The following is a 71,069-nucleotide window of genomic DNA, read 5'->3' as shown; positions in this document are numbered from 1 at the left end:
TGTTCTTTTCTGGGAATTAGAGTGGCTAATTAGCCGGTGATGGCCCTTAACCAATTCCACCTGCGGGAAAGGATGGCTTTCTTTGTCCAAGATTTGCCAGATAATAAAAGGTTGGCTATTGCTATTTTGATAGAAGGGCAGAATGTGGCAAAGCAGAGCATCATTCGATGCTTCAGACTCTTTCACCAGAGCATGGGTCTCCACAGTTACCTTGAAGAGGCATGCTTGGCTTTGTTACGCTTCTTTGGCTGAGGACACAAGTGAAGGTGGAAGATCTCCCCTTCAAAGGGGATGGTCTGGTCAGCAATAAGACTGACAAAATTTTGGAAAAATTCAAGGAAACTAGATCCACTCCTCATTCATAAAGATAACGTGGTTCTTAGACCTGATCCTTAGACCAGGAAATTTGTAAGAGTTCTACCTGCATACATTCACTAAATGTTATGCTCTGGATCTAGCTTCTAGAGCAGATGCCAAGTTTGGCAGAGCAGTGCTTCATTCCTTATTTAATTAGGACTCTCTTCCCTTATATAGTCTCACCGGTAGAATGTTCAGAAATATTGAGGGGAAGGAGGAGTAGCAAGGGCCCCATGTACTCTTGAATTGTCACTGCTTGGAGAAGGTTCTACCATTAGGCACCACCAGGAGGAGCAATACAATAAATAGGAATATACAGAGTTCTCTCTTGAAGAACTCCAGTTACAAGTAAGTAACCTTCATTTCTGTACCTTGTAACTTGCGTGGCATGTTAAGGGAGTGAGTTTAAGGACCTACATTTCTTGCCCACTCTTTTGTACTTCTTATTTGCCCACTGAACACTCTGCTGGTCTGCCATAGCATAGCTACTTCAGTACATGACTGCAACATAGTTCCAAAAATTACTATAGCACTTGAGCTAACCACTTAATGCTGCTAGCAGTGTAATGGCAGGGGGTATCTCAATTAGGGTTACCAACTTTCTATTTGCAGAAAATCGAACACCCTGGCCCGCCCTCTGCCCCACACCTTCTCCAAGGCCATGTCCCCTGCTCACTCCATTCCCCCTCCCTCCATCACTCGCTCTCCCTCACTCGCTCACTCATTTTCACTGGGCTGGGGCAGGGGGTTGGGGTGTGAGGCGGGGGTGAGGGCTCCAGCTGTGGGTGCAGGCTCTGGGGTGGGACCAGGGATGAGGGCTTTGGGGTGCAGCAGAGGGCTCCGGGCAGGGGGTTGGAGTGCGTGAGGGGGTGAGGGCTCCGGCTGGGTGTTCGGGCTCTGGGGTGGGGCTGGAGATGAGGGGTTTGGGATGCAGGAGAGGGGCTCCAGGCCTAGGCAGGGGGTTGGGGCATGGGAGAGGGTTTGGGGTTTGAGCTCTGGGCGGCGCTTACCTCAGGCGGCTCCTGGCAAGCAGTGACATCTCTCTCTGGTTCCTAGGCAGAGGTGTGACCACGTGGCTCTGCGTGTTGCCTGCGCCTGCCCCCTCAGCTCCCATTGGCTGCAGTTCCTGGCCAATGGGAGCTGCTGAGCTGGCACTGAGGGCAGGGGCAGCATGCAGAGCCCCCGTGGCCCTCCCTCCACCCAGAAGTCAGAGGGAGATGCCAGCAGCTTCCTGGGAGTCACATGGAGCAAGGTAGGGAGCCTGTCTGTGCTGCCAATTGGACTTTTAATGGTCCAGTCAGCAGTGCTGACCAGAGCCACCAGGGTCCCTTTTCAACCGGGCGTTCTGGTCGAAAACTGGACACCTGGCAACCCTAATCTCAATGCAAAAAATGTGCTCAGAACACAAGCCTCATGTTAAATTTAATGGTGCTTAATCTGTAAACGAGCATATCTCTACTCAGGCAATTTGCTTAGCAAAACCTCATTAAAGGAAACTGCCATTTATTATACTTTTTGGTTATTTCAGCTGCTTGTCAGAAATTGTCCCCATTTACAAAGCAAAGTTATTGAAGTCAAGTATAGTCAGGCCTCAAAGAATGCAGACTACCATGTTGCTGGTTTGCTGACCAGGTGATCCTCCAAACTTCAATGGGATTACTTGTGTGAGGGAAATCACTAGCGCTCTCTTTTGTAACAAGTATGTTCGTTAGAGCTGGTCAACAATTTTTTTTCTAATGTTGCTAGAATTTCAAATTTTGAAATTTGAATTTTTTAAAAAAAATCATGAAAATCTTCCACTTGAGCAATTTGTTGAAATTTTTAATTTTTTTCCAAATGTCATGTTTTGAAATGGAAGAGAGGAAAGAAAAGCAAACTAACTTTTTTCCTTTGGTTCATACTGGTTCCCCTCCGGTTTCAGTATTTGAATGTGTGAGGGAGATATTTTATTATGAACCAAAGTTTATATCCTTTGAAATATACACCTTTACGTGGAGAGAGCTGAGGAAAATGTACTGCTCTAGCTGCTACTGAAGTACTCTGAGTGCAGAGCATTGTAACCTAAAAACTAACAGGATTAAATTTAAGAGCATGAATGTTTAAACAAGAAAAACAGGTGAACAAAGATCTAAAGGGGTAAGAAGAGCAGGTCCTGGGAGGCATACAGTGGTCAATAACTGCTTGGGACCTGATCCACAACCTGTTTGAGTTAGCAGGAGTCTTTCCACAGACTGGAATAGGCTTTGGATCAGGCCCATAGTGCACAAAAGTCTTTCTTTTACAAGTTGAGAAGGAAAGGCTGAGACCACTAAGGGGGGGAATGAGCTCCAAGCCCCAGCACTCACCACAGCAAAGACCCCATTTCCTGCCAATCTGACACATTGGCGGGATCTCTATAAAAAGCAGGTAGTGTTTGCGTGCAGATGTTGGTGCTGGAAAAGACAACAGAGGAAATTCTTATGTACAAACATAAAAAAGGAATGCTGCATGGAGGACAGGCCTAGCTTACTACTCACACAGATGTTGCAAGACTTTAGGTATATCTATACACAGCCTATCCCGATAGAAGGGGCTTTTCTATTGGTGTAGGAATGTCCTCGCCCCAAACGAAGCTAGCTCTGTCGAGGGAAGCCCTCGTCTGTTGACATAGTAGTGTCTGCGCTGGGGAGTTATATCAGCATAGCTACGTCCGTCAGAGATGTGTGTCTTTTCACACCCCGGCCAACGTTGCTTTTCAGTGTGTAGAGTAGACTTTAATTTATCTGTGTGTGTAAAGTGCCTTGAAGTTTTAGGGGGAAGATGCTATATAAAGCCATGATTCATCAGATCACTTAAGAATGTGCTTAAGCTAATAAGTGTTTTCAGTGTGTTGCTGAACTGAGGCTTAAATGCACATTATTACTATTGTGAGGTCAAAGCAAGCAGCAGCAGAGACCATTTAAACTGAAATACTGGTAAAAACTGTATATAAAAAGAGCTGGAAGTGGAACAAGGGGTTCTACATCCTCTTCGGATATTTGAGGCTGCACTTAAATCCTCCCCAGCAGAGTTGTGTCAGTGCTAATGAAATTGATCCTGCCACCCTAGGGGAATGGAAACAGACTAGATGAGCCACTGGAGGTCACTTGACAGTCAAATAATTCTCAGGAGTGATTTTGAGTTTCAGAAGTGCTGAGTTGTTACTGAGAGGAAGTGGTGGTCGATCATTAGCCTCATTCTTTTCCTCATTTCTATCTTGGTAACCAGCAAAAATTATGAATACAGGAAAATTACTTTTAAATGAGGTTTTGTAGCAATTTTTGTTTTTCCTTGATCGTGACAATGCTGCTTTCAGCAATGGAGGCACCATCATCCAGCATGAGGGCAGTGGCGTGACTTTGGCAAGAGATTCCTCTCAACACTGGCTTAGCTCCTTTGACCATGAGGCAATTGGACTCCTAAAGAACTGCCACTGTGCATACATATCGCAGTTCTTATGTGGGAAGCAATCCTTTGCTTTCAGTGAGACTAGACAATTGTAAGATTAGTGGCTATGGCTGAGACTTTTCAAAGCGGCCAAAGGATTTAGACACATCATCCATTCATTTTATTGGAAGACGTTTAAGATCCTAAACTGCTGTGAATATCTTAACCCGTGAAACTGCCTACCACCTTCACATCATAGTCTGACTGTTAGTTTGAAGAACAATTACAGTAGCGTTGCATCTTGTTCATCAACTTTCTTCACAATATGACTCTACAGAGCCAGTTTATACATCATTGGAGAAAAACAGATTAACCTTTGTGTGTACCGCACATGCCAATGATGGTAGGTATATGTCCCCTCATACTGTAGTAAAAAGGAAGGCCTTGTCTACACTACCAAGTTTTGTCACCAAAACTGCCGTTTGTCAGCCCAAACACACTGCGAGGCAACTTTTGTCAGGGAGAATACCCGGTTTTGGTGACAAAATGCATCCACCCTCACGAGAGATTTACATCTTTTCCCTGTACATTTTTGTCGACAAAGTGCAAGTGTAGACACCACGCTTCATTTCATCACTTTAATTGGCCTCCAGGAGGTGTCCCACAATGCACATCCTGACCACTCTGGTCAGCAGTTTGAACTCCACTGCCCTTCAGCCACATAAACAACCATCCACCACCCCTCACCCTTAGAAGCCCCGGGAATTTTTGAAATTCCATTTCCTGTTTGCTCGGCGTGGAGAAGTCTCATTGCATCTTCCCAGGTGACTATGGCGGGTTGTTACAGCAAACGCTTTCCTGCTTGGACCACTGCAGAGTTGTTGGATCTGCTCAGTATATGGGGAGAGGAGTCGTCCCAGCTGCGCTTAAGCCGCAGAAATTGGGATACCTACAGGCAGATTTCTCTAGGCTTGTGTGAAAAGGGCTATGATCGGGACACGCTACAGTGCAGAGCGAAGATAAAGGAGCTGAGGCAGGCGTACCATAAGACAAGGGAGGCAAACCGTCGCTAAGGTGCTTCACCTAAGACCTGCCGGCTCTATAAGGAGCTGGATGCTATCCTCGGTGGCGACCCCACCTTCATCGCCAAGAGCCTTGTGGATACTTCAGAAGGGCACAGAGGCAACGGAAAGAGGACCTAACCCAGAGGGCGAAGTTATTGATGAAGAGGTGGAGTTAGATGAGGATGTGCATCTCCTGGCAGGGTCGCCCGGTGGGACAGGCAGCCAGGAACTGTTCTCCACTCCAGAGGTTTCTAGCCAGTCTCAGCAGTTACTCTCCAGAGAGCAAGAAGCAGGAGATGAGACTCCTGGTAAGCGGCTGTGGCTTGCGTAGTGCAGAGGTGGGTTCACGGCATAGAAATGTGGAAGGCTGGCTGTGTTTCTGTGAGCTGGACATTTCCCTGTGTAGCTAATCAGTAGGGCGGAAAAGGGTGTTGATGCACACCGAGATCTCACAGGAATCCTCCAGAGAGATCTCCAGGGAAGTTTCCTGGAGGTACTCGGTAATCCTCTGCCGAAGGTTCCGTGGCAGAGCACTTTTGTTCCTTCCTCCATTGTAGGAAACTTTCCCATGCCATTCAGCAATCAATTGTGCAGGGACCAAAGCAGCACATAGGCAAACAGCATAGGGAGCAGGGCGGAAGCCACAATCTTGGAGTAGATGTCTGTGGCATAGCCAGGTTCTAAGTGCAGGGGGAGCAAACATAAAAAAGGCGCCCCCCCTTGGCTCCTCCTCTGGCCACGCACCCTCTTGGCTCCTCCTCTGGCCACTCCAGCCTCCCCCGCTGGCTCCTCCGGCCGTGCCGCGCCCCCCTCCCTTGGAGGGGCTCGGTCCGGGGGGAGGGGGCCCGGCCAAGGAAGTTTTTAGGGTGCGGTCGGAGGGGGGGGGGAGAAGAGGCGAGAAAGTTTCATGCGCCCCCGGGTGGGACTCACTAGCTGCCGAGCGACCTCGGAGGAAGCCATGACACCGCGCCGGGCGGCCACCACGGGAGGGGGAGGGGAAGGGGACAGGCGGGCGGGAAGCTCCAGGCGGGCTGGAGTCTGACGTGACGTGACGTGAGCGGGGAGCGGACGGTCGGTTCCTTAACCCCCCCCCCAGACACCCTGCTCATTGGGTCCGTGCTTACCTGGCTGCCCAGGTGCCCCTGATGAGCGACCTCCTCCTCCCCGACAGTGCCAGGGCGCCCAGCTCCTGCTGGTTCCTGCTGAGTCCGGCGCGACCTAGGAGCCGGCTCCCCACAGGGAACGGAGACCAAGCAGCCAGTACATCCCCCTGTGGGCGGTGCTGCTCAGGGGGCACTTTGCACCCCACTGCCCGGAGAGCTGGAGCAGCAGCAGCACCTGTGCCTCCTCCCATCCTTCACTTTCTTCCCCCGCGCTCCGAGCTGGGCGCCCCGCTGCAGCCCCTCCAAGCCATGAAGCCGCCGGCACTCTGCCTAGTGCCGGAATGTCTTGCGCTGCCGCAACAGCAGCTTCCCCCCTCCCGCTGCCGAGCCGCACCGCGCAGGGACCCAGAGCTCCGGCAGCTCCCAGACACCCTGCTCATTGGCTCACCTGCCGCTGACCTCACTGGAACCGCTCACGCCCACCACCGGCCTTGCCTAGGGATTCTTTATTATAGGGGCGCCTGCTGGCGCCATGGTAACCCCTAACTAAGGCGCCGCTTTTGAAAAATGTGCTGATGGGAAGCGGCTGTTTCCCCTGCACCTCCCCAGCTACGTTACTGGTAGATGTACCCTTGTTTCCCTGCTTACCCTTAGCAGTGAGATGTCTGCTAGAATTACTCCCGCCTGTGGAAAAGTGTGGGAGAATTTTAGAATTTGTTCACTAGAATGCTGCACCATGACTCTTGCGAAAAGTGTGTGCTCTTTTCCCCATGTGGAGCGTCCCCCCTGCCTGACTAGGATCAGTGAGAAAGTGATGGCAATGTTGCAGAAGGTTGTGTAACAGAAATGTTTCAGTTCTGTGCGTGAATTTAATAATCCTGCTTCTGTGCATTGTCCACTGTGCTTCGCCAGATGTGGCCTTCAGGAACATCCCACGCACCCCAGCCAAGCGTCTCTGCCAGATAAGAAAGTGCCCAAGATGCAGCAAAGAAGACATGTTCCGCGAGGTCCTGCAGTGCAGAAAAAAGGGAATGAAAGGAGTGCTGGGAAGCCAAACGGCAGGACAGAAAAAAGAACCATGCGTTTGTTAAAGACGCTACTGAGCAGATGCTTGAAGTAATGGAGGAGCAAATGCAGATGCTGAAGTCCTTAATAATGCTGCAGACTGGGCAGATCAGTGCTCGACCTCCACTGCAGCACATTCAAAACTCTTTTCCATGGCCCCCCTCCCCCAACTCTGCCCGCACATTCCTTTCCACCTTCTGGGACTTCTTGGTTTCCCCTTCACTCCACCCCCTCAGACAACTTTCACAATGATAGCTGGACTTGCACACAGCTGTGAAAGTCTTCCCTTCCCTGGTTCCTCCTTTCCCACCAAGAATCTGTGTTTGTGTGTGTGCTGTTTCTTGTGCAATAAAAGCAAAATTTTATAATGGTAAATCATTTTTTTTTCTATAAGGTGAGATTGAAGGCACTGCCAATACATGCACAGGCATTTTAATCACTTTATTACTGAAATATGAGGCCCCAAATGTCACCATTGTCTCCTAGGAAAACTACATGTAATGTAACATTGAAGCAACTCAGACAGAGATATATGTTACTGGTGCTCATTGTCAAAGTGCTGCCTCAAAGCCTCCCTGATTCGAATAGCCCCCCTCTGGGCTCCTCTGACAGCCCTGGTATCTGGCTGCTCAAAATCAGCAGCCAAGCGGTTTGCCTCAGCACTCCACCCCTGAGCAAACCTTTCACCCTTAGCTTCACAGAGATTATGCAACATACAGCACGTGGCTATGACCATAGGAATATTGTCCTCAGTGAGGTCCAACCTGCCATAAAGGCATCACCAGCACACCTTTAATCTGCCAAAGGCACATTCGTGTCATCCAACACCTACTGAGCCTGTTGTTGAATTGCTCCTTACTACTGTCCAGGTGTCCTGTGCAAGGTTCCATGAGCCACAGCTGTAAGGGGTATGCAGGGTCCTCCAGGATCACTATGGGCATTTCAACACCCCCCACTGTAATCTTCTGGTTAGGAAAGCAAGTCCCCGCTTGCAGCTTTCTGTACAGGCCGGTGTTCCTGAAGATACGTGCATCATGCACCTTCCCAGACCACCCCGCGTTGATGTCAGTGAAACGCCCACAGTGATCCACAAGTGCCTGCAACACTGTGGAGAAGTACGCCTTCCTATTGATGTACTCCGTCACAAGGTGGTCTGATGCCAAAATTGGAATGTGTGTGCCATCTATCACCCCTCCACAGTTAGGGAAACCCATTTCTGCAAAGCTGTCCACTATTTCACGCACATTTCCCAGAATCACGGTCCTTTGTAGCAGGATGCAATTTATTGCCCTGCACACTTGCATTAACACAGCCCCAACGGTTGCCTTCCCCACTCCAAACTGATTCACGACTGACCAGTAGTAGCCTGGAGTTGTCAGCTTCCACACAGCAATTGCTACACGCTTCTCTACTGATGTCCTTGTGCCGCAGTCTGGGGCGAGCTTCGCGCAGAGTTCCAGGAAGGTGGCTTTCCGCATCTGAAAGTTCTGTAGCCACTGCTCATCATCCCACACCTGCATGACGATACAATCCCACCATTCAGTGCTTGTTTCACAAGCCCAAAAGCAATAATCTACCCTATACACCTGCTCTGTGAATGCCGAAAACAATCTGAAGTTGTTCCTATCCATGTCACGCAGAAGGTCGGGCGCCTGCGTGTCATCTTCAGTTAGGAACTACACGATTAACTGCACTGCCATCCGCGATGTCTTCAGGACAGCTAACAGAGCATAGGAGAAGAGTACAGGATCCAGCTCTTCTCACAAAGATGCCGGGGTGCACAGCAAAGAGGGGCCGTTGGAAAAAATACCGCCAAAGAAAGCCAGAAGCCCATGGCATGCTGGGACAGAAACCAATGCATCATGGGACATTTAACACCGTCCCAAGATGTGCCATGGTCCACTCTGTCATCCCTTAACATCTAGGTACCCACAGTGCATTGCTCACACTATGGATGATGGTGCCCCCACTGTGAACGCGATCTGCCGACAGAGGGAGCAAGTGTGAACACGAAATTGTGATTTTTATTATGTCGACTTTTGGGTGTTGACATCACTGTTGACACAAATTGGTAGTGTAGACATGGCTGAAATGTGTGGACTTTTATCTAGCCCCTGTTAAACAAGGGTCTCCCACAAGTCCCCTTTGTGATTGATCTCTCTGTTCCCCATTTTCCCCAATGTCAGGCACTTCTTCCCTTACACAGCTGAGAAGAACACTCTGAGCTCCAGCCTGCCCGTTGTCTGCTCTAACTGGAGGCAGTATCAACTAAAGGTCAATGTGAATTTCCCTAATATGCCATTAGCAATGGGGCCCTATATTTTGCCTTTATCTTGGAAATTTCTTATCTTGAAGTTTTGTGGCCTGGCTTAAGCTTTCCTCACGTTTAATGAAGCTGAGGCCTAGATTCTTGGGAGAGGGAGCGTGCACAGTAGGATTAGATTTTTCTGACAGCTGTTGCTGGGAAGTGTGTGTAATTTTTAATATCTTGGCTATTGAGAGCACAGTTCAGAATCCATCTGTGGACAGTGATGTATGCAACAAGGCTTAAGGCCTTGGGTAAATTTCTCTAGTAGCTACATCAAAGCCAACCAGGATAAGCTTATTAATGAATTTCAGTCAGAAAGTCAAGGGTCAGTCACCTACAACTGCCCCAGTAAGAATGAGTGAGCTTGTCGTTGGAAGAGCTGCAGTTCTACCTACTATACTTGTCTAGATCCTGCCTCCTTGTCATCTGTGTTATCAAGTTAAAGGTTTCAAATCCTCTTTAAAAAACCCCCCACAGTCGTTCCTTAGCAGAGAGGGCTGCAGCCACTGGAGTTTTCTAATAAATGAAGGGTAGGGGGGAGAGATAAGAACATCAACACTTTGGCTGACATTCAAATTGATAGTTTTAAGGCAGGCAGCTCTGGGGAATTCCAGGGATGTCTTCTGCACATGCAGGCCTCCAAGAATCAATTCATTCATAATTGTGACATCAGGAACAGCCTTTGATCTGTGCTCTGTTACTCTCACCACAAGGTAGAGGCCTTCAGGCTTCATCAGTCCTTAACACTGCATATTGGTTCCTAATAACTGCAGGCCACCTTGCCTATCAGAGCTGCTAGAGATTGTGTTCTCTGCACAGGGCCGGAAGCAAAGCCCAGTTGAGTCTGGTGGCTTGCAGAAAACTATGGAAAACTTTAGATCAGCCTTGACCAGTGTTTGAAGGGCAGGGCTGATGTTGTTTTAGAAAAGCCAGATGTGGGCATGGCTGCTAGTGTCTCCTTCGATCCTAAGGGGCGGAAGCATGCCCCCTGCCAAGGGCCCTAGCACTTCCAATGGGTTTAGAAAGCTGGGGGTAACCAAGAAGCTTTCTACACTCCCCAATACTTTCAGTATGTCAAACACTCACCAAAACCCTGCTTAGCTCTAATTTCTACCAGGCCAAGGAGGGGCAGAGAATAGATCAAAGCCCAAGCCCCCTGCAGGAGGATGGCACCAAGGCTGCTGTGACTTGCCTGTCTCTGCGGGACTCAGGGCTGGGCAGGGGAGGTTCTAATCCAGTCTGGGATGTAAATATGTTTCGCTTTAGCTCCACCTGTTGCTCTCCCTTGCCAGGCCACTGGAAAGTCCCGTCCTGTGCCTGGGAAGCAGGAAGGGATCAGAGGTGCAGCTAGCCTGACTCTAAGCCAGCCGTCCCACCCCGGGAGCGAGTTTCGGCACCATGACTGTGGGGGCCAGGCTGGGTGGGAGGGTGAAAGCCAAGTTCTCCTCCTCGGGGCCTGGTGAGGACAAGATCTCCATCCTGGAGAGGCAACAGCAGGAGGAGGAGAGCCTGGGAGCCCCGGGCAGCCAGGCAGAGGAGACCTGCCGCTCCAAGAAAGTGCGCTTCGCCTTCCTCCCGGACAACTACGAGCCGCTGCGGCAGGAGGGCTCGGCAGGCAGGAGCAAGTGCAAGAGGAAGCTGAGGAAGTACAGCAAGGTAAGGAGCCCGCTGCCCAGCCCTGGCGCTGCCCCCGGATCGGGCTCCGCCGGGCTCGGGGGGAGCCGCTAACAAACGCCGCGCCCGGGGCGGCTCCCGGGACCACACGGCCCCACGCTGCTTCGCTTGGGAGTCCCGGGCCTGCCCCTGCCGGCGCTGGGCTGGGCCTTGGCACGCGGCTGCTGGGTGGCCCCAGACTCCGAGTGCTCGGAGTTGGCCGGAGGCTGCAGTCAGCCCCTAGCGCCTGGGGCGAGCCGCGGGCTAGCGATCAGCGCGCACAGAGCAAACCCAGCCCAGCCGGCTCCGGGGCGCTCCACGGCCCTGGGTGCTGAGCACCGCCGGGCTCGGGCTCTGCTGCCTGGCCAGGCGCTGGGCGGAGGGCGAGCTAGGAAGGGGTTAATAGCTCGCTCCAGTCGTGCCAGAGGCCCCGCGTCTGACACTGACCAGCCCGGACCGTGCACCCCGCGCTCTCCCCAGCCAGGCGGGGTCGGTGTGTTTAGCTTGGTGGACGCTCCGCGGTTTTAACTCTGTTTTAAATGCATCATCTGCCTTTCCGGCAGGCTCCTCTTAGCAAAGGGCTCTGCTGGTGGCGCGGACTGGGCTAAGGGGGGTGGTTCCCCACCTAATATCCGTTTCAGGACTTGACTTTCATTTATGCTCCAGAAACTGCACTTGAAACTTGAAGCACTATGAATCCTTTGCATTCCTCCCGCATCTTTCCGTGTGCGGTTCTGCAAACATTATTGAATGCAACCTCCCCTCATTTTTGTGGGGTGTGTCAGTCCCCATGTCACTAACAGGTAAACAGAGGCAAGTGCAGGTTGCCATTCACACAAGGTCACACAGAGAATCGTAGCAGAGCCTGGACTAGAACCTAAACATTCTGTCTCCCCATCCCACTTTCCTCCCTTCCAGGTCCCGTTTTTAATGTGTGCAGTAAGACATGGCCCTGATTTTTCTGCTCTATCTGTGGCAGTGATGCTTGTGCTGAGAGGAGACCTATTAGTGGGGCAGGACAGCTTCCTCCTCTATGTGTTAGAGAGTGGAGGTGGGAGACTACAGCACTCTTCTATCCCTTCAACTTTCTTCTCTGCACCCTCCCCGCTGTGCAATGCTGCTTCAAAGAAAGAATTTACTGCAGGATCTGTCATGCTCCAGTGTCGCTAAATGTGACAGCAACTCCCAGTTTGTAGCCTGACACCGGAGATGCAGACTTTAAAGCTCACAGTCTTCCCCTGTTGCCCCCTCCTTTAATGGTGAAGAGCCAGGCTCCTCTTCTGTCACTCAGACTCCTCTGTTAATCAGAGGGACAAAGGAAAATTAACTTGTAAGGTGCTTTTAAATAGTTGATCACTGGCATCATGTGCTAGTGAACTGACATGTCACAAAAATTGTATTCAAAAATCAGAGGAAAAGGGAATGCAAACTGAGAGATGGTGTTAAAAAAAGGAATGAATACACCAGACAAACCCTAAATGCAAACGCAAGTATGACTGCCCTGGCAGGGAGGTCACTGCTGGTTTCGGGAAATAAAACTAGAGGAGGAATGGTTGTGTGGTGAAGGATGATGGGGAGATCTGCCTTCACTTCCTTGCTGTACCACAGACTTCCTGTGTGGCCTTGGGAAAGTCACATTGTCTCTCTCTGTCTCATTTCCCCATCTGTAAAATAGGGCAATACTTCCCTACTGTGCAAAGGTGCTGTAAGGATTGATTGATGTATGTGAAGGGTTCGGACATTGTGCTGATGGGAGCCTTATAGTACATAGATAGATGAGCAAGAGGGGAAAATTAGACTACAGCAAGCACTAGAAGTCACTTAGAAGTGCAGCAGTAGGAGACCCTTTTTTAGAGGGTTGCCAAGAATTTCTGGAACATTACACCTCACTGAACTCCTGCGAGTTGTTACCCCATTTTACAGATGGAGAAATGAAGTGACTTGCTCAAGGTTACACCAGAAATAAGTGGCAGAGTTGGGAGTAGACTCCGGGTGCCCTGACACCTAGTCCTGTGCCTTGACCACAAAACCATGTAGTGAACAATCCTGCACGGATCTCAGGGAGAGGGTAAGGGAAGTAACTGACAATTATTTCCTCAAACTTCTTATTGTAACATCAGAAAGTTGTAAGTGTAAGTCTTAAAGGCACTAACCTCCATTGTCCTTAGGAGGTGAATCACAGACTGCTAAAAAAATACACTTAATATCCTATGGCTGCAACCCTGCCTTTGCACTTAAAAGTAAACTTGTGCTAAAGTGGTGAGTTCTCAGATCACTATAGTAACTGTCCAACAGATTTCCTAGGTATGTAAAATCACACTTAAAACTAACTTTAAAACATCCCTAAATATCTCTCACGCAGATATTTTGAGGCTTTCTAGAAATACATTGCTGCCATTCATAGGAAAGAGAAATGTTTGCTTGAAAGACAATTCATTAGTTAAATCTGAGGAAGCAGCCTGCTGACTTTCTTTGTTGTTCGGAAGAAACCAGTCCCATTAGAGAAGGAATGAAACTGACTCTCACTTAGATCAAAGGATAGAAAATCTGTCATTTCAGTCTGGAAATGGCACTAAGCTAATCCATGTGAGGGATACTTTACATTTCTTTGTGCTGCATTTCTCTAGCGTTCTTATTTTGACATCGTTCTAATTAACTACAAGTATTAGGGGGAGGATTTTTTTCTTTTCCAGCAGCAACAAAAAAAGTATAATAAGATTCCATATATCTATAAAATGATCAGTTTAGAGTCAAGGTGTCCCTGAAAGTTGCACACAAATTTTAAGGGGGAAAAGTAACAATTTTTTACTTTGGTAACTATCATCATTTAGGTCAAAAATAACTCCTATTCCGAAAGTAACATTCCTCTTGAATAATTTTGGTAAATCAATGTTGTCCATTTAATCTGTGCTTGGTGCTCAAATTTGGGTCTGGGGGGTGCTAACTGGGTCAGCCATGGCCATACCCCAGCTCAGCCTCCTCCATTTCCCCCACAAAAAAATATTTTCACCGGCCACCTATGAGCGAGTCAAATAAATGATGTGGAAGTGGCGGCCAGTTGCCCATCCCTGGTCTAAGGTTTAGGGCTCATCTACACTTAAAATGCGACTGTGGCACGACTGCACCACTATATCTCTTCAGTGAGGACTCTACCTATGCTGACGGGAGGGTCTCATATCGGTCCCCTAGAGGCCATAGCTAGGTTCTCCTTTTGACCTAGTGCTGTCTATCCGGGGGATGAGCTCCGTTTAACTGTGTCACTCAGGGGACCAGGTGTTGATTTTTCATACCCCTGAGTGATGTAGTTACACTGACCTAATTCTCTAGTGTAGACTAAGCCTTAGTTTACACATAAAAGTTTACCAGCATAATTATATTGGTTAGGGGTATCTTTTTTTTTTTTTTTTGCAGACACAGCTATGTCAGTAAAAGCCCTAGTATAGACACAGTAGTAGTAGTGGTATAAAAGTTTTTATCCCAGTGTATCTTATGGCAGTTCTGGGAATGGGCATAAGCACTTTTATACCAATAACCGCATCTACAGGGGAAAGGTTTGGCTTGTTTAATGATACCCATATAGTTAAACTGGCAAAACTCTTAACTGTAGACAAGGCACACAAAAGACAGGAAGGAAACAGAGGAGCAGTAACTTGCGCAGTGTCATACAGCAGCTCCATGGCTGAGCTGGGAAAAGAACCCAGGTCTTCCAATCTGCTGCCCTACCCACTGGTCTACTGCCTCTCAATCTGGCCACCCTAACGCTATTAAAACGTGTATAGGGTTTCATGGGAGTGAGGACTGCAGAGTTTGGCCCATCAAGGGACATTGTCTGATCTCATCTGGTCTTTCAGGTGCTGCAATTCAATTTTAGGGAAAGCTATTTCTATAATAGAAATGGATTGGATTCCACCGATTTTGTTTTAGACAGATAAACATTCACCTGTAGCGTGTGCAATGCAAACATTGCAGTCTTGGGCTAGTCCCGGAGGGCCTGAAAGTAAATTTGACTAGAAGCTAACTATAAACAAAAAAGCACTGGCCCAGACTGTTTAACTGTCCAATCATGAGAAACGCCAAATGTAAGTAAATAGCATCAAGACTGAAAGGAAAATTAGATTAATATTTTCAATTTGAATAATCTATCTTGGGTTTCCTGCAATGCTGTAAACAAATGTGTGAGTTTTTAATAGATATATATTGAAACAGAGATGGTCAAAATTTGAAATGTTGACAAAAAGAGTTGAAATGTTTGTGTACATTTCCATTAAACGTTCACCCCAATTTTAACCAGCTAGTGTCCTTCTTAAATGCAAGCAATCTAATGGTCTTTATAACACACTTAAGGCTTGTCTGCTTGGGAAAGCTCTACTGGTATAAGCTAAGGCGTGAGCTTAAACCTATATAGTTACACTGATATAACCCTGTTTCAACTCTCTTATTATCGAACGATGCCTTTTTTCAGTTTAGCTTATGTTACTTTGAAGGATGTTTAAAAAAAAAAGAAGCCATTCTTGCTGCAGAATAAGAGTGTCCACATGGCAATTTATACTGGTATAACTATATCAGTTGAATTATGCTGGTCTGACAGGTAAAACTTTCCCCTGTGGACAAGCCCTAAGAAGATGGTGGGTCTGTTCATATTCTGAGGTTGTGGAAGGACATATAAAATGGCTGCCCTTTATTTGAGCTCCCCAAACTGTTTAATTTGATGTTATTTTCTGTTCTCTCTCTCTCTCTCCCGCCCCTTTCTTCTCTAAAAATAGAATGTTGGCAAAGCTCTCCAGAAAGGATGTCGCTACTTGGTGATTGGCCTGCAAGGATTAGCAACTGCATATGCAGCACCCTTTGGAGTAGCAGCATCAGTAGCCTCCTTGGTCCGCTAGAGTGGCTCTGCCTGTCTCATAAAGGAAGAAAAAATGAGCTTTCATAGAGGAGTACGGTGATTTGTACTTTCCTAGCAGTAGATCTGCTGCTGTGACCTGCATCTGAAAATTCTTTTCAACAACAACAACAAAGGAAGATGCTGACGTGACAGAGTATTCTATTCTGGAACAATCGCATTTCTCCAGTGCCTTTCATGCAAACATCTTAAGTGCTTTTCAGCTATTAAAATCAGATCCAGTGAAAGAATGTGCAAGCCCAAGGAAATAATCATAAATTAATTGAGCCAAAGTTTGTAATTCTAAATGACTTAATTTACTCAAGCCTGATGCTATGTGTGAAAAGGAGCAAAGGGGAAGGGAAAGCAAGTAGAAGAGGGAGAGAGGTCTGAGTGGAAAAACAGGAAGGGGAATAAGGCGCGAGAAGTAGTGGAGATTTGATGCTGGTTATGAGGAGGAAAAGTCAAAATAATGTAAGGAAATGGAGATAGTAAAGGTATCAGGAAAAGGTAGCCTCACAGCCTTTGATTTGCTTGTGTATTTTAATGCTTTGTTAGTGACAGCTACAATCAATATGTTCAGATACTATATGTCTCAGGTCTGAGACATGGTAGGCTTTACTACCTCAGTATTGCCAATTCTAGACATTGAGAAATCATGTCTTGGGCCCTGCAAAATCACGAGATTTGCTTAAAAATCACAAGATTTTAAGAAAAAATATATATATTGTTTGCTTTCTGATTTTTGAGCCTTTAGGGTTCCCTCTAATTATGTTGCCAAGCTTTTCTCTGCAATGGTGAGGGCTAGAAAATTACTTAAAAAAAAAAAGAAAGCTGAGAATCTTGTGTAATCACTTGACACTGGGAGCTGGGGCTTTAAGAAAAATACCAAATATTGCAAGACTCTGGAAAAAACACTCCCAGGCACATCTGAGGCCCATAGAATTCTACTAACTCTGTATTCATTTCATTTTGTGAAAGTTGTGGCGATGCCTTATCAAAATGAAACGTTCCGATGGCTGGGCTAAGAAATTTGGATGGAGATCTCCTAACATCACACTTTGAGGGAAACATATCTGAACTGTTATTGACATGAGATCAAGCATTTTCCTTACCAATATTTGGAGTTCTAAGTTGTGCTTTTCTGCTATTCTTTTAACTAAATCTTGTTGGCGTGTTCTCTTTGCCTTACTATGAATGAACTGGAATTGCCTCGCTTAAGAAGCCAGATTGTGTTTCTCTGAATGGTGATCAGAAAAATGAAGAACTGTAAATAAAAATAAAAATGCTCCCTTTGCTTTTGTGAATGTTATTTTTAAGTGCACAAATGAAAGGAAGTTTTTTATTCACAAAACAAGTACAGCATAGGCAGCTGCAGTGCAAGCTTCCCCACATTGCCTATTAACAGGCCTCCGCCCTGCCCTGGAGAAACCATCACTACGGATGAGAGATGATAGGTAAGTGGTGGAGGACCATATTGTCCTTGATGTGTCAGCTCAAACTTCCAACAAGGCTGCCAGTGGGTATCTGTTGTGATGGTGTTTTTTGCAATGTGAACGCTTGTCCACTCAGAGCTGCACTCAGACCCACAATCCTCACTTCACACGAGCCACCAAATGTGTTTGGATTAATCTCACTCCCCCCCCCCCCCTTTTTTTTTTTTTTTTTTTTTACAGCTCTGCATTTGCTTCCTTCTGAGAAACTAATGATTCTTTGGGTGGGGGAGGAAATAGCAAGAGGGATATATGGCTCAGGTTTTGATTCCATACCCAGCCAGCAGTTCTTATGCCATAATATAATAGCTGCTTGCTAATGGGTAACTCACAGACTCTAGCCTGTTATCACCAGGGATTTTCCACAAAGGTAAATATGAACTTTAGCTTGTAAATTGCTCTGCCTGATGGTAACTGTGTTCTCTTGTCTACTGAACTATGGCCTCCCTTTGGCTACTGAACTATGGCCTCCCTTTGGCTGGTGCAGCTTTTATGGAATAGGCTTGTTGATTTAGTTGGGGATTGGATTGAGCAGGGGGTTGGACTAGATGACCTCCTGAGGTCCCTTCCAACCCTGATATTCTATGATTCTATCAATGCATTTTCAAAGTGGGGCTAGAGATCGAGTTTTTAGTGCTGGGCTTGGGGCGGGGGCGGGGGAGAGGTTGAGGCTTATTGGCAAGAGAAATGCACGCTAAATGATGCCCCTAAAATAGACCAAAACCCAACAATCAAACAACAAATCGAGCGAGAGAGACAATAAACAGCTGATATTGTTGCCATTAAATTGTCAGTGATTCATGTCAAGGCTGCTTTTCCTCCTTGAAATCAACTAGTTCATTTCTTGCTGAGGCTGACAATTGCTGTCAGTTATTTATATTTCTCAACCAACGCTCTCCTCTCCCTCCTCCTTTCAACATAAAGTCAGTCTAAGGGCCTGGAGCTCCTGGTGCTAGCATAGCACAGAGTGAAAAAGCAGGGTACAAAATGCCAAGTCAGCAAACCCCCAACACATGGAAAAAATGGTTCAGTGGCATGGGGCCTAATTTTCAGGAGTGCAAAGGGGCACATGGCTTCCACTGTAGTCAGCTGTGCATGCCGAGCACCTCTGCTAATCAGGCCCTGATGTGTTTATAATCTGAAAAGGCAGCATTGTAAAACTTCTGGCCTCGGTGCAGCGTGAGTTTGAATGAGATGCAGCATGTTCATACTTCATGAACAAACCAGTGCCCACTGTCCTGTGGTGAGGTTGGAGGGGCTCTGAAGTGACACCACATGCATACAGGATCACCAGAGCAGTCTGTGATTATACCTAGATGTTGGTAGGGGCCTTTCATGCTGTTCCCTAAATACAGTGAACCCAGACAAATCAACTGCTTACTGGAGATGGCCTAATGGAGGAGCAAAGTAAGTTTGGGGGTATGGAATGGTTTGTCATAGGCATGGCCGCTTGGACAGGTGGTGGTGTACCCTTTCAGGAAGCAGGCAGTGTAACAGACCAAGTTGACCATGGTGGAAAAGGATAGTTGTCTTTATGTAGCAGACACACAGAGCATATTTGGTTTTGGTACCTCTGCTGCTTTTTCACTTACTCTTCCATCTCCTGTGCCTGTTTTGTACCCACACCCATTGCTCCACCTGAGAGGTGGGTGTTTTTGGAAGGCGTGCTGTTGTGTGACTGCCATGTCTATATTGTATGTTTTCACATTTTTTACCCAACTTCCATGATGTTTTACTTCGGAGGTCATGCTACAGCTCAAGGAGTTGAACACATCCAAGGGTTGAATTGGAAACAAAACAATGGTGGATAGCTCCAAGCTCTGCCCATAAAACAAGTTCCGCCCATGTGAATCACCAAAAGGAGAAGCCCCTCACAGTAGATTGTGTAGGTATTCACAGTTTGATTGTGTGTGATGTCTGAGCTCCCTGACCTTGGCTTCCCCTTGGTATGGCTTAATTCTACCCACTTGCTGTGCTAGGTTCCTTTTGTTTGGCTCATTCTAACTGGGGGATGGGGAATGGTGATAATTCCCAAAGACCACCCACTTGGGGCATCAAAATGAGACTTAACTCATAGTAAATTTTACTGATCTATGAGCCTCCCTCTCCCTTCTTACAAGAGGAACGAATTAGAAAACAAAGTTGATTTACATTATCATGCTTTGGCATCTGAGTTAACACCTCCCTCGAATAAATGGGGCAGTTGACATCTCTCAAAGCTATTTTTCCAGGCTCTTTGCAGACTCTCGGCATCAAATAACCTCAAAAATGAGAGATTCTTCACAAACATGACTGCTAGCTAACCTGAGATTCGAATTTTTTTCTCAAAAAGAACAGGAGTACTTGTGGCACCTTAGAGACTAACAAATTTATTAGAGCATAAGCTTTCGTGGGCTACAACCCACTTCTTCGGATGCATATAAAGTGAAATATATTGAGGAGATATATATACACACATACAGAGAGCATGAACAGGTGGGAGTTGTCTTACCAACTCTGAGAGGCCAATTAAGTAAGAGAAAAAAAACTTTAAGTGATAATCAAGATAGCCCAGTACAGACAGTTTGATAAGAAGCAAGTGTGAGAATACTTACAAGGGGAGATAGATTCAATGTTTGTAATGGCTCAGCCATTCCCAATCTCTATTTAGCCCTGAGTTGATTGTGTCTAGTTTGCATATCAATTCCAGCTCAGCAGTCTCTCGTTGGAGTCTGTTTTTGAAGTTTTTCTGTTTTAAGATAGCCACCTGCAGGTCTGTCAAAGAATGGCCAGACAGGTTAAAGTGTTCTCCCACTGGTTTTTGAGTATTATGATTCCTGATGTCAGATTTGTGTCCATTAATTCTTTTGCGTAGAGACTGTCCGGTTTGGCCAATGTACATGGCAGAGGGGCATTGCTGGCACATGATGGCATATATCACATTGGTAGATGTGCAGGTGAACGAGCCCCTGATGGTATGGCTGATGTGATTAGGCCCTATGATGGTGTCACTTGAATAGATATGTGGACAGAGTTGGCATCGGGCTTTGTTACAAGGATAGGTTCCTGGGTCAGTGTTTTTGTTCAGTGATGTGTGGTTGCTGGTGAGTATTTGCTTTAGGTTGGGGGGTTGTCTGTAAGCGAGGACAGGTCTGTCTCCCAAGATCTGTGAGAGTAAAGGATCATCTTTCAGGATAGGTTGTAGATCTCTGATGATGCGCTGGAGAGGTTTTAGTTGGGGGCTGAAGGTGACAGCTAGTGGTGTTCTGTTATTTTCTTTGTTGGCCCTGTCTTGTAGGAGGTGACTTCTGGGTACTCGTCTGGCTCTGTCAATCTGTTTTTTCACTTCAGCAGGTGGGTATTGTAGTTTTAAGAATGCTTGATAGAGATCTTGTAGGTGCTTGTCTCTATCTGAGGGATTGGAGCAAATACGGTTATATCTTAGAGCTTGGCTGTAGACAATGGATCGTGTGGTGTGTCCTGGATGGAAGCTGGAGGCATGTAGGTAAGTGAAAACAAGACAGCAGAGAGGTGTTGGTATGCCGAGCTGTTTGCTAGTCCTGAATTAATCCAAAGCTGGAGCCAGCACAGTGGAGAAGTGACTGTGATAAAAGGAAATAGGAAAAGGACCAGTTGAGTTTTGGAAAGGGATCTACAAGGGGGTGGGGGGTCAATATGCTGCCTCTCTTTTTGGCTTTCTTATGATGATATATCGAGGCCTGAAAGGTGGCTTTTTAAACATTCGGGGGACTTTTACCTTTAAAATATCAGGAATGGCAAGTCTTCCAGTTTCTGCAGAAGGTCTCCAAAGAGGACCAGAGAACTAGAATGGGAATTGTCTCAGCCCTCTATTGAAGGGGTAATGGTAATGAAGTTTTCACAAAAAGATCTTGTCTTCCAAGTGTTTGTCAGGAGTTTTTAAGTTTCTGTTTAGACATTTATACTACAGTAAATGCTGTGGCAGTATGGCCAGGCTCAAACATTTATAAATAATAAGGAAGGCCCCCAAAATCATGAGGTTGGTTTAAAAATAATGAGATCTAATAAACGTTGCATTAGGTTATTTGCCTTCTGGTATCTGAGCCTTTAAAGTGCACTCAGGTCACAATTTCAAGTATTTCTCTGCAACCATGAGGTCTAGAAACTTTTTCTTTCCAAATGAGAGCTGAGGTTCTTTGTCTAATAACATGATCCCAGGAGCTGAGGTTTTAAGAAAAACACCAAATATTGCAAGAGTTGGCAATGCTGCAGCATGGGCAAATAGGTTAAAGAGAAATTCCTTCCCCTCTCAATTTCTTGGGGTTTGATTTTTTGCGATATCATCATCCCACTAGTTCTAGAGTCACCATAGAATCCTCTCAGCGGTTCTCAAACTTCTGACCCTGACCCCTTCTGACAACAAAAATTACTACACGACCCCAGGAGGGGGGACCGAAACCTGAGCCCCTCCGCTCTGGGCAGGGAGGCGAAAGCTGAAACCCAAGGGCTTCAGCCCTGGGCGGTGGGGCTCAGGCTTTGGCTTTGGCCCTGAGCGGTGGGGCTTCAGCCCCAGGCCCCAGCAAGACTAAGGCCAGCCCTGGCAACCCCATTAAAACGGGGTTGCAACCATAGTTTGAGAACTGCTAGCTGGAGCAGAGTATACAAGACCTGAAGCTACAATTTTTTTTTTTAAACTTAGCCTTTTAAAGTTTATGTAATAAGCAAAAATGGGCAAAAGCACACCTTTTCTTTTTTAGTAGGTCACCTTTAAATTAAGTTCTTGTTTACCTATTCTGAGTGCCTTCAGTGATCGTTACAAATCCTGTGTCATTGAACAGAATAAGGCCGAGGACTCCTTTTCTGGCCAGAGCAGTTTAATGGCCATAATAACTCTCCACGGATTCACAGGAAATGTTAGAGCACTCATGATTGTTATTGGTTTCACCTGCACAACTTGCTCCACTACAGAGAAGTGCTCCATTGCACAGCATGTTTTGCAGTGGTATGCTTCAGAAAGGGCCTCGACACAGAGTAACACATACCTTTATAAGACACTTACAGAGCTTTGCTAGTCACAGTGCAGCATTCACTTAAGAAACGCGCAACCCGTTAGAGATCCTCTGCCTGCCTGCCCAGACCACAGTGCAAATGGGGAAGGTTGTGTCCTGCTGTCTTTAAAATACGGTTGTTTTTTCTCCCTTCAACTTTTTCTGTATTTCATTTCTCTAGCCCTCTGCTCACTATTCATTGTTCACCCTTTATCCTCCCGTCCCTCAGGCAAACTTAGTGCTAACATCTATAGGCTTCGCAAGTCACCTCTTCATGGCCTGCCTTGGAGACTTTTTTTACTTCAAGCAGCACTAGAGGTCCAGAGAGGAGTCTGTATATTTCATGAGGTTTTAAAAGACCTAGTAGATGCAAATTCTCCTCCTCCTGGCATGGGTAGGAAGCTGTGTTTTTTGGGGAGAGGCGTTTAGTCTGGGCTTATGAGAGGTGGTAGGGCTGCTTCTTGAATCATAGGGGCTCACCCTCTGCCATAATACTACTCACCCTGGTAACCAAAGGTGTCATTTGTGTATTTGATGTATTAAGAAGCCAAATATCAAGATCTCTGACTCCAGCTGGCTGAAATCACCGGCACATAGAACCATGCTGTGCCTTTGATCCTTGTGAGCAACACGCAAGGATCTCCATGAAAGCTGTGTCCGTGCATTGAGAACTGTGCAGAATCCACAACTTCTAACCTATAGGGAATTGTCCTTTAGTGTCATCTGCTGGGCGGAATTCAAAGTTCTGTGTGAGTTAGCAATGCTCATTGTTCTCTGGTACCGCCTTATGTCAAGGATTAGCTCTCTGACAGGAACAATACTAGAGCTGTTACCTGAACAGGGAGAGTAGGGAGTGTAATTTGTCATGACTGATCTTTAATCCAGATTCTGTGTCAAGCCCCTGCAGTGGGATGTTTCTCTGCATTTCAGATGTGTATACCTGTTTGAACTCAACAGCTCAATGGCCATTTTGCACTATTTTTTTAAATGTAAGGCGGCAGGAGTATTATATTTTTCTTGATTTTTTAAAAAACGCATTGCACTTTCATCTGAGGATCTTGCCAGTCTTTACAATCATTGCCGAGATGTCTTTTATCCCTGTACTGCAGGCCTTTATCAGCTTCCCCAGAGCATGCTTAGCTCCGCTGTGATTATTCAAGTTCTGTAGGTGACACTCAATATGTTTGGATAATTGGGGTTACAGAAAATTGAAGGAATTTTCAATTTAACTAATAGAAGATGGGGAACAAGCCACTGTGTCAATTATTGGATATTTGCTTAAAATAATCAAGGTTGTATTTGCTTGATGATGGTAAATTCACAGAGCCCAGGATTTACTGCTGGCAAGAGTAAAAAGATGCTTTTCAGTGGTGCTAGAACCTTGCTACACTGCTGGATAATGGATGATGCCACATACTGATTTAGCTGACTTTTATTACAATAAATGAAGGCCTGCTGAAAATCTACAAATCTGCATAAGTGGTTCCCCATAAAGGAAGTGCCTTGTGAATGAGACCCATTATCTTGCTGCTTTGCAGAAGTGTTCTCTGCTAGAAGGCATTCATTATTAATGATCCTATTTTTAATTCTATCATTGCCAATTATTCACCAGAAATTTCCCCCCATGTTCATTACATTGAGTTCAGTTCCAGTGCATGACTCACTGAACTTTTTTGTTTCTTTGAAGATTCTAAATGAAAGTCGTGATGCTTTTATCCACCTCGCCTCCTTTTAAATGGATATTTTGAATCTATTGTTTGTTCTAAGTTTAGAGGAAATTTAGAAAATAGGACTTGTGTGTGTGTGTTAATTTTGATCTCCTCTGGACCAATTCATCCTGAAAGCCATGTGACTCCCTGACTGAGAGGTATAGAAGGTCAGTGAGTTTGTGGCACTGTCTCCCCTCCTCTCCTGTTTTTTGCAGAACTGAAGGAACTGTGTATTGTTACAGAAAGACAGCCTCAAAACTCAGGAAACCCTTATTCCCAGGCTTGTCCACTAGCCACTGGGCCACACCTCTGTGCACTGGGCAGTAGTTTGTAATGTTGGATAATTATGGCCATCAAAGGAATATGCGTAAAACAGATTACTCCAGAACACTTATAAACTCAACAATATTTTTCATCAAGAGTTTCCAGGGTTCACAACCGTGAACTCTCACAGTGAGTGTGTTCAGAATCAGAGGAGCCTGGCAGCTAAGGACCCACACCTTGAGTCTCTGGCTTCTGTACTTGGTGCAGCCCAGTCTCAGAAAGAACTGAACGATTTTAGCAGAAAGTTTCTAAAAATGTACAGCCTGAGGCAAACACCTGATATGGAAAATTTCAGACTGTACTCTTAAAGTTTGACAATATTATAAGCAACTGAAAACATGGTCTTATAATGGAAAGTGTCAGGTTATCTTAACTACAGGTGGCACAACCTGCTCTGCCTGTAATTAAATTAGAATCCAGTTAAAACCTGCAGCTCTGTTTGTAATGTAACTAAATCAGACCATTGTTCTTGTACAGGTTGTTCCAAATCTTTTAGTCTCAGAGGGAATTAATGTATTTGGCTCCTGGATTACATAGGTGTGTCTGAAAATAACATAAAACTGCCTGATAAGTTAGTTACTAGCGGTATTTTCAGGTGGTATTGTGTGTATGAGCAAATCGCCTCTCTCAGGACATGCAAAATACTAATTCAGCTCTATACTGGATTTCTCACATCACAGCAGGAGGAAGGAGATCATGCAAAGGCTGCTGTTTTCCTGGCTTTTGTTATTTTTCCTGTAGTTTCACCAGACCAGGCTACAGAGGAAGTCAGAGTTAAATGTAACAAACACTCTACTAGGCTGAGCTAAACAAAAGGACTTTTACCTCAGTGCTTGAGGATTTTGGGAACTGTGGATTTCAGTTCTGTTTAGGCTTTGAAATGATTGTTCTCTAAATTTATTCTGCGTATACAGTCACTGGGCTATGACATGTGCCCTCTCTAGGCTCAGATCACTGGCTGTTATCACTGTGGTATATAACCAAGGAGCTACTGCTGCCTGGATGCATAACGCTGTTAAAATGTGCAGTATAAACCAGGGCTGTTCTCCTCCATGTTCTAATTGTATTTCTAATTCTAATTCTAAAAGCAAAACTACTCCACATTCAAGTCCCACCTTTGGTGATGGCCACAAGAAGTGAGCAAACAAACTCTCGAAATTATTCTCTCCTAATCTCCAGTCCTGTCTGCTGTGTCTTTCAGATTGGACGTGTCGGAGAGCACAGACTGTATTTTGTGATTTGCTCAGTGAAGAAGACTTAATACACAACAGAATGTTGGGTCATTGTTGAGCTGAGCTTGTGGAAGCAAGTGGCAATTTTAACCACAAAGAACTGTGTTCTCTGTGGAGCTTTTTGGCCAGGATAAAAATGCATGATCTGCAGAAGCTTAATAAGCAGTGGCTTGTAATGTCATTTTAGGCTCACAGCAATGTAGAGCAGGGACTGTGTCTTCCTGTGTGTATATATCATATATACTGTCTGGGGCTTATGTTAATTTGTTTTAATTGCTGGGTATAAGCATTATCCTTTTGGGGGAAGCGCTTGCTGCCTGCACCTGTGTTGTAGTTTTAATGGAGGGTTCCTTCCTTTTGCTAAGGTGCACCCAAGCTAATGTGTTAGAAGTTTGGTTTCCTTTATACTGTTTTTCATGTGACTGCATGCTACTGTGGCCCAGGGACCCCTGTGTTCAAACCCTGCACGCTACTGCAAATGTGGGTGTCAGATTTGTACACAATATGCCTGGTGAAGTATCATTTGAAAACTAACAACAACATCATTGTTAAATGTATGTGACAATACTGTGTGTGGAATTATGGATACTCAGGGATATTATGCTTTGAAATTTGTGCCTAAAAGGTGTTTAAACCAGGCATGTCAGGGGAAGTTGATAAACATGTTTCCTCAACACAAAGGAAAAAGGCCAACACTTCAAACCAGGTGTGGCCAAATTCAATGGGCTATTTGTTTGCATTCGAGGCTGCAGAAGGAGAACATTTACATTGTCAAATTGCAGCAGGAAGCAACACATTGGAACACACCAGCGAACACCTTAATCAAGATGGAGTTGGGCCTCAATAGGAGACAGGTGACTGAACCCCAGGGAATCAATTTGACCCGTGAAACAAAGGCAGACCAGTGCAGTGCAGTGCAGTGTTTGATGGGAAGGGTGTGTTAACTCCAATTAAAAAGCTGTGATGTATCGACTCTTTAAAAGAGCAGCAAACTTTGTACTGTGGTAGGGGCTGTGGATAGCAGAGAAAGGAGCTTGGGGGCTGGAGTTCACTGATTGTTACCTGCTAGGCAAAGTCTGGGCTGGACGAGCCTTGAGGAGTTTGCTGGTGTGGCAGGGGAGCTGATGCACAGTCTAATCTCCAGAAAAGCTCACTCTTGCTGAGGCAGAGTGCTCACAGTTCTGGGTGTTCTCAGCAGTATGTTACAGCTACTAATCTTCATATGGGCTTAATATTAGCACCATATACAATTAGAAAATTCATATTTATCAAGGAGCACAGAAGATTTTTTTTTTTTGTACTTCAGTTGTATTTAGGAGATGGCCTGTCGAATTTTTGCCATGATGCTGGCTCAGGCCTTATTTCTATGGGGGCCTCGTGCATTCTTCAAAAGCGATTTATTTGTGGCTCAGTGGGACTGGAAAGCTGAGTGATCAGACAATGAGTGTGGTGCGAAGGTGGGGTGCCCGTGCGTAATGGGATCCCTTGACAGATGTGGTAGTGTGGAGAGTTGAGCTTTCCTGGCATAGAGGGCGGAGTGCCATAATGTTGTGCTTTGGTATTGTGTAATGCAGGGATCGTCAACCTTTGGCACGCAGCCCATCAGGGAAATCCGTGGGCGGGCCGGGACGGTTTGTTTACCTGCAGCGTCCGCAGGTTCAGCCGATCGCAGCTCCAGGCCCATATCGCTTCCCCCATTGGCCTGGAATGGCAAACAGCAGCCTGTGGAAGCTGTGATCAGCCGAACCTGCGGACATTGCAGGTAAACAAACCATCTCGGCCCGCCAGCAGATTTCCCTGATGGGTCGCATGCCAAAGGTTGACGATCCCTGGTGCAGGGCTGGTGCTACCATTTAGGCAAACTAGGCGGTTGCCTAGGGTGCCAAGATTTGGGGGCACCAAAAAGCGGTGCCCCCAATTTTTTTTACAGCGTTCCTATGCCCCTTCCCCGAGCACGCGGTCGCCGCTCCACTTCTCCCGCCTCCCAGGAGCGCCAATCAGCTGTTTGGTGCTGCAAGCCTGGGAGGGGAGGAGAATTAGAGCGGGGGCGGCATGTTCGGGGAGGAGGCGGAGCAGAGGTGAGCTGGGGTGGGGAGCTGCCGCACGGCTCCCCGGGGGGAGGGAGCTGCCGCGGGGGGGGGGGCGCCTCAGGGCGGGGGGGGGGAGCTGCAGCAGGGGGGGCGCCTCAGGGCGGAGGGGAGTGCGGGGAGCTGCCGCAGGGCTGGGAGGGGTGCAAGGTGGAAGTTTCGCCTAGGGCGTGAAACTTCCTTGCACCGGCCCTGCCCTGGTGTAATGTATTGAGATCTCCTGGCACAGCACATCACCTGGATAATGGGGTGTCTTTGTGTGTTGAGGTGTTTGGGCAGAGCAAACAGTCACCTGTTATAGTGAGAGCAGAAGTTGGTTCCCGTTCAATACCCTGGCAGTGCAGTACCTAGTCTGGCTAGAGCATATATCTACCAGCCTTTCAGGAGAAAAAAAATGTGGGACATAATGTCCAAAGGGGATAAATCTGGGGAGAAGGTGCCTCTCCTTTGCTCTTCTTTATTCTCCCAGCCCAACACCACCCAGTTCTTCCTCTTGCTGGCTGCTGCATTGTGAAGAAGGAGAAAGCGTTCTTCTCTTTTCTATTTGCACTGTCCTGGTTAGACACCCTTCCCTCCCCCCACCCCGTATGCGGCATCTCCTGCAAGGGAAGAGGAAGTGCTGCAGCATTCATGACAACATGGCCTTCTCTTGTGGAGGCAATGCTAGTGGAGTGTGAAGGAGTCACGGAACCGAGACCAGCTGATGCAAAGAGGTATGAGGGTACTTATCATGGGAAAGAAAGGGTTGAATGGGGAAGGAACCAGCCCCATCTTCACCAAAAAGTATGGGTGGCTTAAAAAAATCAGTTAAAAAAAAACTTGCTTCCCTTCCAAAGTTACTGTAAAATGTGCAGTGATGGAAGTGAACAGGTGAAAGATTAATGGGGGCGGTTCCACACCCAGAATTCAGGTCAGTCAATAGGTTTGGCAGCATGAGGCTGCCATAATAGCCCAACTCTGGATGATCAGTAGTTAGCCTCCCAAGTTAGCTGGGCTAGTTCCAGTGATACCTTTGGTCAAACTGTGGCTTTATCATGTACACAGCACACATAGCGGAGGTGCAGCTTGTGACACCCAACCCTTCAGGGTTCCAATACTAATTGGACTAGCTACTTTCTGCCTTTAATAAACCCTCTAATGGAAAATGATACAGAGCTTTGGCTAATAAAATGCCATAATATGAAAGAAAATGAATAGTTCATGTTAGTAATTGCCTAATGGAACATTATCCAAAACAAAACAGAAATTGACTGTCTGAAATAACCCTGCTATTCCTTAGTCTTTATGACTGTTTGTAGAAGCAAGGAGCTTTCCAATTACCAATAGCAGAAGGGCAGGATGTAATGACCTCAAAGAGCAACAATCACGGACTAGCCAGTAAAAGAGACCAAATCCCCCTTTTCTCAAAGCTATTGCTAACAGAGAACTGGGAGAGTGGGAAACGGTCAGGGTACCACATAAGATGGCTTGGAGACAGACCGGTGGGACTGGGGTCAGTAAGGGTAACAATTGTGTTCAACACCCCCTCAAGAGATGGGCAGGCAGGTTGCTAGTATAATAGCAAGTTCCTCCACCCCACTCCATCCCACCTGAAGGAAACTGACAAAGAAACAGTTAAGTGAAATCAGGAATTTGTTTTCCTTTCTTTTAAAGCAAGGGTAAGGTCATTTTCCATGGGCCCTCCAGGAAGGCAGTATCTGTGTCCTTTGCTCTAGCTACTCTGGGTTTTCATGCTAGCAATCATCTCATGCACCTTCTTGTTGAGGGATCCTCCATGGACTCCGTTTTTGCCCATGAGGAAGATCAGGGCTCTGGGAGTCTTGCCAATACAGATGGACTTGTTGTCACCCTCCTTGGTTCTGGTGTCCATCACAGCATCTTTTTCCACAAGCAAGTAGTCGCGGATCACACTGCACTTCTTGCCAGCTATGGTGATACCAGTCTGCAGGAACCCCTTCCTGTCATGGCCTATGATCACCCCCACTTCCTGAGGTGAGATAGCAGCCAGTAGGCCCCCTGGCTTGGAAGCCCACACTGATTTGTTGTCATTGTGCCCCACGATAGCTACATCTTCAATGTTCTTATCTTTTAGAATGGTGTTGATGTAGCTTTTCCAGTCACCCATCCTGCTTTGGTTATCAGAATGCTTCTGAAATGCTCTCAGCCAACTTGTTACCTCTTTGCTTGCCTTCTGAGCTTCAGGACTGGGGGCTTTCAAGCTAATCCTGGAGATTTTGATGTTTGAGCTGAGGATTCTGAAGTGTTCAAGCTGAGGAATCAAGAGGGTTCAGCAGACACTGCTCTTGCTTTGCCAATCAAGGGAGATCTATTCCCATCATGAACTGGTCATGTGTATGCTTAAACAGTTGCTAAGAGTTTCTTTGTGATGTCAAAAGCATCTAGCATCACAACCTGTAGGCCATTATGATGTCATCTCTCTCTTAAAGAGAAAGTATCCTTTATTCCCAAGAAATGTACAAGATGTTGGCCCTTCTACTTCCTACTGCCAGGAGGGGTCTGTGACGTTACCTCCCATAAGGCTTTATGGGAATATGACATAACTGGAATATGTTTTCTACTGCCTGTGCCATGTAACATATTTCTGTAAAGGTTATGGTCTACTATATCTATTCATCCTATTTGTACACATATATCATTTTGTACTTGAGGTTAAGAATATTGGCTGTATACTTGCTTGATTTCTAAGTAAGCTTTGTGAGGCATTTGGTCAGCTTCTTTAGGAAGGAATTTGCAAGGTTAAGTACCCGATCAGGAAGCACTTGGGGAACAATGCATCTTGGAATGCTCCAATCCACACAAGAAGTCTTCCTGGAGACATACAAGATACCATGTGGACAATGGCTTCTGCCTGTAAAGACTGTGAGTCATGCATGGACATGTGACTCTAGAACTCCATCTTGGAGCTGGACTTTGCATAGGAGTGAGGAGGGGGGTCTCCACCCACAAGCGAAAGTCTATTTAAACCCATGGGAGACCCCTCCATTTTGTCTTTAGCTGGCTAAAGAGAGAGCCTCCTCACCCTCCCAGGATACTTGGAAGAAACTGGAACAAAGGGGTGTGAGTGATTACTGGACCCAGGCTAAAAGAAGATTAGTCTGTAAAAGGGAGCATTCTGGAACTGGTGAGGATCTTATCTGTATTCAGTGTTTGATTAGACATAATTTGTGCATTTTATTTTATTTTGCTTGGTGACTTTGTTCTGTTTGTTACTACTTGGAACCACTTAAATCCTACTTTCTGTATTTAATAAAATCACTTTTTACTTATTAATTAACTCAGAGTATGTATTAATACCTGGGGGAGCAAACAACTGCATATTTCTCTATCAGTGTTATAGAGGGCAAACAATTTATGAGTTTACCCTGCATAAGCTTTTATACAGGGTAAAACTGATTTATTTGGGTTTAGACCCCATTGGGAGTTGGGCATCTGAGTGCTAAAGACAAGCACACTTCTGTGAGCTGTTTTCAGGTAAACCTGCAGCTTTGGGGCAAGTAATTCAGACCCTGGGTCTTTGTTGGAGCAGACGGGAGTGTCTGGCTCAGCAAGACAGGGTCCTGGAGTCCTGAGCTGGCAGGGAAAACAGGGATAGAAGTAGTCTTGGCACATCGGGTGGCAGCTCCCAAGAGGGTTTCTGTGATCCAACCCATCACGGGGTCATTCATATGAACTTCAGTTTTTTATTACGGTCCCCAAAGAACATGAAAACTGCTCTATATTGTGTATCACAGGGCTTGGTGGTGGAAGAGTGAAAAGGAAAATGCAGATCGATGTATAGATATGAAAAAACAAGATGAAAATGCAGAAGTCCCAGTACTGTAGTTGAAGGTGTTAAAAATTACAGGTTTTAGCCCACGAAAGCTTATGCTCAAATAAATTTGTTAGTCTCTAAGGTGCCACAAGTACTCCTGTTCTTTTTGCGGATACAGACTAACACGGCTGCTACTCTGAAACAATTCTTTCAGTGAATATTGGATCAGATTCTGCCCCTGGAGAGTCCATGTTTCTTCTGAAGTGGAAAGTGGAGAATTCCTCTAGGAGGCAAAGCCATCCAACCACCTGCTAGGCCTTTCTTGCCCTCTTCCAAAGTCCTAGTCTAGTGATACCATCTCTTGCTCTGGAGTGTTGAAGGAAACAGACTGTGCAGCCAACGTTTACTTACACTTTGCAGCCGAAGTATTCTCTATTCTGTGCCTCACCCGTCAGTTGTGTGGTGTGCAGGGAAACTGATGCTGGATCTTGGGCAAAAACTCATCAGTATTAACTTGGCATGGCTGAAGGAGGTATTTAAAGTAGAAATGGGCCTAAACCAGTGGTTCTCAAAATTTAACAACTCACAAACCCCTTTCATGAAAATATCAAATCTTGTGAACCCACTCCTAAAAATGAATATTTCCAGGGATTTTATCCCTTACCTGAGCATAAATTATAGAAGCAGTGATCTTGGAAATAATTTGTTTTTTTATGACATGCTTATTACACACTATTTATTATTACATTATTCATTTTATTACATTATGAAAACAGCAACACTTCCAAGATTTCACTTTTGTAGCTCATATCACTTCGATTAAGCCTCCTACATGTTTCATCAAGGAGTACGAACCAGCATGAAGGTATTTAAGAAACCAACTCAAATATTTTCTCCCACAAGCATTTGAGTCTTGAGCCGTCCAGGCAAATAACACATGACTACAACAAAGCTTAAACTTGTTCTGCCAGGAAGTTATGGTCACGGGGATCGGGCTGCTGGCCCCGGCACCTGGGGTCCCTAGGGATGGCTGTGTCCACCATTACAGAATTTTTTTTCTGAGAACCCCCGATACATTTTGCAAACCCCAGTTTGGGAACCATTGGCATAAACCAAACCCCCCAAATCTGATAATTTCTGGACTTTGGATCTGGATCTCAACTGTGTAGCTGGCCTCTATGTATATAATGGGTTGAGCAAAACATCCACATACTTAATAGTTCAGGCCCATTTCTTAATATACAGATACTATCTCTAGCTAATATGAACAGACTTCTCCTAGCCTCTGAAACAGTAAAATAAACATCTTACTGTGATTACGTGACCTCCTTCACAGCAAGTGCCCTGTCTAGATCAATCCAGCTTTCTTGGCTCCCTCAGCATGCTACCATCAGTGCCAGCTGTAAGCATATGGACTCACCCCTGCGGTGCCTCTTGCTGGTCTCTCAGGGAATTAGCTCAATTTCCAGCCCGGAGCGCCCTCTGCAAGCCAATGATCTGCCACAACTGGGCCCCATGTCCCCCCGGGACCCTAGTGCCCATTTTCTCTGAGGTGCTTCCCCCTGGCAATATCCTAACAATCTCTGTGAATCTCCCTTCCCTGGGGAACCCCCACCCATTACCCCCACCTTGCCTCAGTCTGGGCTACTGCCAGTCCTCACCTAGCCCACTCACTGGGGCAGACTGCAGTATAAAAGCCACTCATCACAGGCAAGGGGGTTTGACCTGCTGCCTTCTTTTACCAGCCAGTACCTCTATGGGCCTGGGACCAGGCCCTGCAGCCTGGGGAGTCACCAGACTGGAACTCCTCTGGCTCTTCCCCGGCCCTGCCTCACTCCCAGGTACCCTCTTATTCCCCTGCAGCCAGGCCAGTCTCCCTCCACAGCTCGAGGAGAGACTACTTGGCTTCTGGCTGCCCTGGCCTTCTGATAAGGCCCAGCTGCCCTGATTGGGGAGTGGCCCAGGTGTAGCTCCTTCCCCAATCAGCTTGGGCTTTTTCTCCTAGTCCCTAGCCCTCTCCCAGGGCTGGCTTCTACCCTGTCAGGGCTGGAGCGGGTAACCACCCCGCTACACAGCCTGCATAGGGTGAGAAGCCCCGGTGGGCCAGCCCATATTCCACCCTGGTCCCGAGGCCCGCCGGGGATATCAGCTGGCGGCTCCTTCATGGGGCCGTGAGCACGGGCGTGTATTTGGCGTGGTTTACACCTGTCCCGGACACCTGCCCCTTCTGCGGCGTGAGGGAGACTCTGGCTCACGTTTACTTGGAGTGTGCCAGGTTGCAACCCCTACACCGGCTCCTCACCAATATTATGTTGCGTTTCTGGCTGCACTTTTCCCCTCACCTTCTTATTTACGCACTCCCTATCCATGGCCCCATAAAGTCACGGGACCTCCTGGTCAACTTCCTCTTGGCCCTGGCTAAACTGGCCAGCTATAAAACCAGGGAGAGGAGGTTGGCTGATGGAGGCTCCTGTGACTATGGGGCCTGTTTCTGATCCTCTGTCCGTTCGCGTATCCGGGCAGAGTTCCTCTGGACGGCGTCCACTGGCTCCCTTGACACCTTTGAGGAGCAGTGGGCGCTGTCCGGGGTTCTCTGCTCGGTGTCCCCGTCAGGTTCCCGTCTTTTGACCCTTTGACCGCACTCCTGTCCCTGTTATTGCATTAGTTGTCCGCCGTAATCATTTGGGTTTCAGGCCCTGTAGATCCTCCCCTTAGGCTGGGGGGGGGGATCCTTTAGCAGTGGGCGAGCTTATGCCCGCCCACTTCCTGGACCCCAATAGGTACACAGCCTGCATAGGGTGAGAAGCCCCGGTGGGCCAGCCTATACTCCACCCTGGTCCCGAAGCCCGCCGGGGATATCAGCTGGTGGCTCCTTCATGGGGCCGTGAGCATGGGCGTGTATTTGGCGCGGTTTACACCTGTCCCGGACACCTGCCCCTTCTGCGGCGTGAGGGAGACTCTGGCGCATGTTTACTTGGAGTGCGCCAGGCTGCAGCCCCTATTCCGGGTCCTCACAGATATCCTGTTGCGTTTCTAGCTGCACTTTTCCCCTCACCTCCTTCTCTATGCACTCCCTATCTGTGGCCCCACAAAGTCACGGGACCTCCTGGTCAACTTCCTCTTGGCCCTGGCTAAAATGGCCATCTATAAAACCAGGGAGAGGAGGTTGGCCGATGGAGTCTCCTGTGACTGTGGGGCCTGTTTCCAATCCTCTGTCCATTCACATATCCGGGCAGAGTTCCTCTGGGCGGTGTCCACTGACTCCCTTGACACCTTTGAGGAGCAGTGGGTGCTGTCCGGGGTTCTCTGCTCGGTGTCCCCATCAGGTTCCCTTCTTTTGACCCTGTGACCACACTCCTGTCCCTGTTATTTCATTAGTTGTCCCCTGAAATCAGTTGGTTTCCAGGTCCTGTAGATCCTCCCCTTAGGCTGGGGGGGATCCTTTAGCAGTGGGCGGGCTTCTGCCCACCCACTTCCCTGAACCCAATAGGTACACAGCCTGCATGGGAGCACTCTCAGGTCTTTTATAGCAGTGTCTCCCTAATCCATACCAGTTCTAACATCCTGTCCATCCACCATGGTATATTTGATCACCCTTGAAAACTACATGTAAAGAGTATCAACTTTGTAAAGCAATGGTGGAAGCAAAGATAATTCTCATTTTATTTCTATAAAATATCGTTTCTGATTATTGAGAACATTGGCAGTGGCTATACAATCTTCAGTTCTGGCACCTTTCCTCTTTCTCTCTTATTTTCGGGTGGTACAGGTGTTGAACTCCTCTGTGAGGTGAGAAAAAAATGTGGATGCATGTATGGCAGGAAGAATTCCTGGTAGGGAATGTGTTTCAGGCTAGGACTTCAATAAAAGCTGCTGGGTGTGCAGCACTTTAGGAAACCAGACAATTGATTTAAGCACCTAAAAAGGATTTAGGAGCCTAACATTAGGCACCCATTTTTTAATACCCTGTCAAGGGTGTAAGAAACTCAATCACATAACTGAGTCAACATGCTGAACACCTTGCCTTGAGGAACTGAACCCAGTGGTGGTCAACAGTTTCCTGACCACTGAGGACATGGTATCAGCAGGTAAAATGCCAGACTTTAGCAGTAGGCAAAATAGCATGTTAATAGAATTTGTCTTTGCTGCTGCCTAGATGTAGTATACAGCAAGGAGAGAGAATGTGGTTGGGAAAGTGATAAAGGAGGAGAGTTGGGAAGAAGTGGCTCTGGGGATCCCAACATTTCAATGGAACCATGAGCCAGTTAACCTTAATCTACCCTGGAAATAGAGGCACAAATCCTTCCCCATAACTGATTTGTGTATCAATGCTGAAAAGTTTGGAGTTGCAGTCTGACAGTGATCTGTTGTCTCTCCCTCTGGTCCTGCTTTTGGAGACGGGCATAGGGCCAAGTCATGAGTTACATGGGCTGTGGAGTGCCCAAAGAAGGACAAAAACAACGAGGAGTCCTTGTGGCACCTTAGAGACTAACAAATTTATTTGGGCATAAGCTTTTGTGGGCTAGAACCCACTTCATCAGATGCATGAAGTGAAAAATACAGGAGCAGGTATAAATAAATGAAAGGATGGGGGTTGCTTTACCAAGTGTGAAGTCAATCTAATGAGATAAATCAATTAACAGCAGGATACCAAGGGAGGAAAAATAACTTTTGAAGTGGTAAGAGAGTGGCCCATTACAGACAGTTGACAAGAAGGTGTGAGTAACAGTAGGGAGAAATTAGTATTGGGGAAATGAAGTTTAGGTTAGGTTTTGCCTTTGCTTCTATATGTAAGCTCAGTATGATGCTGGTTGGAAATTTGTCATGTCCAATTTTGGAGTGAGAAATTAATGACTCAGGGAAACTTTATAAAGAAATCAACTATCAAGTGGTATTGGTCTCTCAGTGAAGAGTGTTACACAATAGTAGAGATATTTTACAGTAACTGGTGTGGGCTGACTATGATCAGTCATGTTGCAAATACATAACTATGCCAGAACCTAACTGTGCTTTCAAGAATTGTAGCTTTTTTTTTCCTGGCTAAGGGAACAAAGTATCAACAGAGAGTTTAATGTTAGATATCCCAACTGGGAGAACCTCTGCATGGCTCTACCAGCAGGTTGTGAGGCCTGGTTTGCACTACACAATTAGGTCCTCCTAAGGCAGCTTATGTCGACCTAATTATGTCAGTGTACACACTAGAGCCTTGTCCCACCCATGTAAGTGCCCTGCTACACTGACACAATAACTCCACCTCCATGAGAGAAGTAGGGTTTATGTCAATGTAGTTAGGGGGCAGCAGTGTCTGTTTTACTTACATCCACAGTTGGCTGTCTTGTCTATTTCACAGCTTCATGCTGGAGCTATGAAATTGACAAGAAACCCTGGCTCCCTGCTCCCAACCTGGCTGCTGCCTGGAGGCTCCCCACTCAGGTAGCCATGAAGCTTTCACCACTGACTTCCCTGGAGTGGTTCGCGGCTTTACACCATTGTCAAGGAGATCCAGACCCAGGTTCCTTCCCCTGATGAGGGATTCGCTGCAGGCCCGTCTCCACATTGCAATGGAATTGGGATACTTTGCATCCCCCCATAACCGTCGGGGTATATGGGAGGGGGGAGGCGGGAGGCGATGGGCTTTAGACGGCGATTTCCAGCTTTCATACAACGAGACGTGGCCGCAGGCCTAGGAACAGAAATGCCCGGGCGAGGGGCGCAGGCTGAGGCCCTGTACAGCGCGTGTGGGTCTGAGGCAGAGGCGGCGGCGGCTTTTCCCGTCCCGGCAACCTCGCGGCGGCTGTTTCCAGGGGCTGGGCGGGGACACGAGCGACGCGGCCTGGGGGGCTCCTGCACGGCCCCGGCAGGGAGGGGCGGGACTGTGGGAGCCCGGACCCGCCCCTGTCCTCATCAACCGCGGCCTCCGCCCCCCTCGCCTCAGTCGCCATGAGCGGATCCAGCGGGGCCCTGGGGGGCTTCGGCCTCCTCCCGCCGCTGCCCCAGTCCCGGACCGCCTGGCTCGGCGCCGCCGGCGCGCTGGCCCTGGCCGCCTTGCTGGGGGCCGCGGTGTGGCGCTGGGCCGGGCGGCGGGCGGGCAGCGCCCGGCTGCAGCGGGTGGGGACGGTGTCCGGCCTCTTCCTCTACCCGGTGAAGTCCTGCCGGGGGATGGCCCTGCAGCGGGCCGAGGTGACGGCGCTGGGGCTGCGCAGCGGGGAGATGCGGGACAGGTACCGGCAGGGTTGGCTGGGGCGGGGGCAGCGAGCGGGGCGCTGCGGGAGAGCGAGCGCCTGGCTGCAAAGCCCGCGGGCGGGGCAGGGCTTCGCTTCGCCCTGGGGGTCCAGCTACAGGCTGGTTCTCGTCCCCTTTGGGCTGGTCTCCAGGCCCGTTATAACCATTCCGCTCGGGCAGTGTCGCCCTTGCCCATAACCCCTTGTCTGCCCGCTTAGCCTCCGCCGCCCCCTGCAGGCGAAGGGGAACAGGTTGTTCGGCCTGAATAGTTAACTCTAGACACTAGATGGTGGGATCTGAGTTACTACAGCGAATTATTTCCTGGGTGTCTGGCTGGTGAGTCTTGCCCACATGCTCAGGGTTTCGCTGATCACCATATTTGGGGTCGGGAAGGAATTTTCCTCCAGGGCAGATTGGCAGAGGCCCTGGGGGGTTTTCCCCTTCCTCTGCAGCGTGGGGCAGGTTCACTTGCTGGAGGATTCTCTGCACCTTGAAGTCTTTAAACCACAAGTTGAGGACTTCAGTAGCTCAGACATATGTCAGGGGTTTGTTACAGGAGAGGGTGGGTGAGATTCTGTGGCCTGCATTGTGCAGGAGGTCAGACTAGATGATCATAATGGTCCTGTCTGACTGTAAAGTTTAAAGTTTAACCCGTTTCAAGGGCCCCTGCAAAGTGAAGTGGGCAGTTAACCCCCTATTGTGCCACAGGGAGGCCCTTTCCCTGACTAGAAGAAGAGCTCTGTCTGTATAGCTCTAATGCTTCTCTCTCTCACCAGCAGATGTTGGTCCAATAAAAGATATTCCCTCACCTACCTGGTCTCTCTGATTCACCCAAGGTCATCTAGAATAAAACTCAAGATGCACCTCTCTGCTAACTTATGTCTAAGGCTGCGATTTTGTCATGGACATTTTTAGTAAAAGTTGAGGACAGGTCATGGGCAATTAACAAAAATTCAGGGAAGCTGTGACTTGCCCCTGACTTTTACTAAAATGTCCATGACAAAATGGGCAGGGAGGAGGGTTGAGTACCCTGCCCTGCTGTGGCTGGGAGGGACCCCCGCCTGTGGCAGCTGGGGAGCTCCGGGGGATTTCCCCACTGGCAGCGGCAGCTGAGGATTTGCTGGGGATACCCCCTCATGCTGCTGCCCATGGCGGCTGGGGAGCTCCGGGGGTCCCCAGCACCCATGGACTGGGGAGCTCTGGGGGATCCCCCGCCACCCACGGCAGCTGAGGAGCTACTGGGGATCCCCCACCACCCACAGTGGCTGGTGAGCTGTCAGGGGTTTTCCCCCACCCTCCCCCGGGGTGGCTGCTGGGGACCCCCACCCCTGTTGCAGCTGGGGGCTGCCGGGGACCCCCGCCACTTTGGGCAGCAGGGGTACCCAGCAGCTCCCAGCCACCATGGGAGGTGGGGGTACCCTGCAGCTCCCAGCCGCTGCGGGCTGAAGTCACACAGGTCTGCAGAAGTCACGGATTCTGTGACTTCTGCACCATGACCAAATCATAGCCTTACTTATGTTTAGCCTCTAGAAGTGAGAATTTCCATAAATATCCTGTATATACCTGCACTGCTTGGATTCACAAGTTTGTTAGTTGCACTGCAGCAAGAAAGCTTTGAGTTAAAAAATAAAGCTTATTAGTTTTAGTAATAGTCTCTTTAATGAGAGACATCTGTGCGTTGTGTAAGGGCATAAGAGGGAGGGAAATCAGACTTATTAAGGAAAAACCTGAGTAGTTATGATATGAAGATAATTTCTAAGCTCTGTGCATCAGGAAATCTCTCTCTTTGCACTCCCTTTCCTTGATCGTTGATGGTGCTATGTAAAATGTTTAATGTATTTTGTTCCCTTTTAAACTACAGGTTTTGGCTTCTGATTAAAGAGGATGGACATATGGTTACTGCCCGACAGGAGCCTCAGCTGGTCCTGATATCTGTAAACTGTGAAAATGGCTATTTAACGTTGAATGCTTCAGAAATGAAGGAACTGCGTGTTCCAGTCAAACTTTCCAGGAAGAATGCAGTGCACAATTGCAGGTATTAGAGGAAGATTTTTCTTTTTGAAGTACTAACTTCAATTTAATATGCTTTTCTTTCAATTTTACAAAGAAAGTGTAACGTATCTTAATGGGCTTGATGCAGGAACTACTGGGTGAAATTCTATGGTCTGTGTTATGCAAGAGGTCAGGCAATGTTATCGTAATGGTCCCTTCTGGCCTTAATTTTTTAATAAGTCCACTTACTATTGAAGTCAAATTTTAGGAGATGACATCAAGGTTATCAGAGATTATACACTATATCTACCAAATTACCCATGCATATTTACTGTCTGTTCTGCATTTAGCTGGGCTGGGTGCTTGCATTTGAAAATCTTGGTCATGTATGTAGCTATTTCTTGATTTCCAATAAGCAAATTCTGTGTGATGTGCATCATCGCATAGAATTGGTAAATTGGAATTTGTGACATTAGGTATTTTACCTGTACTGAAATCTACCTTGGAAAATGGCCAGTGCCTAGCAGAAAAGGTAAGAACACTTTTTCCCTGTTAAAATGTCAGTTATATTTAAGAATATTGGGGCAGCTCTAAATATTGGTAACCTACCTGAGCGTGGTGCTGTGGGCTTCTTCCTTGGATAGCAGCAGGAGTGCTGCCAGCTTTTCTGCCGCCCTAGGCGGCAGAAGGTCCCGCCCCGAAATGCCGCGCCCCACAGAGGCGGCGGAAGGTCCCCAAATTGTAGCGCCCTAGGTGACCACCTAGGTCACCTAATGGGTTGCGCCGGCCCTGGATAGCAGAAGACATTAGAGTACCAATTCTTCTAGCTGCTGGAGTTGAGAATAAAGCAGCTTTATAAGGAACTATATTTGCCAGCTCTATCTGTAAATTGTTGCTATGGAAACTACTGTTAACTAATGTAGTTCAGTTTTTTTCTTTTTAATTTACATAAGATTAATATAAATTGACAATGCTGTTTATGATGGAAAGCTTGGGGGGAAAATAGCATTATCTTTTAAAAATCTGTCTAGTATGTATATAAGATCTGATCCACAATATTTCACTTTTCAGAGATAATGTCTTTAAAAAAAATGTTTGTAGCCCCTCCTCTGTGCTGTGGTTCAAGCACCTTCTATTTGGTGCTTGCTATCACTGATATTTGGAGTGGCGTATGCCCTTTCCTTCCAGGGTTAGGTTCTTTTCTGGTGCCTGGTACCTCCATCCAAGGTGACTCATTGCTGTGCTGTTCTTTGAGAGAATTAAATGATAATGCTAGCTGGCAAGAAGTATAAAGCCCACTACACAAGGGACAATAAAGCAAACAAACACAAACCCCTGCAAAGGATTGACCCATCCAAAATAACAGCATAGCAAAGGGGGACTTTATTGGGTACAGGAAAATAGGATCTGGGGAAGGAAGGGACTAAGGTTATAATATAAGTAAGAAATAAACCAGTCCTTAACTTGTCAACACTCACAACTCATCCTAACCCCTGACTCCATCCCTGGCACCTTCTCAGGCAAATTGTACATTAAGGCTGAGTCCTGAGATGGAGTGTTGCAGTGCTGTGTTTTTGGCCAGTTTAAACAAAGAAGCCTTCTTACTCTATCTTCCCCCTGGGGCTGCGGGGGCAGGGTCCTCTCCTGCCTTCTACCAGGCTTGCTGATTATGTGAAAAAGTAGCCCCAAAATCACTAGCCACCACCATTGGGCTTCTTTGGAATCTCCTGTGGGCTTCTTGTGTCCACCCAGCTGGGAAATTTCTGTGCTGGGAGGCAGGGCTGGGGCCCCAGTCCTGCAGCCTGAAATAGCGGAAGGGAGGTGGAGCTGCTGGCAGTGGAGGGTGAAGGGCAAAGAGATAGGTCTGTGAAACAGATGGATCTGCAACTCCCCTTCTCCCTTGGCAGGCAGCCTGCCTTGGGAAAGCCTGTGACAGTGCCAAGCAGGTCTTCCTTGTGGCGGGGCTTGGAGCTGGAGTCTCTAGGGTAGCAACCGGAGAGGTAAGTTACTAAGTAACCTCCCTCAGGACTGCACTGGGACAAAGGGTGGCCCTAGAGCTTCTTGGGCTGGGGGAGAAGGGCCCCATAAGTTTGTTTCCTTGCCCTGATGGAGAGAAGAGCTCCCCATAGATTCCTGTCCCTCTGTGCAGTCTCTCCATCCAAGACTCTCACCAGGGCTCATGCTATGCTCCCCATGTGAACTTACCTCAGCTCCCAGGAAGCGGCCACCAGGTCCCTGCAGCCCCATGGCACATGGGCGACCAGGGAGGCTCCGAGCCCTGCCCTCGCGCCCGCAGGTGCCGCGCCCGCAGCTCCCATTGGTCATGGGCCCCAGCTGTGCCGCTGACTGGACTTTTAGTGGCCCAGTCAGTGGTGCTGACCAGTCAAAAACTGGACGCCTGGCAGTCCTAACTGCCGTAGAGCTACGGCTCCCTGTGGGGAGTGGGATTCTTGCAGGGACTCCGGGAGTGGCTCCCACAGTTAAATGTGAAAACTGAAACTAAAACAGGCTGTGCAATGTTGGGGGCTGTGCAGCTTTGGCTGGTCATTTGTCTAGCTCACCCCATGCACAAGCCTCCCTATTTGCCTCAGCAGGAGTTTCTGATTCCTTCTGTCCCCACCCCTGACTCCACGCAGGCTGAGAAATGGTGTCAGAGGGCTCTCGTAGCCATGATAGTTGTAGTCCTGTTGGTAGGGCCACCTACCAACTCAGCTCTTGGAGCTCTGTACATGTTACTTTCTGAAACTTGATAGTGACATTAGATAGAGATGATTTAAAATATCTGAGCTGCGTAAGTCAAAATTATAAACATAAGCAATTCTGTTGCATTTTTCACTTGTAGATCTCAGTGCTTTTTAAAGGTATCATCCTTATGTTACAAGTACTGAAAACTGAACCACGGAGAAGGTGATTTATCAAAGGTAAAACTGTGAGCCACTGGTAGAGATGGAAACAGAACTCAGGTCTCATGACTCCCAATTAGAAATTAGACTAATTTGTTTTTCCCTCTTTTCCCAGTTAAGAGCTCCCGTACATAGCTTTGCAAGTATTAGATTTGGGGAATCCAAATTCGCTCTAATGTTGATTTGTGCAACAGGACTGTTTAAAAATTGCTAACTTGGATAGTGTGGTGTTGTAGGTACCTATAAAACACTGTTTTCAGTTGCAAATAACTTACCTGTAATTAAATGGTTTTGACTGAATTGTTCCATCCAGGTGTCTACCTAAACTTGAATCTTTCTGAATGGTTCAGCCATTTTCAAGAACAAGATTAGGGGAAGTTGCGTTGTTTTGCCTGTTAAAAGTTCTTACAGCTGTATTGCTGAGAAGTTGTAGGCCTCCATGATTTGTAACAGGGACTTAAATTTGGCAGGCAGGCTGCCTTTGTATCAGAAATGTGCCTTTTGCTATTACCATGAAAAAATGCCTAATTTTGGCTAAACTTAAGTTTTTGAAAAATCTCAGATTATGAATGTCCAGCTAAAGACCTGTTAGAGTTTGGCAGCTAACTTCTCCGAAGATTCCAGCTGCACTGTGCGTGCTTCATTCTCCTCACAGATCATATGTGCCGACTGGACTGTACATGGGCCATCCCCACTGAGCGACTGAGCATACTCTATCCCTGGGGTGCAAGGATTGAGCAGGGCTTCTGCAATTGCTTCTCCCAGGTGCCAGGGACCACTGTGGCACTGAGCACTAGAACTGAGAGCAGAGAAACGCTCTCTTCTGTCCTCTCTGTGTTTTCCCCTCCTGGCAGTGTGGAGGAGAGGGAGAAAGTTGACTGACTTGTATGTAGAGGGTTGAGGAATGGAGGGGGTGTCAAGACATTCAAGGTGAGGGGAGAGGCTTGGAAGCTAAGGGAGGGGAGTTAAGAACAAAACTGGGGAGGGAAGAAGAGGAGTAGGGGCAGGAGCAGGGGAGTGTGCAAGAATAGGAACAAGAATCGGGCGTGAGTGCAGGAGCTGGGGATGGGAGAGGATAGGATCAGAGGGTCTGGGAAAATGGCAGGAGTCATGGGTCAGAACATGGGTGGGGAGAGGAGCAGAAGGAAGAAAATAAGGGCAGGCCTTGGGCTGGGGAAAGAGCCAGGGTGGGAATAGCGGCGGGGGCAGGTAGGGGGTGAAGGGGATGGGGGAGAGTCTGCAGAGGAGAGCGGTATGTAACTACTAGAGAACACTTCCCTACAGAACATGGAATTGAACCTATTATTCCTGAGTCTCAATATCCCTCTGCTGTCAGTTAGTACCTGTGAAACTCATTGGCAAAGTGTGTCTTCAACCCTTTCTCATGGCAGGTCTGCACAGAGACTACTGCTGCTAGTTATTCCAGTAGTAGAGGACTCCATGTCAGGACTCCGTCAAATGTCGTGTAATGGAAATTTTTTTTTTCCAACTTTTAATTTTTTTTTTATTTTTTTTTAGAAAATTAAGAAATTGTGTAAAAATACATTAAAAGAATGTTAAGTTTGCTAAGTCAAACCCACCAGAATTAAGGTTGCCTGCGCTACTCCTAATTCTGCCCCAAATCATTAGTTAATTTTGAAAATCTTGTCCTGCCTTTAAGGCTGGCAAGTCATACTGTAGAAAATTGAAATAACTTTTTAATGAAAATAAGCCAACAATTAAAAAAAAAAAACAATACCACCTTCTCCAGAGTGCAGATATGACCAGTGACAAATGCAGTCAGTAGAAAAAACGTAAATACTTGAGAATAACTTCCACTTTCTTATGGCCTTCGGGGTACTCGCTATAGAGGTAAAGGAAGCTGCACTGCATATAAATTAACAGGACCATTTTAGAGGTAATAATGCAACTAATAGTGACTGGCCTTGAATTTTTTGGGGGGAAAATTATTGCTCTGTAGTTGGAAAAAGATCCCTCTCATAAGCAATATTTATATCCTGCTGTTGGTAGCTTTTGCCACCCACATGGAATTAGTCTGCATGTTAAATCCTCAACTCCAGTTAATATAGAGAATATCTCATGTTGAGGATCACAACTTGAACACGAGTCAGCAAAGCAATGCTGTTGGAAAAAAAAGCAAATGCCATCTTAGGTTGCATTAACAGAGGCATAGCAAGCAAGTCACGTAGTACCGCTCTACTCAGCGCTGGTTAGGCCTCAGCTGGAGTACTGTGTCCAATTTTGGTCATAAATGTATGGAAAGGATGGAGAGAAACTGGAAAGGTTCCCTAGGTAAGTGACAAAAATGATCAAAGGGATGGAATGCAAATAATCTGAGCAAAGGCTGAAGGAACTGGGTATGTTTAGTTTGGAAAAGAGGAGATTAAGGGGGGATATCATAGCGGACTTCAGATAGTTGAAAGGCTGCCATGAAAAAGATGGAGAAAAGTCCTGCCCTCTGTGGCAAAAGAGAACAACAAGAGGCAATGGGTTCAAACTACAGCATAGCAGATTTAGATTAAATCTCAGGGAAAACTTCCCAACTGTAAGAACAGTAGGACGATGGAACAGACTGCCTAGGGAGGTTGTGGATGCTTCTTCACTGGAAGTTTTCAGAAAGAGGCTTGACAGCCATTTGTTTTAGAGGGTTTAGAGACAACAAATCCTGCATCTTGGCGGGGGGTTAGACTAGATGACCCTTGTGGTCCGTTCTGACCCTATGGTTCTGTGATTCTATCTCATTCCATAACTTGGGGCTTTGCACACATTTATAGTAGGGGGTACTTCAGAGAGACAAGTTTCATATATCACCCTATTTTTACCTCCCTGTGTCAGGGGAAAATGTTGGACTTACACAACCCTCCCCCAAAATGAGGGGTTATTTTATCAGGAACCTCAGGATCAAAGGACTCTAAATTTGTTTCACGCACTCTACTCTGGCTTCTGAACTGACAAGCCCATTCTCAAGCTGATTTGACTGAGTATGTGGATTTAAAAAAAGGATGCAATATCCGTTTTAAACAGAAACCATCTTGCAGCCTTAATTATGGTATGTCTATCCTGGCCCTTAATAAAAAATGCTTAAGGAACAGAAAGACTGTCTTTAGCGGTGATAAAAGTGTCACCCGATATATTCTTTAGGTGGCATAATCTCTCATTTTTTGTTTAAATTCTCATGCCTCTAAAATTTGAGGCAACACTTCCATAATCACAAGGGATGGGATTAACAAATGTTGATTGACCGTGACAGTGCTCTTGGAAACTGTCATTCACTTGCTTAAATTGATCAAATCTAAATTGGTATATCTTTTGGTAAAGGTTTTCTGTCTTTTAAAAATGAAAAATGGAGTGTAATTATACTCGGTATTATTGACACATGTGTGTAGAATAAATCTCACTTTTTTTCTTTTAAATCTAGCGTGGCAAACGGATGTTGTGTATTACAGTACATTGTTGTGACAGTTAACTCAGCCTAACTTGTTCAGTCCTAACAGGTGGGAAATTCGATTACTGTATTTATCAGTACCACTGTTCTGGTTGACTGTCTGCAAGGAACTGGTGTTGCATGTACTGGATTTGTTTGGATTTTTTAAACATTTGCAGAGAATGTATTAGTGGGTCCAGAATTTAACTTTGAATTAGCCGGAATCCAAAGTTCCATATTTAATCTCTTTATCGTCACTCAGAGAGCTCATTGACTACATTTTTTTTCTTTGTTTTATAAAAGCAAGATGTTTGATTTTTGAATTGTAGAGATGAAAATAAGTCCATTTGAGTTCTCTGCTTTTAAACTAACTCACGCTTCTTTTAGGCTGTTTGGATTGGATATCCAAGGCAGGGACTGTGGAGATGAGGCAGCTCAGTGGTTCGCCACCTTCTTGAATACACAGTCATATCGACTGGTGCACTTTGAGCCACAGATGGTGCCTAGGAAATCCAGAGACATATTCACCACTTTTCGATCCACAGATGAGGTTAGATGAAAGTTTTCCTCGATAATCCTTTTCTGTGTGTGTCTTCCTTCCCACCCAACCCTCCTATTGTAATAGTTGTACATGCCTCCCCATAGAACATACTGAAGTACCTACTTCAAGCATATGAGCAGTCCCATCGGTTTTGGTGGGATTGTTTGCTTGCTTAAATTGTGTTTTAAATCAATTAAATTTATTGAACACGAAGAGCTACAGAATCTGAGGCTGATATTTTGACAAGAAGTGACCCAGCATGTGACTAAGGGGAACTCCTGATGCACTTTAATGAATGAGAGATGCTGGAGTTTTTGAAGGCAGTTTATTGGTAAACTCAATGTGTACTGAAACTCCCTCTGCTGTCTCTATCCCCAGTTATGTGCAGCACTGCTCTAATATGAACTGTCATTACTGCTATTTTGTTTACAGATACTAGGCTGAGCCCTAAATCAGAGGTTTGTGCTTCCACTGAGGAAAGCCCCCACAAAAGAGGGTTATGGCAGCACAAGGTGCCCACAATCCCCTCTCCCCTGGAGTGGGCCTGCAACCACTGCATTAGAAACAGGGTACAAGGGCAGGGAAGTCGGGTGATGTGCTAAATCAGTGCACTCCTGTGGCAGCCTCAGCTCCCTGGGGTCAGGGATCCAATGAACAGCTGCCCTTTCTCCTTCTCGTTCTCATCCTCCACTTTACCTCCCCTAAGCAAAATCCTCAAGGGAGCAGGGTGTTGAAAACAGTATCTCTCCTTCTCCAGGTAAGAGTTCCCCATGGGGCATAGTTGGCTCTGGTAGTGCAGGGAGATGCAGATTGAGTATCCTGCCCTGCAACTGTGAGCGTTATTGTTTATTGAGCATCAGCATTTTACCTGGTGTTGCATAAACAGAAAACAAGTACAAGAAGTTATATTAAAATCTCTACTCTCTGTGTGCATCTTCTCGACAAGTAAATGAAAACTAATTAAGACCATTAAGACAATTTCAGTGAAGCACTCACTGAAACTGAAGATACTGTATGTATGTGGCTAAGCAAGGTGTTATTTTGGCAGATTCATGTATGCAGGGCGCATAGAGCGGTGGTGTTGGTGTTAATGTGAAGAACCGAGCAATGTAAATATTTCATTGCACATTTTCACTTGTTTGAGAGAGGGGAGGGCATAGACTACCTTTCGTTTTACAGATTTTGTACAATGTGTGCAAGGAAAAAAGGATAGTTTGGGAGGGAAGGGAGACTTTCAGTGTGCACTGAAACTCTCCTGAAAACTGCCTTCAAAGTCTTACACTTGTCCCATTTACTGATGTGTGCAGAGGGAGTTTTCTTAAAGTATTATTCAGTGGCGCTTTTTGCCAAAGTGGCAGCCTCCATGGAGAAAAGTCAGTGCCATTAATGATCAATTGCAACTTAATTTTAATATTGTTTGTTGAGTAAATCTCTTCCCCAGAGTTTGTGATAGAGTGGATTCAGTCTATCAGAAAATCTCATTTGATATAGATTGAAAAAAGGAAATATTGAAAAACATAGTCAGTTTGCTATTTGTAAGACTGGGGACAGGAAAGGGAATGGTCTTTTTTTCTGACACTCCAGAGAAAGGCATCCCTAGGCAAAGAACTATAAATATGCAAATAAACTTCATGATGACCAAGGGGTGTGCAAAGGAGGGTTGTGAATTAGGCACTAGGCTCTCTGTGGGCTGAAAGAAACACTTGACTTGCAGAAAAAAAATTGGAAAAATAATAGTTCTGGACATTGTTTGTTTGTAATTAAATATGGGTCACCTTTTATATGAAAATTTCATTTATAAATCATTTATAAAATAGTAGTAAATGATTAATAGATGTTTAACAATCTCTAATCAATTAACCATTTTATAAGAGTCCAACAACTCAATGGGTTGCTTATAACCTTCTGTAATATCTTCTACTGATATCTGCAACATGTAACACTCGTGTCTGTAATATGCTTCTACCTATTATTTATCATTTATTAACCCTGTATAAACAACTTATAAATAGAAGTTTGTATTTGGTCAACTTTACTATTAATTTACGATGGCTACTATGCTGGGAAGGGACAAATTATTGCACTTCTCAAAATACTGCCCGAGTCGTAAGAATGTGACTACAACAACATAAGACTACATGGCTAATATATGGCCATCAGTTCAGTTACCTGTTTCTTGGCCATCGAAAGTTCTGCAGACCTTGTCTGTTGAGAAGCATGCTCTAGTGGGAGCATTAGGATTTGTTTGCCTTCATTTTTGTAGATTGCCTATCCCGACTGCAGCCCAGCCATGATCATCTCAGAAGCTTCGTTGGAGGATCTAAATACGAGGCTGGAGAAGAAAGTTACAATACAGAACTTCAGACCAAATATTGTTGTTACGGGTTGCAGTGCTTTTGAGGAGGTAAGTGATCTACAGCAGTGGTTTTAAAACTTTTTTTCTGGGGACCCAGTTGAAGAAATTGTTGATGCCCACCACCCAACGGAGCTTGGGATGTGGGAGGGGCTCAGGGCTGGGGCAGAGGTTTGGGGTGCGGGAGTGAGGGCTGCGGGGTGGGGCTGGGAATGAGGGATTCAGGGTGTGGGAGGGGATATGGGGAGGGGGTCAGGCTTCTGGGCTGGGGGTGCAGGCTCTGGGGTGGGGCTGGGGATGAGGGGCTTGGGGTGCAGGAAGGGGTTCCAGGTTTGGGGGGGCTCAGGGCTGGGGCAGGGGATTGGGGTGTGAGGTTGGGGCACAGACTTACCTCCGGCGGCTCCTGGTCAGCGGCACAGCCAGGGTGCAGAGGCAGGCTTCCCGCCAGTCCTGGCACTGTGGACTGCGCTGCGCCCTGGAAGTGGCCAGCAGCACGTCCCGCTCCTAGGCAGAGGCACGCAAGCGGCTTCGCGTGACTCTTGCCCACAGGCACCATCTGTCCATCCCCCCCAAGTTCCCATTGGCAGTTCCCAGCCAGTGGGAGTGCGGAGCTGGTGCTTGGGGCGGGGGCAGCGCGCGGAGCCCTGTGGCCCTGCTGCCTAGAAGCCGGACCCACTGCTGGCCGCTTCCAGGGCACAGCACGGTGTCGAAACAGGTAAGCACTAGCCTGCCTTAGCTGGGCAGCACCGCCAACGGGACTTTTAACGTCCCGGTCGGCAGTGCTGACCAGAGTGACCCAGTGCCTGACATGCCGCAACCCAGTACTGGGTCGCGACCCGAAGTTTGAAAAACACTGATCTACAGTACTTTAATTACTATTTGTTCTGAGTCTTGGATGTGTTCTTCAGAACCCTATTTCCTTGGGATATAGAGTCCAAAGAACATCTAAAGCCTTGGCTGTACTTGGGATTAGCTCTGATTCAGCCATCAATAGCTGGTGACTGGTGTAGCTGCAATGGTGTAAACCCCAAATATAGATAAGGAAAGCAGCTATCTTGGAGTTTGCCCTGGCACATCTGGCCACCAGTAGCTGACTCCCAGGTACAAATAGAGCCTTAGAAATTCTACTATAAATGCGTGCAAAGTTTAAAGGGATATAATAGGTTTGTGGATATTAATTTATATTTATGCAACCTAGTGAAGGATAAAATGAACGTATTGAAAATGTGAGGCTGGGACTGCATGCTTGCCTTTAGGCCTCAAACGGGAAATGTTATGCACAGTATAAGACATCTAATGATCGAGAAAAAATATTTGGGAGTTGGTGAGAGATTTTATCACATTTTGCTTATAAATAAAAGCTCATCCTGATGGTCCGAGAGTACCATAACTGCTGCATATTTATTGGTTCTCTAACTTTAAACATTTACTTAGTGTAGATAAAACTGTGGGTTTACATGGTGGAGCAGTGCAGATTTTACATGTTTGAGTTCACTCTGGAGAGTTGCTCTTTATGGGTTTGATTGTTTCTGAGGACCTAAAATTCCCATTGGAGGATTGGGCCTCTGTCTTCCAAGTAGGATTGCATTAGGAAGCTTCTGGGCTGATAAGTGAAGACTGACTTTGCTTGTTTTTATTGATAACATTTTGTGGAACTGTAGTTAACTTAAATTTTTTTAGATTAAATACAGTGTTAATTATCAATTGTGAAATCAGAACAAATACACTTATGACTAGAAAATACATTCTGCAGAAGGCTTTTTTGGTTCTCCCTTTTTGTATTAACCTGCATTTTATGTTTGATAAATTACATGTTTTTAATAAAAATCATGTATTGTGAACCTATAAGACAGGTACATTTTAAATGACCAGTCACCTTTTAGTGGAGTGTATCTGAAGCAATTTGGTAATTCATACAACTTACCCTGTAACTTTTGCAAAACTGATCACACTGCTTTGAGTAGATTAATATTCCGGTGTTGACGAATGCAGTGCTAACATGTTTTATTAAAAATAACAACATATCTATTATAGCTCTTATGAGGATGCAAGAAAGCATAATGCTCTAAAATGATGCTTCGTCTTATAGTAATGGCCGTGCTCAAAGCCAACTTCTGGGAAATAGTTAATGCAAATATTCTGAAAGTATAATAATATATAAATGTTTACATTTCCCTTAGGATTCCTGGAATAAGATAAAAATTGGTAATGTGGAGATGAAAGGGACAATGGCTTGCCCCAGGTAAGGGTTTAGGAATATACTTGAAGGAAAAATAAATATTAAGTAGCTGCTGTTGTCTAACATTGTCTATCATTACAGGTGTATTTTAACAACCATTGATATGGAAACTGGGATCATTGACAGAAAGGAGCCACTGGAAACACTGAAAAGGTAGCAAAAATAGTAGTGTCTCATTTTGTATTCAGCAGTTATTTAAAAAAAAAAGGCATTTGAAATGTGTGCTACATGTACTCCTACAGCCTCTTAAATTGCAAACTTTGGGTTCAGTCCTTGCCTATGCACTATATTGAAAAGAGGACTCATTAAGACTCTCCTTCTCCCATTTCCTATATATAGGATTCCTTGGTCCTCTCTTCAATATAGTGTGCCTGTATAGTCTAGGCAAGGACTGGACCCAAAGTATACAATCTTTAAAATTGCATAATTTAACTGGCTAATTGTAGCTGGTAATCATTTCTATCTGTCCTACAAATATATAAACTATAGTTTGTGTGTGTTAGAGAGAGAGAGTGAGTGAGTGCATTATTGGGGATGCAAGTAGCATCACCTATTATTAAGGTTGCCTGACACTTCCCATTTGAAGACCCCTTTTTCAGTTACTTATAACTTTGCCAAACTTTAACTACTTGGGCTGAAGTTTTCCATTCTGGGTGTCTGCTTTAGGCAGGCTTTGTTTTTGTTGTTTTTGGGGAAAGTGGGGTTGGATTTTAGCCAGAGGTTTAGCCATTTCTGAGAATGAGCAATTGGGGTAGAAATTGGGACCGGAGACTGGTGGGGCAGGAAAGGAGGGGGACTGGTATTTGAAAGGGGAGGGAATTGAGACTGGTTGGGCAAGGAGATGGGGAGGGGGGAAATGGATGGACTGCAATTGGCTGGCAAGGAGACTGCAGCTAGGAGCCAGGGAGGGAAGACTGGGAGCTAGTAGATGGGAGAGGGAGGAAACTAAGATGGGATGAGGAGTTGAGAGATACTGGGACTGGCTGGACGAGAAGTAGTGAGATGTGGGGAGGAAAAATAATAGTGATCATGTAATTAAAGACTCTCATGATGCATATCCAAATTAAGATAGCACAGGCAACCTTTATTCTGGCATTTTCTGACTTTCGAGTGCTTGACTTTATTAAGGTTGCAGTGTGTGTAGTCTATATGATAGATTACAGGAATGTCACACTGAACCCTAGAATGTCTGTGGAGTCAGTGTGAAGTGATGGAAACAGTTAAAAACATGGCTGAGAGCTCTCTTTGTTTAGAATATCACCAGGTTCAATCATCACTGGAAGTGCTGTCTGTTACTGGCCAGTTTTTAAGTTCTCAGCCATTTTGACTTTACGAAATACACCCATGCTGTGTACAGCTATAGTTAAGCATCCATCTATGCCATGCCAAGAGTCCCTAGACAATTGTGATACCACAGATAACCAGTCATCACCCTTACTCTACATCTAATCTGCATGCAACAGTTTCATTGGTTCTTTGAAGGAGACTGCATGCGGATGGTGAGATACTTGGCCCAACTGTCAGACCCATTCAGCAGCTTGGGGCTTTCAGCTACTTGTGTGTGTGACAAGGATCAGTCAGTCTCTCCTCATATGAGCTGCTCCATTCCATTAATTATCTTAGCTGTCCTACATTGTCACCTGTTTAACTAGCTTGCATCCATTAAGGTGACCAAAATGAGAGCGCATACTTCAAGTGTTCTCGAACCTTCACCCTGTAAAGCCATGTGCCCTTTGACTTGTATACTCCAAGGCCCCAATCTTGCAATAATTTATGCTCATGCTTAGCTTTCCCTTGAAATCAATGGGATTACTCATGGTAGTAAAATTAGGCAAGTGAGTAAGGGTCTGCAGGTTTGGAGCCTTAATACAGCCAGCATCTCATCAGCTTTCTTCCCTGCCTCTGCACGCTGAACTGAGAATTGAATTGTCAGATCTGTCAGTACACCCAGATAATCTCCTTCTAGCAGTGTTAACTAGTTTTCTGCTGTTTAAACTGTACTGGTACTTAAGCCCCGAAAACTGTTATGCGTGTGTGAGATATTTTACTCACAGCAGTAGCCTCACTAAGTTCAGTTCATTGTGTTTGCCAAAAGAAAATCTATTGACTTATTCCATCCTAAATTTTTGGTGTGCCATAAAACTTGTGTATTTAAATGCTGCATATTTTTTTAAAGTTTTTGTTCAGTTTTTTTAAATAGTGGTAGTGGTATAAAGAGAGATGAGTGAAGAGTATCCCAGAACATAATCTACTGCTAATTTACAATGAAGGGATGATATTAAATTTACTTACCAAAAAAACCCATTAACCTCTGTTACGTAGGGCATAATGTCTGTGGATTCTCTTTGTGTCTTAAATACATAAACAGAATCTGGGTACTTATACAAGTTCATTATTCTGTTGTGTTTTTCCTCCAACTTAAAACAAAGCCCCCACCCCTTTTTTTTTTGCTCTACTTCTTGAAGCCGTGTTTTGCCTTAAGTGAATAATAATGACCATTTTCTCTGTGCAGTTACCGTTTGTGCGATCCTTCTGAGCGACATCTCTACAAATCCCACCCTTTGTTTGGATGGTATTATGGAATTGATAAAACTGGAACGCTTCAAGTTGGAGACCCTGTGTACAAGATAGTCCGTTGATGGAAGATGCATTTTGAGTGGAAAATAATTGTTCATTTTTATATGCAAATGTTTTTTTCTGTGAGCACAGAGCCTGAAATAACTCCTTGATGTTATCTTGAGGTGTAAAGTACACTGTCCTTGATTGTCCACAGATCCTGTGAGGTGCCAAAGTCTTCTTAAATCAGTCAGTCCACTAATGTGCCTTGAGCCCCTAAATCTAAAACTAAATCTTTAGTTTTCCGTTAGAGCGTAAACGGCAAGCTGTCAAACTCTTAGATCAGATTATAGTGATTTTCAGTCTTACACACGCACACTTATATTATTGCTATTGTGGAATGAGGCAAGAGGGTGAAACAAGTTGGATGATGATAGTTGAATGTTCCCTTCAAGGTTTGCATATGTTTTAAATTCCTATTTAAATTGTAATGTCTTAAGAAAACCACCCTTGGAACATTTTGATCTCTTGTTACTTTGTTATGGATTGGCAGATCGAGCAAGAAATTCTGAACCAGCAAAAGAGTGGGTTGTGACAAGGCATGAAGTAGGCTAGACTGTTTTGGAGCTTAGATTCTCTACTTTCTATCGGGAACATTGAAGTGCAGTTCTATTTGAACATTCTTGAATAACAGCCTAATAAAGTGAAGAATTAGGCTGCTGCTGCCCTGTTATTGACTCAGTTAGCGGGACTGGGCAAGCACTTATCATGCTTGTTGCAAGTCATGCCTACCTGTCTCACATTGGTGTTGCCGAGGATTGACTGATTTTTGTAAAGTGCTATATAAATGCTAAGTATTATTGTGGCAACATATATCCCAGTATTAGCCCCTGAAGAAACAGAACATTGTGCGTGCACAATGCGGTAGATGGTGGCAGGCAGAGGCAGTGGAAGAACAAGTGTCCCCATGGGCAGAATTTGGTGAACCCTATAAAGCTCATGCTCCTGAGCATAAAGAAGTTGAACAAGATTTAAATCCATTAAAATTACAGTAATTCAAGGTGGGCTTTGGGGGATCTGGGGTAGATAAGGTCAGATGAATATTTTTAATACAAATGTTTAACTTTTAACTGATGGAAATGTAATTATTTGATTGAAGCAGCTAGGGGAACGAGATTATGTAAACATTGCTAATCAGACAATTCAACAATGGTTTTCTAAAATTATGTACTTAAAACTGTAAAACAGATTTTAACGCTAGAAATAAATATAAATCAAAATATAAACTTCTACAGAGTCCTAACTACTGTTTAATACAATGTGCAATTTGAGGGAGTTGTTCTCTTGGCTTTTGCCATTTGATGTTACATCTTACCTATGTTGGTGTTCAGTTATTTCTCTGCTGCTTAATATACCTTTTGGTCTGGCAAAAGGCTCTTCCCACTGGTGCCCTATTGCACAGTTAAAGGCTTTGTGCAAGAAGCAGATGCCAAACTCTGCATCCAAGTGTCCTTGCATTGCTGTGGAGAAAGGCTTCAGTGCAGAAAAGTCTTCAGATTTCTGATGTGGGGAGAGAATCATCAGGATTTGGTAGCAGCCTGGATCTGTGTGGATATTGGCAAAGAACCATCCTTGAACCTGAAGCTGGCATGTTGATGCAGAACAATCCTTCCAGTATAGGACACATCAGAGCTGAGATACCTTCTTGTTTATCTTGTGCTATGGAGCTAAGAACCAAGACTCAAAGTAGACTAGATCCTGGCCCTGCTGTGGTCCATTTACAATAGTCTAGTAGCACAAGGGGACTGAATGCCGGGTTGGGTGAATCTTTGGTTAGATTGAGCCAGCTCTGCGCTCCCCACTCCCCCTGTAATCCTTGGCCCCCTGTGATCCTTGGTGTGCGTGAGGCATTAAATGTGTGGCTTAAGGAAAGGATTTGGCTGGAACACTGTTGCACCTTTGACATCTTTGGCTGTTAGTAACAGCCCTCAAGGAACTGTTATAGCCAAGGCAAGTTAGAGCAGCCGTTAAGATCCCTCACACGCATAAAGCATGTACTTAACTTTGCAGGACTGGCCCCTGTTTAAATCATTAATTCTATTCCTTCCTATCTGGCAGTAGTTTGCCAAAGAGAACTCTCAAACAGATTGTGTAACTGTGCTATCAGCGTTTACCTCTGAACTTCGTCACAGTAGCTTATTCCTGCCAGAGGGATGTAATATCTGCTGAGAATTTTTAACACTAGCGTTCTCAGGTGACAATGGATGTGGTAGCTAATGTGATAACCTTTATTGTGCCAACAAATAAATAATATGAGGTGCTCAGCTTTCTCCCTTCTTCACATCGAAGCAATTTCTACAGGAAAAAATGCAGATACTAGAAAATGCCCACAGCCTGTCAGGAGTTAATCATTGATTTCCCCCGCTCCCGTACAGAGGTGATGAGTGGGGGCGGGGGTGAACGTTGAGAGCTGAGTGGGATGAGAGGATAGTTTATTGTGTGGAGCGCAGGGTTTTTCTTGATCCAGGCTGAATATGCAGATTTAACTTGAGGGGTAAGATTTGGGGTTATCTTGGATGTTGGGGAAGCACAGGAACAGAATACCTCTGGGTGGGGCTGAGAGGCAGAATTGGCCTGGCTCTGGGGAGTTGAGGAAGGGGAGGGGTGCAGGCATGAGGTGAGGGGGGGAAAGGAAACTATGGGACCCCAGACCCACCACCACCCTCCTCCCTCAGGTCCAGTTGCCATGAGTGGATCCAGCCGGCCCCAGGGGGTGCTGCTGCCTCAATCCTGGGCCACCTGGCTTGGTGCTGCCACTATGCTGGCCCTGGGCCCCCTGCTCTTGGCTGTGGTCTGGTGCTGGGCCAGGAGGTGGGTGGCTCCCAGCTGCAGCAGATGGGGATGGTGTCTGGCTGCTTCATCTACCTCGTGAAGTCCTGCTTGGGGGCAGGGGGGGAGACTGGGCAGTGGGTGGAGGTGACCAAGCTGAGCTGCAGTGGGGAGATGCGGGAGTTACTCCTGGGGGTCCGAGCCAGTGAGCCCTGGGGAGATGCTCTGCGCTGGTGGTGGGGTTTCCACTGCCCCGAGCCCGCTGGACCAAAATAAATTGTCTTCTTGCTGTGGGGCAGCCCCCTTCCATGAAATGCCCTGTTGCTGCAGGTTGCACCTTGACCCTAGGTTAATATAGTGATGAGTCCTGGGTGAGGACTCTATTGTTACTATTTATTGAACACTGCCCTGGCCTGCTCTGTGTCCGGCAGAGCACAGACAGTGAACAGAAAACGGGAGCAGAGGGTTGCAAACATTTTCATAGCTCAGGGACCCACCTGTTCTTACCCTAGGTGCATAACATCCCTATGGCAATTACACAAACTGCCTACAGGGACAAGTAACCTTAGGAAAGTATATTATAGATTGGAAATGGGTTGGGCCAGTGCTATGTGACTAGCAAGTGCAGATCATAGCTCAGGTACGTATGCTTGAGTATCATAAACAACTTTATAAAATATATATATAAACTAACCACTAAAAAGAGTAGAAATTGGGGTATGAAGAGCTTATGGCAGGATCAGTGCCACAATTAGCAGTGACAATTGTATACAGTCATATCTTGTATCTGAGCTGTAGTGGAAGCTGTAAAGGGGGGGGGGGACCCCAGAGTATGCACCAGCTATGGTTGTCTCCAGGTTTAACTTCAGGAACCATTGTGATATAGATGTAGAGAGAAATTAGCAGACTAAATACAGATTTATCATTGCCTTTTCTCCTATATATGTACATCATGTTAAACCTTTTAACAAAACTGTTCTTAACAGTCTTCTAACAGTCTGTTAATTGGTCTCCATTTCTTGTATCTATGAAGACTTTTTCTACAAATTCTTCAGCTATCCATAGAGCCGCCCACTGTATTCAAGACCTGAATTTTGAAAACGTTTGTGTTTGTGGGTTGGTATTTATTTTTGGAAGATCTTTTGTATTGAATTTATGTAGAAAACTAAATGGGGTAAACCATTATTTTGTTTTGTTTGCACATTGCCTTTGATTAACCTGCCTCTTTGAAAGAACAATGTCTCTTTACATACACAATATGGCTAATTTGTAGTTAGCTTTGTGTTACTTCTAGTTGAGCTGAATTGTAATACAGTCATGGAATCATAGAAATATAGGGCTAGAAGGGACCTTGAGAGGTCATCTATTCCAGTACTCTGTGCTGAGGCAGGACCAAGTTTACCTAGACCATCCCTGACAGGTATTTGTCTAGCCTATTTTTAAAAACCTCCAGTGATAATTCCATAACCTCCCAAGGTAACCTAGTCCAGTGCTTAACTCTCCTTTTATTTAGAAAGTTTTCCATAGTATCTAACATAAATCTTCCTTGCTGCAGATTAAGCCCATTATTTCTTGTCCTACCTTCAGTGGACGAGGAGAACAATTGATCACTGACCTTTGTATAACAGCCCATAATATACTTGAAGACTGTTCTCAGGTCCCCCCTCAGTCTTCTTTTCACAGGACTAACGTGCCCATTTTAAAAAAAAAAATTCTTATAGGTCAGGTTTTCTAACCCCCTTTCTCATTTTTGGTGCTCTCCTCTGGACTGTCTTCAATTTGTCCATATCTTTCTTAAGGTGGAGCATCCAGAATTGGACACAGTAATTCGCTGAGGCCTCATCAGTGCCAAATAGAATGGGATAATTACCTTACTTATCTTACATATGACACTCCTGTTAATAAACCCCAGTGTGATACTTGTCTGTTTAGTAACTGCATCGCATTGTTGACTCATATTCAATGAGTGATCCACTACAGTCCCTACATCCTTTGCAGCAGTACTACTGCCTAACCAGTTATTCCCCATTTTGTAGTTGTGCGTTTGATTTTTTACTTCCTAAGCATGGTACTTGGCACTTGCCTTTATTGAATTTCACACCAGTTCTCCAATTTATCAAGGTTGTTTTTAATTCTTATCCTGGCCTTTAAAATGCTTGCAACCCCTCCTAGTTTGGTGTCATCTGCAAATTTTATAAGCATACGCTCCATTCCATTCTTCAAGTCATTAATGAAAATATTGAATAGTCCTGAACCCAGGACCCCACTAGCTATGTCCCTCCCAGTTTGACAGCAAACTATTAATAACTACTCTTTAAACATGGTCTTTCAAACAGTTGTGTAACCTTTTTCTAGTAATTTCATTTAGACCACATTTCCCTAGTTTGCTTATGAGAATTTCATGGGGGACTGTGTCAAAAGCCTTACTAAAATCAAGATATATGATGTCTACTGCTCCCCCTCCCCCCATATGGTCAGTAACCCTGTCAAAGAAGGAAATTAGGTCTGGAAACCGGGCAATTAAACTGAGATTCCCCATGACGGAGTGTTCCTTGTCCCGCATCTGACCTGGGCCATGGGGGACCCCCACCGCATGTACACCAATCTCTAAGCAAGTTGAGTGCTCCTGCCATCTCAGAACAACACTCTCCTAGATCATCTAAGAGGAAGACTCTGTAGGCCTCTCAGAAAGACTCTAAGGGAAGGGGCCCTGGCTCTCCCCATAGCGAACCCACACACAAAATACCTCAGTCTCCTCGTGAGACAACCATATTGGAGATTTCAAGTTCTCAATCTGGTACCATGGAGGCTGCAGGTTCCTCAGATACCAGCAGTGCTGTTAAGTCCCTAGGCCCTAAGGGACTTGGCTCCAGTCAGATGTCGGTACTGATGGGACTTGATTGAGGTGGCAAGGGAAAAAGTCTGCCTCCACTAGACTGGAGACAACCCAATACTCAGTACCTAACACTGTGGTGCTGCAGAAAACCAAGTGGCCAGTCAGCTCCAGGTGCTCCTTGGAGTGAACAAAACCACTGACAAACCTGTCTACTCAGACTACCACCTTGGTGCTGATGGCTCTACCTGTGCCCCAGAAATTTAGATAAGTCAGAGACCTGACTCCGGTGGCGGTTCCGGATTCTCATTTGCTGGGCATCGACCCCCTATCAGTACCGAGACCCACCCAGTGTCTGGACCCTCACTTATCTCCACTACCAGCAGAGTCACCACCATTTTCTAGTGGTGCTCTATCGACAGAAGATAATGGGGCTTTCTCTTTGGTCCTCCCAAATCTCCATCCATGGCTCTCCTATTCACTGTCTTAGGAACCTGCTTCTGGAACCCTAGGGGAGACGGAAGACAGCTGAGAGAGACATCCTGTCCCAGTGGTATGAATGCCCTTGTATGCCTCCTCCCATCCCACATGGTTCCCTCAATTACTATATTGGGACCCCAAGTGGCGTACCACCAGCAATCCTCTAGAGCCTCTCACCTCGCTTGCCCACATGATAGCAGGTACTGCTTGGTAGTCACCTGAAGTGGAGCACCCATACAGACACTACTAGAAGAAGAAGGGGGGGGGGTACTCACCCTGTGCACTAACCGGAGTTCTTTGAGACTGTCCCTATGGGTGCTCCACTATCCGCCCTCCTGTCCCTCTCTCTTCAGCATTTCCTTTATGGGTCTTTGCCGTGGAGAAGGAACTGAGGGCTCCTATGCTACTCCCCTCACACAGCTTCACCCAGAATTTACTGTTGGCTGCTGAAAATTCAGATTGTTTTTTTTTCCAAGACGTAACTTGTTTTTTTGTAGCAATATTTGGAAATACTGGTTATAGTTAAATATTACATAAACAAATTTTAAAACTGCTCATTTGGATATGCCTATTTCAGGATTTCCTATAGGAGCAAATGCCGTTTGATTTGTGTTGTCACTATTTGAACATGCGGATGGAAAGACATTAAGTACCGTACAGTGTGGGAAACTGCTTGTGCCAGATAGAAAAGATAAGAACTCTTTTCCTCTGTTTAAAATATCAGTTACATTTAATAATCTTTTAGCAACTCAAAACACTGATGGCAATAAAGAACATGCTGCTAAATGTGTTACATCCGTGGATTGCAGAAGAGATTATTGTCTCTGTGTCCCCAGACAGTCTAAATGTAGCAACATGTCTAAGGAATTGTATTTACAAACTCTGGCTGTAATTCCATTGCTATAAGAAATACTCTTGGGAACTGAATTTTAAACTAATACAAAACAGATGGAAATTTTATTATAAACAAACAAAGACTGCAATTACCATTGAAAACTCGGGAATTATGGGGAGTTTTTGCATTTCCGGAACACAGTGTGTGTAATGTTTTAGGCTAAACCAACACAAAAACCTAAGTTATAAGAAACAGGTCAGCCATAAAAAGCTGTTATCTTTAAAAACAGCCACAATAGGAAACTGTATAAGTAATTTTAAATGGTTGTGGTGAACAAAACAGTGATTAACTTGAGTGCCCTCTTAAGGGTCATAATCACACATATAAGAGCTCTTAATGCATAGCTAGCTTTAATAGTCTCATTCACCTTGACCGTAGCTAACACCTCTTCAAAATTGTTAAGGTACATTGACACATCTTTATTCACAATAACACATTAACTAGTGTTTTAATACAATTTCCTCTAACTTAAAAAATAAGAAGACTTCTCATTCAGCTTATCCCAGACCTTTCTCTTTGTTATACAATCTCTATTGACTGGAGTTGAGACATCGGTGCGCGGCAACCCAACGGTGCCCTCCACCAGTTGGCACCGCTCCCCGTCCATGGGACACTCCAAAAAGGCAAAGAGGTCTTCTCTGCCAAGGCACTAGAGCAAGACTGGGGGAGAGACTAGACCCACGTTGGGCAGCTCTTGGTCCCCGTCGGCCTTGTGGCCTCCGACTCAAGTTGAGCGGAGTAGCCTGGCCCACTCCAAGCCGGCCTCCCCGAATGCCAATGGCCACATTCGGGTGCCCTCCATGCTGGAGGCCCTGCAGGCGGCTCGAGACGTTATGTCTCTGCCAGTACCGGTAGCACCGCTGTCGTCTGCTCCCCAGTCCAGGGGCAAGCCACTGCTCAGACCTCCGCAGTCGCTGCCTGGGTGGTACCCAGGGCCGGCGCTTCCACTAGGCGACCCTAGGCGGTCGCCTAGGGCGGCAGGATTTGGGGGGGGCGGCATTTTGCCGTCCTTGGTGGAAATTCGGCGGTGGGGGTCCTTCCGCTCTGCGTCTTTGGCGGAAATTTGGCGGCGGGTCCTTCACTCGCTCTGGGACCCGCCGCCGAAGTGCCCTGAAGACGCAGAGCGGAAGGACCCCCGCCGTTGAATGCTCAGAGGAGGAGCTGCCGCCTAGGGCGGCAAAAACCCTGGTACCGCTCCTGGTGGTACCGCTCACGGTCGAGGGAAGGTTCCTGACGTTGTTCTTCGCACAGTGACCACCCCGTGTGCAGTCCGTGCTGGTCCCCGTCAACCCCCACCAGGTTGTCTGGCTGGGTACTGACTGACAGGGGTTCCAGGCACCGCTCAGTCTCGAGGGACCGTAGACCTCATGAGGAGAGCATGTCCCGTCGAAACAGGGACAGACGGCACCAGAGATCCTTGTCTCCAAGTGGCTACCATAGCCCTTCGCGGTACGGGCATCGATGCCGTTCCTATTCTTCGTCTCGCTCAAGGTCCCCGCCGCGGCACCGCTCCCGCAGCCCCAGGCATCGATTGTCGGCTCCCCAGCCCCGGGGCAAGCCACCGCTCGGACCTCTGTAGTCGCCGCCTGGATGGTACCGCTCACGGTCGAGGGAAGGTTCCTGATGCTGTTCCCCGCACAGTGACCACCCCGTGCGCAGTCCTGTCCACATGCACCACACTGGGGCTGCTGGTAAACAACATCAAGTCCACTTTGGTACCGGTGTAGCGCATAGAGTTCATTGGGGCGATTCTGGACGCAACGTCGGCCAGAGCCTTCCTCCCACCAGACAGATTAAAAACCCTAAGGGAGCTCATCAGTGCAGTCACAAGGTTCCCTGTGATGACCGCCAGAGTGTGCCTTGAACTCCTGGGTCATATGTCGGCGTGCACGTACATGGTTCATCATGCCAGACTCAGGATGCAGCCCCTCCAACTCTGGTTGGCCTCGGTTTTCTCCCAGTCCAGAGACAGGATGGACAAAGTCCTCACTGTGCCCAAACTGGTGATAGCCTCCCTGCGCTGGTGGTCCTCCCCGGGGAACATGCTCCAAGGGGTCCCATTCAGGGGCCGACCCCTGACTGTGGAGTTCATGTCCAATGCTTCAGACCTGGTGTAGGGAGACCATGTGGGAAATCTCCAGACCCAAGGTCTGTGGTCCGCGCAGGACCTCACCTTGCACATAAATGTCAAGGAGCTCAGGGCAGTCCATCTGGCATGTGTGGCCTTCCACTTGCGCCTGGCGGGCAGAGTGGTCAGGGTTCTCACTGTCAACACGGCCTCGATGTTCTACATCAACAGGCAAGGCGGGGCCTGTTCCTCAGCCCTCTGCCAGGAAGCCCTCAGGCTCTGGGACTTCTGCATAGCCCACAGTATTTACTTGGAAGCCACTACTTACCGGGTGTCCGGAACTCTTGGGCGGATCGGCTGAGCCGGGACTTCTCCTCTCAGCACGAGTAGTCACTGCACCCAGAGGTGGTGCATAGGACTTCCCAAACGTGGGGCACTCCCCAAAATGTCCCTGCTTCTGCTCCAGGGGAGGGTTGGGCATGGGTGCAATCTCTGACACCTTCCTTCTGTCCTGGTCTAGTCAGCTTTTCTATGCTTTTCCCCGATTCCACTGATCGGCAAGGTCTTGGAAAAGATAAAAATGGTCAGGGTCCGTGTTCTCCTGATCGCCCCAGCATGGCCCAGGCAACATTGGTACGGGCCTGGCAGTTGCCCCACGAGCCTGGCAGTTGCCCCACCATGGCCGCTGCCCACCCGCCCGGACCTGCTCTCCCAGGACCAAGGTCGCCTCTTCCACCCCAACCTAGCAGCTCTCCACTTCATGGCGAGCTGCTTAATGGTTAGGCTGGGAGGAGAGGACTTGCTCGGAAGGGGTTCAATGCATCCTCCTGGAGAGCAGGAGGCCCTCCACGCGTCAGGTCTACCTGGCGAAATGGTCTTGGTTTTCCCGGTGGGCCGCTGATTGGGGCGTCTCGCCTGTGGCTGCTCCGATCCAGCTTATACTAGACTACCTCCTTCATCTTAGGGCCCAGGGCCTAGCGCCCTCGTCCATCAAGGTGCACTTGGCAGCCGTATTGGCCTTCCACCCACCAGTGCAGGGCCACATGATATTCTCTCATGCCATAACTGGTCGCTTCCTTAAGGGTTTGGATCACCTCTTTCCGTATGTTAGGCCTCCAGTCCCCCAGTAGGACCTGAACTTGGTGCTGGTCAGGTTGACTGGACCTCCATTTGAACCGCTCGCTACATGCTCCTGGTCACACCTCTCGTGGAAGGTAGCCTTCCTGGTGGCGATCATGTTCACTAGGCGGGTCTCGGAGCTCTGGACCCTGACCTCCGAACCCCCGTACACGGTGTTCCATAAGGATAAGGTCCAGCTCTGACCATACCCTTCGTTCCTCCCTAAGGTGGTCTCTGCCTATCATATGGGCCAAGACATTTTCCTTCCGGTGCTCTGTCCAAAACCCCATGTGTCCAGTGAGGAGCGCCGCCACCACATGCTGGATGTGAGACGGGCTCTGGCCTTTTACCTAGACTGTACAAAGCTGTTTAGGAAATCTTCGCAACTGTTCATCGCCTCGGCCGAATGCATGAGTGGCCGGCCGATCTCCACTCAGCGGCTCTCCAACTGGATCACCTCGTGTATCCGTACTTGTTATGACCTGGTGGGCGTTCCCCCGCCACCGATTGTGAGGACACACTCGACTAGGGCGCAGGCCTGGTCGGCTGCCTTTTTGGCCCATGTCCCCATTCAGGACATCTGCAGGGCTGCCACATGGTCGTCGGGTCACACGTTCACCTCGCATTATGTGATCGTCTCCCAAACCAGGGAGGACACCGGGTTCAGCAGGGCAGTGCTCCGTCCCGAGTGTCTGTGAACTCCTATCCACCTCCAACAGATATAGCTTGGGAATCACCTACTGTGGAATGCACATGAGCAATCACTCGAAGAAGAAAAGACAATTACCTTTTTCGTAACTGGTGTTCTTCAAAATGTGTTGCTCATGTCGATTCCACATCCTGCCCTCCTTACCCTCTGTCGGAGTTGTCTGGCAAGAAGGAACTGAGGGTGGGGGGAGCGCACAGTACCCCTTATACCATGCCATGGCGGCGCCACTCCAGGGGTTGCGGTGCCACTCCAGGGTGCGCTCCCCTACGGGTACTGCTAAGGGAAAAACTTCCGGCACCAGTGCACGTGGCGAGCACGCACACCTATTGCAGAATAGACATGAGCAACACATCTCGAAGAACACCAGTTACGGAAAAGGTAACTGTCTTTTTTCTATATCGCTAAATAGCCTTAAGGATTTGTGTGCCATCTATATTTGAAGAAAACAGACTATAATTAAGCAAAGTTATTAGCTAGTATTGCGGCTAGTATGGGCCCAGTCCTGCTCACACTGGTATCAGTGGGACTTTTTGCCACTTTTCACTGGAGAGTGACTCATTTGTTCTTTATTGGCTAGTTGCATCTAAAGAAGGGTCCCTCTTATTCAGCTAACATCCTTCTCCAGCTTAAGTGACAGAGGTCTGGGTTTAATTTAATTTATTTATTTGGACCAATAGGACCATGGTTCCGGTAATGGATTTATAGCAGTTGATATGTGGTTTATTAAGAAGAGGTGGCAATCTTTCATAGCTAAGGTTGAAACTAGAGTCCCAACTAAAACAAATCCTTCACATTTTGATTAAACTGAATGTGTACTTTTTATCATTCAGTCTAAAGTGGTACCTTTTTTGATACTTTTGGCGAAGTGTCTGATGTTTTGTCCCTGTATCTCCCCAACAGAATCACATTACAAATTTGATCTATGGGTAGATTATTTTTTAAATAATCCCTTCTTTCCTAAATTAGTTCAGTTGTTTATCTAATAAAGGCATTGTCTTTCCATTACTCTCAACATTCTTATTCTGGTCAGCCATAATTTCATGGGTACTTTTTAACCAGAGAATGTTTAAGAAATTACTATTATTTGAAAATTAGATGGGATTCCTTATCAATGGGGCCAATAGATGGGGGTGGGGGTGCACATGGTGACAGAATATGCTCGTTCCTTAGCAGTCTGGTCTACATTTCAAAGTGAAAGGAAATGCTAGAATCTAGTAAAAATTACTCTTTTTACATTTCCTACCAAAGGGTTCCCTTCTCATGTGGGACATGTACACAGGTCTGTTTTCCTGACAAAGTGACGTGCAGAAAATGTAAGTGATTGGCATATATAGGAGTTTGTGACAGAGCTGGGAACAGACTTCTTCTCCCTGAGGTGGTAGATCCATGCATTATCCACCAAACCACAGACCCTCTTACCAGGGCCGCCCAGAGGAGTCAGGGGGCCTGGGGCAAAGCAATTTCGGGGGCCCCTTCTATAAAAAAAAGTTGCAATACTATAGAATACTATATTCTCGTAGGGGCCCCTGCGGCGCCCGGGGCCTGGGGCAAATTGCCCCACTTGCCCCCCCCCTCTGGGTGGCCCTGCCTCTTACAGAAATTGCTTCTAATCTCTGTACTTAGTCTGGTTTTATCATTGGCTAAATGAATAAAGCCTACCTACCTCAGTAAAGTGATCACAGATCAACAGACGAGAGCTCTGCGTAAGTGTAAAGCATTAGACAATCTGTTTTATGCCACTATTTAAATATATATATTCACTTTCCTATGCAAAAGAAATATGAATGCTGGAGAGAAACCAACCAACCCTCAAAACACTCTATATCTTGAGAATTTAAAAATAAATAATTTTTATACCAGTTAAGCTTGCTAAATAACAATGTTCTTAACTAACATCTCATTAACAAAACCAAACACTTAAAAGTAAGCAAAAAATAGATTGGGACAGCCCTTATTTTATCTAAATACTAAACAATATCACTTTTATCAGTGATATTGACATACATATATTTCATCATAACGTTAACTCTAATCTTAAAGAAATAGTATAGTATGAGTGTAATCTCAAAATATAAACCTAGTACCAAACTCTGATTAATAAAAGACGAAGAAAATAAGTGGGTATGTGTATATAGATACACACACACACACACACACACACACACATATTTATATATGACACAAATTCATTGGTGGTTTTGCATTGTCTTCAAGGAGAATAGGATTAGACTACTTGATTTCAGTGGGCATTGTTTTAAGAGGAGGTGGCTCTGAATGAACGTGTATAAAGATGCAACAATCATGCACCTTCTGGTGTCTGTTTAAATTATCCTATGGTACAAAAAGGAGCTCAGTCACATACTTGTGCTGTGATTCACTTGGTTAAATTAATCTGTGTAGCTTTGGGAGAAGTATTTATTTTATAAATAAAAGCCAGTATTCTCTTTGGAAATAGTCATGCCGTTGTTTTCAGTCAGGTTGTTGTAAGCCCCAGTTCTGAAGTCTTTACTCAGGCATACCGCCCCTTAAATTCAATAGAAAGAATGTTGGGTTTGATTAAGGCACAGGATTGGGAGGCCAGAAACATGGCTTCTATTCTTGGCTTTGCCACAGATTCCCTGTGTGGCCTTTGGCAAGTCACTTCATCTCTGTTTTTCAGTTTCCTCATCACTAAAAAATGGGGATAGTAATGCTGCCCTACCTCCCTGCAATGTTGACACTAAATTAATTAACATTTGTAAGGTGTTTTGAGATCCTCTGATGGGAGGTGCTACACAGGTGGAATTTATTTATTAATGGGAGTTTGCCTGCATCAAGACTTAGGGCTAGGCCTCTAATTCATCTTAAATCTTAAGCAGGAAATCGGTGTGGAGGGAACAGGCAATATTTGCCTCTTCTCTTGTGAGCAGGTACACAGGCACAGAGCCGCCCTCAAACAGAGAAAAAGAGCAAAAATGAAGGACACAGGCACCTCCCATCCCCCGCTGACTGATGTAGCCCTGGTGTAGCTGCAGCTATGTTGACAGGAGAATGTTCCCATTGACCTAGCTATCATTGCTCTGGCAGGTGATGTGCCTACACTGACAGAAATAACTCTTCAGTCAATAGAGGCTGCGTCTACTCTACGGAACTGTGGCAGCATAGCTGTGGTGGTATAGCCCTTATAGTGTAGACACAGCCAGAGAGAAGTCTGCAATGCCTCCTCAAAACCCTCACAGCGGGTCTATTCCAAGATGTGCAGAATACACTGACTTCAGTGTGGATTGGGGATGGCTGGTGCTTCTCGCAATCAGGTCTTGGTCATCTATCAAACTACACAAGATCAGGCTACAGTCGCAGATTGAGGCATTTTCTTCTAAATCTGGTATCCTCAAAATATGTGCTCTTGGAAGGAGAACCTGAAGCAAGAAAGAAACACACACACACACACACACCCTATTGGGATAAATTAAAACCAAATCATAATGTGTCTGATGTATAGAACTCAGAGACTGAAACATGTACGGAAAAATAAGAGTTCTGAAAAGAGGGCAGGCAGGCTTAATCCTTAGTGCTTGCAGGCATAGGTGCTGGAACTAGGGGTGCTGCCGCACCCCCTGGCTTGAAGTGGTTTCCACCGTATACAGGGTTTATAGTTTGGTTCAATGGCTCCCTGCACCTCCACTATATGAGTTGTTCTAGCACCCCTGCTTGCAATGCCCTTCAACAGGTGTGCTGAGTGCAGAACCATTTACACTGTTTGCTTTAGCTGTTGAATTACAGAGTGAAACTTTCCCCTGCCTCCAGCATGCACCCTTTGCAGGGAGGACTGGCTGACAAACGAAACCTGCCTCTGATGATGTGGGAATTTACAATGGAAAGATATCGTTTCCAAAAGGATTAATGGTTTTGTCTAACTGGATAATGTATTAACTGGGCATATATTGATGAAGATAACTTTAGCATAAATTTCTCATGTACCATTGACTTCTAATGTAACAATGTTTAAAAATAAAGAGCCATACTGTATCATTGAGCTTCAGTAAAAACTCTTTATTGTTTTCACTGGGGCTTCAGCTTAAACTCTGATGGCAGGATATGACCATGAAAAATAACAATGCAAAGGAGCCATCTAGCTGGCTTAATTAGCTCTTTGAGGATTCTTCCTGCATAGGAGAATCCTTAGGTGGTATATGGCTTTGAGGCAGCGATAATTTGGTAGGGAACTAGAATAGGCAGTTGTATGTGAAAAAGAGGCATAAAAGAATCTTTGTGGCCCCCTACCAGTCTTCTGCCAAACACAGCTCAGCTGGATCAAAGGATCTGGTCCACTGTATTAGTGGATCCAGAAGCAATGTTAGAAACGTTGACATTAAACAGTTGCTTTCCGGACATTCAGAGTGTTTACCTAGTTAAGGGAATTTTCTTCTTGCTTCTTTAAAATACATTTGCAGTATTTCATTCTGAACAGTGGTGTCTCGGAGGTAAAATAAATTGGAACAGTTCACTTTCAAAATTCATCCACATGGAGGTTTTTTTGTAATCTGCTGCAAGGTGTTTGGACTCGATATGCAAGGCAGGGAGTGTGGTGATGAGGTAGCTTGGTGGCTCACCTTCTTGAACAGTGAACCATATCGACTGGTACCTTTGAGTCTCATAGGGCACCAAAGAAATCAAGCGAGATTGAGCCTCCTTTTCGATCAATTAATAAGATTAGACAATCAGTTTTCCTTGTGATAATCAGGGTATTTTTAAAATCTCATCTTTTGATGTTTATTTTGTTCTGTTTTTCACCCCTCCTCATTCTTTTTACATGGTAAGTGAGGGCTGAGTTAAGGAATTAGTTGGTGGTGGTGTAGAAAAGATCAGGAGCAAAGGGGTTAGATACTATTTTAAAAAATATTTAGTGTAATTATTATGAATCCTATATTTGAATAGCAATTGGATTGTTGTCTTTTAACACCCAAGAATGGAAGTGACTATCATGGAACATCATGTTTTAATATATTTTCAAGCATTAATATTCTACAGGTGATTGGGAAGTATGATTTTTGATGTATCTTTTGGAGGTTTTCTCCATTCCTTTGGACAGATTGCCAACCCTGACTGTGGTCCAGCCTTGATAATCTCAGACATTTCAGTGGAAGATCTAAATACAAGGATGGAGAAAAAAATAGATGTGCAATTTTAGGCCAAATATTACTATTTTGGGTTGCAGAGCTTATACAGAGATAGAGAAAATACTTTAATATTTGATACTATTAGACTTGGGTTTGTTCTTCAATAACTTCTTTCCTAAAGTATTGGGATAAAATGTCTAAAGCTCACCTTGGAAAGCATGTTGTGAATGTGTGAGAGGCGTTAGGGTTTGTGGATAAATAAACTTCATTGTCATTCATTCAATTAATAGTTTAGGATAAAACACACATTTTGGGTAGCAAACTAGTTGCGATATATAATGGCTTTGGTCTTGGGGGGAATGGAGAGGTAAAGTATAGCTACTATAGATTCATGTTAAATAATCTCAAATTTCTGTATGTTTGCGGGGCAGAAGGAGACAGTCATGTGATGGATAAGTACAAGTTCTATTTGATGGTTCTCTAATACAGTGGGCGCAGGGGACCCATTTGTAAACCTTGATGGCTTGTTGCAACCTAGTACATAGCTTTAGTGCAAAAAACATCTGGTTTGCTAAATATTTCTTCCCCACGATGTATAATATACACATTAATGTAATAAGTACTAAATAAGTGCGCTGCGTGTACCACAGGAGAGGCTCCTGCGGCTCCTGTGCCACGAGACTGGCTGGGTTCAGCTCCCTCCTCTCTCCAGGCATTGTGACCTCCAGGTTTACAGCGCCACTCAAGTTTGGCCCAGGCTCCCAATGTGGGGCCGGTCACCAGCCAGGGCCTGGGGCCTGGTGCATGGTATCGCAGCACCCCCACTCACTCAAATTTGACCTGGATTCCCCCTGATCATCATGACAGAGAGTTGACTGGGCCAGACCTGTGTAGTGCTATGATCCTGTGCACCAGGTTGCAACGCCTGGAGTGGGGACAGGTTGCCGAGCCCAGCCACCCCGGAGGGACTGGAGCCCCAGGAGCCATTGCTGAATGTGGGGTGGGCTCTGCAACCCCCCCCCCAGACTTTCCAACCCCCACCTTCCAGGTCTCCCACATGACCCTTTGACATATTCTGAAGACCCAGTTTTGGGTTGCGACCCACGAGTTGTGAAACCCTGTTCTAATGCCACTGCTATAGTGCCTGAGTTTGCTTGTGTTGCATCAGTGTTGCTAGAAGGTTGAGTTTGCACTCTATTCTTAAATTCCCATTTCTCATCTCCCCTCCCACTCCAACCCCCACACCAAAACCCTGTAGTAGAGCACAATACATACCACTATAAAACTCAAGAAATATTTAATGCCGTATTCAAAAGAAGACATTCTAATTATGTACTTTCATGCTGATGG

At 46.1% G+C, this 71,069-nt stretch overlaps 3 protein-coding genes across 3 annotated transcripts; 2 read left to right on the top strand and 1 right to left on the bottom strand.

Annotated features, from left to right (window-relative positions):
- Positions 1-10,599: 10,599 nt before the first annotated feature.
- Positions 10,600-16,594, top strand: CUNH1orf115 (chromosome unknown C1orf115 homolog). The gene is made up of 2 exons (XM_024219277.2): positions 10,600-10,958; positions 15,719-16,594. Exons 1-2 carry the CDS (start codon positions 10,701-10,703, stop codon positions 15,836-15,838), a joined length of 378 nt encoding a protein of 125 aa, XP_024075045.1. The 5' UTR covers positions 10,600-10,700; the 3' UTR covers positions 15,839-16,594.
- A 12,802-nt stretch (positions 16,595-29,396) lies between these two features.
- Positions 29,397-29,810, bottom strand: PFN3 (profilin 3). Its single transcript, XM_024221311.1, has one exon. The coding sequence runs from the start codon at positions 29,808-29,810 to the stop codon at positions 29,397-29,399; it is 414 nt and encodes a 137-aa protein (XP_024077079.1).
- Positions 29,811-37,380: 7,570 nt separating this feature from the next.
- MARC2 (mitochondrial amidoxime reducing component 2) lies at positions 37,381-54,973 on the top strand. Its single transcript, XM_024219261.2, has 7 exons — positions 37,381-37,678; positions 39,541-39,714; positions 46,386-46,548; positions 48,803-48,943; positions 51,073-51,134; positions 51,213-51,284; positions 53,644-54,973. Exons 1-7 carry the CDS (start codon positions 37,398-37,400, stop codon positions 53,768-53,770), a joined length of 1,020 nt encoding a protein of 339 aa, XP_024075029.1. The 5' UTR covers positions 37,381-37,397; the 3' UTR covers positions 53,771-54,973.
- Positions 54,974-71,069: the final 16,096 nt, after the last annotated feature.

The sequence above is a fragment of the Terrapene carolina genome, unplaced genomic scaffold (assembly GCF_002925995.2).
Source record: "Terrapene carolina triunguis isolate 2854851 unplaced genomic scaffold, T_m_triunguis-2.0 Scaffold262, whole genome shotgun sequence".
Taxonomy (NCBI): domain Eukaryota; kingdom Metazoa; phylum Chordata; order Testudines; family Emydidae; genus Terrapene; species Terrapene triunguis.
This window is presented reverse-complemented; position numbering and strand designations above follow the sequence as displayed.

Bases quoted from the DNA above. Each gene is read 5' to 3' on its own strand.
- MARC2 (XM_024219261.2), top strand. From the start codon at position 37,398: ATGAGCGGATCCAGCGGGGCCCTGGGGGGCTTCGGCCTCCTCCCGCCG. The intron at 37,679-39,540 runs GTACCGGCAGGG...TTTAAACTACAG, and splicing joins AGCGGGGAGATGCGGGACAG to GTTTTGGCTTCTGATTAAAG. The intron at 48,944-51,072 runs GTAAGTGATCTA...CATTTCCCTTAG, and splicing joins GTTGCAGTGCTTTTGAGGAG to GATTCCTGGAATAAGATAAA.
- CUNH1orf115 (XM_024219277.2), top strand. From the start codon at position 10,701: ATGACTGTGGGGGCCAGGCTGGGTGGGAGGGTGAAAGCCAAGTTCTCC. The intron at 10,959-15,718 runs GTAAGGAGCCCG...CTCTAAAAATAG, and splicing joins AGCTGAGGAAGTACAGCAAG to AATGTTGGCAAAGCTCTCCA.
- PFN3 (XM_024221311.1), bottom strand. From the start codon at position 29,810: ATGGGTGACTGGAAAAGCTACATCAACACCATTCTAAAAGATAAGAAC.